General features: G+C 34.9%; 1 protein-coding gene across 1 annotated transcript; it reads left to right on the top strand.

Moving 5' to 3' along the window:
• Positions 1-46,778: 46,778 nt before the first annotated feature.
• TYRP1 (tyrosinase related protein 1) lies at positions 46,779-60,430 on the top strand. Its single transcript, XM_059071292.2, has 7 exons — positions 46,779-47,163; positions 48,571-48,893; positions 51,605-51,809; positions 54,640-54,807; positions 57,243-57,422; positions 59,226-59,372; positions 60,225-60,430. Exons 1-7 carry the CDS (start codon positions 46,779-46,781, stop codon positions 60,428-60,430), a joined length of 1,614 nt encoding a protein of 537 aa, XP_058927275.1.
• Positions 60,431-72,089: the final 11,659 nt, after the last annotated feature.

Raw genomic sequence — 72,089 nt, 5'->3', positions numbered from 1 at the left:
GAAGTTACTACTAAACTCAGACAAACTCTAGTACTTGAGACTGGGGTGTTCATAGATTCCTTAGAAAACTGGAAGTATATGTAGGATGGAGGTTCTGATTATATTTTTTTCGGTGTTCTTCTCTCTTGACCAGAGTAAATCACAGCTTGGTACTTTATCAGTATCCTGTTTTAAGGCTATTCAAGTTAATTCCTTGTTGAAGAATCATATTTTAAACTTGGGAACTACTTAGAAATACAATCCAAAATATCTCTACTTACTAAATATTCAACAATAAAAATTCACATTGTTAAAAAATTTAAGTGTAATTATTATTTTTTAAAGGTAAAAATGAAGTCTGTTTGATTATATTGATAATTCATGACAAATGATAGATTTTTCCCTTTGGAACAAACTCTTGGGATCATTCAGAAGCAAAGCTTAGAGTCTGAGTAAACAGGTCAGCTGTGAAAACCTACTGGGCTCCAAGAATGACCACTTTCTTGTTTTCCTGAGGCCATTTTTTTCATAATAGCCAAAAGAATAAATTAAGAGTATTACTATTTTTTCCATTTTCCTGTCTTTCATATAATGCTCTTCTTCAAGTGAAGGGCATCAGGGTTAGAGATTTAGAATGAGTTAAAAGAGCTCCAAGAAAAGAAACTGGCAACTTCTGTGATGCTGAGTAATTAAAGAGACCTACGGAGCCTGCTGGAATTACAGCACATAAGCGAAGATTAATGATGCCTGAAAATGTAAGGTCCCACAGTCTCCAAACAACGTGCAAGATGTCTCACCTCAGCTCTCTCCACATGGAACAGCTGCCCATTTTCAAGGCAAGCAAAATTGTATGTGTTCTTACTTTCATTCTGAAACGGGTTGGTAAAATCTAGGACAAAAGATTTAGCTTCAAAAAATAAGATTTGGGGTTTCTGTACCATAGTAGCTGGCCTTGTCTTCTGTCCTAGATTGCACAGTGCCTGTGAGTGGGTGTGTGTTCTGAGGCTGTTTCCTAGTTCCCTTCCTAATCTGGGCCATCAAGGGCCAAGATCTTAGACACAGCCCCACTGACGAGGGTGCAGAAGTGAAAACAGGAAATATGGTCTAGCTTCATTTCTCTTCTCCCATTGCTTAGCCCTAGAGGTAGAGCCCTTCTGGCAGTCAGGGTGCTTTGAAGGTTTGCGGTATCTTTGATGAAAGAAACTGTGACTGCAGTAAAAGATGGTTTTCTTAAATTAATTCTAGATTCCTGATTGTTGGTAGTACCACCTAGTTATCCCCAAAAGACATGGAAAAATTGGTTTGGTCTTAATTTTAGATAGTTATAGGGACACATAACAACCCCAACCAACTGCATTGTGATAAGGACTTCAAATATTTAATGTATCTTTACTTGTTATCAGAAGTTGGGACCTTTTATAAGGGCTTTTAAATTTTTTATAGCCCCTCTGTGTGTGTATATGTGTATGTGTGTGTGTCTGTGTGTGTATGTATACATACTATTTTAAAATTAGGATTCTTGTATGTTCAATTTTAACCTAGGATTTTTAGATTATCTGTCCCCTTCCCATAAACATTTATTAATCTCAAACCACTCAAATGTTGGATTACATAGAGATTTTCAGTGCTAGACAAACATGGACCAATACAAGCACATATTGAAAACACCATAAATTCCAATTAAGAGCAGACACCACTATATGAACCACACACATAGTACAAGCAGCAAGCCACACGAAGACTGCTTGCTTCCTCAGATCATTTTGTATCATTTCAGCGTGCACTCAGGTCTCCTTTCAAGGAGACTTCACACTCCTACCCCCTGCCATTTTCTGTAGGCTCTTGAATACTCCTTGGTCACATGTATTCTCTCTCTGTCTCTGTTTTTATCTAAAAAAACATAAATCCAGCAAACAAGATTGCACATTTCATGAAACTTTTAACTCTCACATATAATCAGTTTAATGTGTATTATGTACAGTGTACATTTAATGATACTCATTGTAAACAGTAGTGATTATTATATTTCTATAGGTTTACATAGTGACAAGAATATTCCTTTGGAAGTAGAACTAACTTTATTAGCTAGCAAGGAAGGATATGCTCTTGAAAGTAAATATGCTCCAAATGAGAAACCCCTTGAATAATTCTTGGTAAGGAATGTTGAGACTATTGACAGAGATTCTGTTACCTCTCCATCTCCTACAATTATAATGATATAACCATACTTCCTCTACTTTCAGAAAAGGTTCTTTTCATTATTTGAGTTTGCGCAAATATCTAAAAAAGGCTGACTATTCTGTGTGGTATTCCCAACCAGCCCCTTTAGGGATATATCTGTTCCATTACGATAGACAACAAAAATTGTGTGTGTGTGTGTGTTTATAATTCTATTGAGTTCTGAATATTTTTAATGCATTTGAATAATCACATTATAAATTTACTTAAAATAAATCATCAAAATTAAGGTTTTAGTTCTTACATTCTTTATTTCATTTTCTAAATAACATTTAGCATGCTATAATTTTCTCAGCTAATCTGTTAAATACTCTCCTTCAATTTCTCATTTAAGAGCAGAGTACATTTTATATTTAAATAAATAGAAACATTTTAAATACATCTTCATTGACTTTTGGTTACCTGAAAGATGGCAGTAAGATAAAGAGTCTCTTTTCTGTTTTAGGACTTGCCAATATTTTTCGATCAGGCACCTCATTAGAAAAAAAAAGTTTCTTAGCAAGCACTACTAACCCATGTAAATGTATTTACTCACACATGATTAGCAATCTGTTAATATATTCCTTATAAATCACATACATAAATGGGAAATTTATAACAGTTGATAATAAGATTAAATGAATAATATGTAATTATTTTATTTGTTAAATGTATTAAATATTTCAAAAAGATTGAAGTTTTTTTTCTTAAATCAAAGATATTTAACTTTTTATAATATAATAATTAAAATATCTGAGTCTAAGAAAAGTTTATTTTGATAGCTGGTTTGAAAACTTGCATAGCCGGAAAAAGTTATGCAAACCCAAACAGAAAAAAGTCATCATTGGCTGTTCTTACTTAATTAAGATATTCATTTTTAAAATTTCAGCCACAAACTGTTCAAAGAAATTTGCTTGATATAGCTAGTAAATAGATATCTTTTCTGATACCAATCAGGTGTTCTGACAAACTACTTATCATACCTTTATTTTATGTTTTTTGAACAGGGTGAAATTAATTACTCTTTATGACCACAGGACAAACTGACCAATGAAAAGAAAAAATGTTAATATGTATAATAAATATTAGTGATGCCGAATTACTTCCATCTAAAATATATAAATTTGAAGACTAATATTTCCTTAAATACCCCAATAGAACATTTTGCCTGCTGATGAGGAAATCAGACCCTCATAATCAACAAATCTTCATGACCTGTGTTCACAAAGTTTGAAAACTCAGGTAACAAAGAAATCATTCATGTATGATATTCCTTGGGACAAATTGTGTGTCTTTAGAGATCTTCACTGATTTACTACCCAGGACAAACACTGTCATCCCATTAGAGAGCCTAAATTTTATCACAAATACTGTGTGACAGCTTTTAAATGCATGTTGTCTGTTTCCTTTCAAAAGGACTTTCTGGACTTTGCCTCTATGGAAATCTAGAGTATACCTTTTTCTCCTTAATCTAGTGCCATAACCTCACATGCCATCTCATCCACTGCTAATCACAGGCACCTCTTAGAGGGTGCCTTAGATACAATTGGAAAGACAGCCTGAACTTGTGATCTGTTAAGAAACTGGGGTGTAGAGTTCCCAACCTCAACTGATGGACAATCCCTTCATCCTGTGGCACACTTCTTATAAACAGGCTAGTCTTGCATTTCAACGCTGAGCCTATGCCTATGATAGTTTCTCCATGGCAACAATGCTGGGGGAGGGGTAAGTGGGAAGGAGGTGTCCTCACTTACTTTGGGATCCACTTGTTTAAAAAGAGTTAGTTAAAAAAAATTTTAATAATACGCCCATTTGTGTTTAAAGAATTATTAAAATACCACTTTATTCTCTATAGCTAGGTAACAGGAAAGCTCTTTTAAATGAATAAAATAAAATTTAAAATGCCAATTAGTGTTTCTGAAATCCTATCCTTGTTTAGTAATTTTGCTGTGTGCCTTTTTCTGTCACAAATGGTGAAAATGTCACATCTGATTGAAAAACACATCAGAGCAAATATCAGATTCACCAATACAATAACAAGATGATCAAGATACATAATTCAGCTGACAGCCATGCTTGGTTATTTGATGCTTGTCGGCTCCCAGAAAACTTATCTTTACTTGGAAGTACCTACTAAAAGATTCTTCAATGACTTGCTATCACAACACAAGCATTATTGAGCATTTAATGTGATTTCCTGCTGTCTCTGGGAAAAAATGAAAACGAGTTCAAATCAAGATGTGAAATGATGTGAAAGGCATATCAAAAGCCAACGGCCAAGCTTTAAAAACAGTTTTTATTGTCCAATAACACTACTAAAATGACAAGAAATTTTTAAGCACACTTTATAAAACAGACATATAATAGACTTCTACAGAGTAATCACATATTTCAAATATGGGGAAATGGAATTCCCTAGATTATTTTTTTTTAATTTTGGGAGAAAAAAAATGTAACCTTGGTTGAATGGGTTTCAAATGCACAACAGATTTGTTCTCCATCACCCAGAATGTGAATCAAAATTGCATGATAAATCACTGCTTATTCAATCTATTTCATGCAAGCATAAACAAGAATGCAATAGACAGCAAAGAAACTATTGCCAGGCTGTATTTCCAAGCCTCATATATGAAATTTCATAAGAAATAGGAATTGAAGAAATGACACAGTTGTCCAGATAATATAGTTTCAAACTTGTTAAAATTCAAAAGAGTTAATAAATGATGGGCTTATTTCTCAGAAGAGCACTACCAGGAGAGACATAGTCTGACCAAATTTTATTTCCTGATGCCACTGTGTACCCTTCTTGTTGAAGAATTGCTAGGCTGGGGCCAGATATAATCTGAAATAGCCTCAGATGATTTGCCAGGGCCTCATTGGCCCAAGCCTCAAGAGCACCTGAGATGGGAGTACTACTCTACATCCAGGCCCTCAATGATAGATTTTGGAAAGATATGTAAAGTTCAAGATAATTACAAGTGATGAAGAGTAGGTTCGTAAGACATCTTTGTTTATTTGTTCTTGTTTTGATTATATATGTGTCTTATAATGATTTAATAAATTAATATTTTGAAAATACCAAAACATCTCAAAGAAAGCTTGTGTTTTTATATGTATCCAGCCATATAGTAAATTTTTGTTTATTGCTCATTGTGGGACCAGGATTGTGCTAGATCCAGTGAGTAACACCTACTTCTTGACCCAGGGAGTTTTTATTCTAGAATGAGAAACTGACAAGAAGGTAGGCAATTAAGTACCACACTGGATGTAATAAAAGACAACTAGAGAAATTTTTTTTTAATTATTCAGTTCAATTTAGGTTGGGAATGAGACTAGTCAGGATAGATTTTTTTAGTCTAATTGATTCTCATGAGTCTTAACTGAAAGGAGCAGAGGAGAGGATGAGAAGAAGAGAGGTTTCCAGATGATGTAAATTGTTCAGAATCCACCAAGCATAGAGCAATGAAGGGGTGGGCATGCTGAAAGTATTTCAGTATGGCTGGAGCATAGATACTGAGAGGGAACTTGGCAAAAGATAAAACTGAAGAGGTAAACACAGGCCTTGAACTGATGTTGTCAACATTGAACTTTATCTTGAGAGCAGAGATGAGCCATCTCAACAATGCTCAGTGATGGGCATTATTACGTGTATCGTATAAAGAGGAATTTGAAATTCAAATATCAAATGGGATTTTTCAAGGTAGTTTAGTGTATCAGTCTGAGTTGTGGCAGGAAACAGATGGCACCCTTGAGCAAGATAACTGAGGAAAGTTAAATAAAGGGCCTATGTATTTATAAAGGTTAATATGTAGGGAAATTAACAAGGTACAGGTTTAAGTAGGAAGTGCTTATTATCTCTAGGCTGAAGGAGCCTCAGAGAAAAAAATTACCAGAATCCAGAGAGAAAAGATGTATGGAAGGAGTCATCTGACATTCAGTAAAAAGAAGTCCCTTATCCGCTGTGAGCAGCAGTTTCAAAAGGAGCAGGTGAAATGAATACCTTTACCTCACACTGCATTGGTTGAACACAACAGGAAGTCGAAGGATAAGGGACAGCCTTAGGACATAAAGCATGGTAGAGAAAAACAGGAAGGGGATATAAAGAGGCAAACAAGACAAGCAAGAAATCAATAACAGAGCTTAAACATAAGCCTGGTTCCCTGCCTCCAATTCCAAAATTATTAGACATAGTGTACAAAAAAATCATTGAATTATTAAGAACAAGGGTAACTTGATAGGCCACTATTCCTTTTAAATTTCTATATGATTAAGAAAGTCTATTAAGATATTCAAAGAGTGGAATTATTTTCTTAAAAATACTTGATGCCTTGATAATTAAGAACTGTGCTATAAAATTTGAGCAGTAGGATATGCCTTTATGTTCCTACAAAGAATGCAGTGGTCTCAGTGCTGTAAGTAATAATAGAAAAGAATGAATTTATATTCATTTTAAACAGAAAAGACTATTAAAATGACTTGAATTTCATGATAGAATTTCTAGGATAATTGGAATTTATGTCATTTCAAATTCATTTACTTCACTGTAAACTAATGTACCACTGTAAATTACCTTAAGGGATGAAGAAAATTTGTTTTATTATTTACTTTTTCTTTAAAATACTAAAGTATGCTTTTCTACTTTCAGTAAATTAGTTGTTTAATTTCATCATATTGATCTTTAGATAAATTTAACCAAAGTTTTAATTGCATACTTCATTTTCAAAAGATAATGCCGAGCCCCAAACAGTGTACTATGATAAATTTTTTAAACTATGGATATTAATAAATTATTTTAATAATAAAAAGGAGGATCATCCTTCTTGAAGCACACTATATAATAGCTTCTAGGAGGACTAACAAGATTAACGTATAGAACAGAGCACAAAAGCACTTTACTGGGAGACCAGAAGTAATTATTTCATTTCTACTAAGACATAAACTAGCTTATTAACATGTTAAGTTCACCCAACTTCCCTAGGCCTTAGTGTTTTGCCTTTGGAAATTGAGGGAGTTAAATTAAATGACCACTGAGATTCACTCCAGCTCTGAAATCCTATGATTCATGGATAATTAAAACAGCCATATCTGCAATTAAATATGTTATACCAGTAATACAGAAGCAAAGAGCCCTGGGTTCTGATACCTCCACTTAAATGCTGGTAACAAAACTTAAAATTCTAAGTCTCAGTCTGTTTGCATGCAAAATGGGGATAACACTATTAAATTCCTTATAGAATTGCTAGGAGAATTAAATGAGGAAAAATTACAGGTGCAGTGAGTCTAAAAGATAGCTAATATTTCTATGTAAGAGAACTAACAGATATCACTGTCACTCTGAATTTGAAAGAGTACACCAAATATTCCCTACCCGATTTCTCAAGCTCCTTGTTGATGACAGTATTTTATCTCACTGAATGTTCCTCCTAGTCCCTAAGGGAGAAATTCCATGTGTTTTATGGTTTCCCTATGTTTGATCAGAGCGATCACATTCAATAGAGCAAGAATAAAAAGTATAAACATGGAAGTGCTACTGAGAATAAAATAGCAGACTAACAGGATCTACTGGCTTTCTCCCGATTCCTCCACCCCCAACTTCACCCCAATGATGTTCCAATGATATCTTCAAAATGTGATGAAAGTTTAAAAATTGGAAAAGCTAGGGAAAATGTTCAAGAATCTTCCAGGGAAGATTCTCCCATTCTTGGAGATGCTCAAAAAGAAGGGCAGATAATACTGGGAAGCTTTCCCTGGGGAAAAATTTTTTGGTTGACACTTTTTCCTTTATGCACATTTTCCCTGGGGAGATCATCACCTGACTCTTGCTACAGAAAAAGCTGAAAAGCACCTGCTACTGCTCTAGTGGCAGATGGGAGAGTAACCTCATATGACACTAATTCCTGCCAGGTGGTGAGACAATAAGAGGTACAAGTATTTCTCATGGCCCTCAAGGGCTTCCTCTACCACCTTACTCCAACACACAAAACTAGATCTCTGTAAACTCTTAAAAAGTGGGCATCATCTGAGGACCTTTCCATCCGAAAAGGAAGCACAAGGAAAATGACAACTCAGACTATACCTCCAGAGACAGACCACTCAAATATTACAAAAGAAAATAATCATCCTGTAAAACATGTAAACAATAAAGCCAAATTTGAGTTCCACATAGAACAAGATTTAAATTAATACTGAATACTCTCAAAGAGTAAGAGAAAATAGTAGGATGACTTATAAATAAGCACTTGAAAGAAGAAAATCAGAAATACAGGGCATAGAAATATATTAATTTTTAATAAAGCATGGAAAAGAAGTGTTGAATAGCATAATGAATATAATAGGAGAATGTCGAAGATGAGATAGACATTACCCAGAACTTATCAGAAAGGGATGAAGAGGTTACAGTGCCAAGTTAAGATATAGGTGGGCAGAAATAAGGTGTCAGAATCTGTATAGAGACAGTCACAAAGAGGAAAGTAAAATAATGAAAAGGATGACGTTTCTGAAAAGATATTAACTCAGAAATTCTAAGAATTAAGCAAAATAAAAAGTAACACATGAGAAGAGGAAAAAAGCCCAACCCTAGTAAATTGTCAATTAAGATATATAAGAAGAATAAAACCTAAACAAAAATAGTAAGATTTTAAGAATTTTTAAATAAAGTAAAACTGCTAAATACTATCAGAGAGAAAAAGCTGGTAATAGGATCAAATTTGCAACAGATTTCTCAACAGCAATATGGATTATAAGATAAAAATGATGCTATATATACAAGGCACTGAAAGAAATTAAGAACAAATTCAGAATTTTATGTCTAGCTAAAGTATCACTTTAATACCAGAATAAAATACATTCTCAATCATCTAAGGCCCCAGGCTGTTCCCACACAAAGAACAACTTTGAAAATGATCTTAAAATATATTATCAATAAGATGAATTAATCCAAGATATAATGCCAGAAACAAAGATAAGGAAATAAATAACTTGAAAAACAATGCAACTCATTCTACATCTGGATCATAGTGGGCTTGTGATAGCTCACCTCAGCCTGTTAGAACATATTCACCTCAATACTTTACCACAGTGCACTGCTTTGCAGCTAGTCTGGTTTTCCATGTGATGGGAGCCAATTCAAAGCAAGGATACTTGGAATATTTTAGTTTTATAAAAATTAACAAAGAGTGTTTATTTCATGAGTGATACTCAACAAATGATATGTTTAACACTTGTAAATTTCACCTGATAAATTTTGCTCCAAATAAAAAAAACTACTAATGAAGTATCATATTTCTAGCTCAGTGATAGATACATGGTGACCATAAAAAAAAAATCAGGCTCTTTTTCTTCTGCTGTACTTATCAGTGATCTGAGCTTAAGCAAAAAAGAGGACCATATCAGAGAGCTACTGAGTCAGATGATCATTTGTACTTTGTAGGACATTTGTACATTGTATTAATTTTCATCATAAATAAAAGTCAAGTGCGTCTTCTGGCTTTAAGCTGGACTAGAGGCTTTGCTCCAATACCTCTCAAGGCTTTTTCCCTTTTCCTTGACTCACCAAAATTTTTTGAAACATAAATTTTTTCCATCCATTTATCTTCAACTTTCAGGGCACATACACAAGAATTTACTCTTAATATGAAAATAATGCTTCTGGGATAAATTACAGACTCTTTTCCATAGAGACAAAAGAATACACATCTGAAAAAACAGCCCTACTAATGTTGTCATGACAAAAAAGTAGCAATCATAGACAACTATCTGAATAATTTAGAACCTAAAATTAACTTTGTTTCAATTATCATGATTACATACGTCTAGTTTCTGGTTATGTTAGTCAAAAATTTTTCCCCCAATTAAAGAAAAAATTCTATTTGGTTGTGAAGGGTTAGGAGACTTGATATGGGTCTTATTCCTAGCAATTTTTTAGAATATGTTTCACATTTTAGAGTATGCATTTTACTTAATTTAGTTTTTTAAAAAATTTAGATTTTAAAATCAAAATTGTTAGCTATTTCTCAATAAAGATTCACACTCTGAAAAGTGAGAAAAAAGAGTTATTGAAAAAAACTGCTAAGCCATTTATTCAAATCAATTGATTTTTCCTTGCCACTCACATTGAATTTAAATCTTACAGCCTAGAAAGGACGGTAGTGTGAACTACTATTAGAGACAAAGCATAAGTTACTGCCCACCTTCCATAATCGATGTAACATTTTAAATTTAGAGCTGAGAAAACATTTTTCCTCAGTTATTTATAATATTGGTTTTAAATGATTACTAGTTTTCTTTTCAAAATTATCCATTTTACCACTAGCTGATAAAGAGAGCTTTTTGGTTTTGAATCATGTGGATAATCCAAATCAAGGATAGTCCATAGATGATCTAGAAGACCTATTCTTAGGACTTTAAATCCCACGTGTTCTTACTAAAAATAAATAAATAAAACTTTTAATTTAGAAATAATTTAAAATTTACAGGGAAATTCTAAGAATAGCATAAATAACATCTATTTAACCTTTACCTAAGTCACCGGGGTTAAAATTTGGCCCCATTTGTTTTATAATTTGCTCTCTTTCTATCATATCAAGGAGAAAAGTCAACAAGCATCTGGACATTCACAAGACTATTATTTTCTATCAATTCTCATCATAAATGATATGAGTCAAATGCATCTTTCCGCTTTGGGCTGGACTAGATCTCTGCTCCAACACTGCTTTGCTGATTGTTTTGACTGAACCTAACAATCTCCTTTATGGCAGTTTTTCTGCAATGCAGGATCAGGCTTAGGATCAGGTATCTGTTTGGTTCCCTTTAACTGGAATAGTTCCTCAATCTTTCTTTGTCTTATATGACATTGAAATTTCTTGCTGAATAGTCTCTACCCTGATCTCCTTTTTAAACAGAATATTCCTCGTTTTGTCTGTCTGATGTTTCCCCATGATTAGATTCAGGTTATACATTCCCAGCTGGAATACAACATAAGTGATGCTGTGTCCTTCGGTACCACATTCAGAGGTACCTTAAGTCAATCTGTCCCTATTTCTGAAATTAATTTTGACTACCTGCTGTCCTATTCCCCTACCATATAGCTTCTCCCTTCTGACTTTTAAGTGATCTGTGAGATTCTCTAAGCTCAAACACATATCCTGCTCTTCATCAAAATATCCATTTTAGAGTTAGCTTTACTGATGACACTTGCCTTACACAATTGTTACGGTGATAGTTACAACAAAGGGGATTTTCCACCTCCAGCACTTCTTCCATATTCAACAGTCAGCCCTTGGCATTCTACTGTAAACAAGATCACTCATTCACCCTTCTCCCACATTTATTTTTAGTCTATTTATTTATGATACAGATTCTAATTTTTCTGGCAGTTTATAATTCATTAATCTTCTTTGTTATTTGATGCTCAAATTGTCCTTGATTTAGCAGCCCCTTTAAGCTGACCCCTTTGTCTGTGTGACAGACAACACCACTGTTTTCAGTACTTCCTTACTTTCTATCATAACAAGAGGTTCCAGACTTATCTTCCTTGCCCCAGCTCTGTATTCAACATGCAGAGCCTTGAAAGGAACTTATGAATTCATTTTGGTTTGGGTTTGGTTTGATTTTTTCTTGATTTGGAGTTTTAATATCTGATTCTCCTAGATGTTTCCAAAAACTTTCCAAATGTCATACAATAAGGAAACTAGGACATGGGAATATTCTCTAATAAGCATTTTCCCTCAAGAAAATATTTGGTGACCCCTTCATAAACACACCATATTGAATGGAGATTAGGGGCAATATTTCTCTTTCTGGGTTCGTCATTGAAGGTGTTCCAGAAGAGATTAGCATTTGAATTGGTGAACTGACTAAAGAAGGTGGCCCTTCTCTCAGTGGGTAGACACCATCCAAACCTTTAAGGGTCTGAATAGAACACAAGCTGGGAGGGATGCTGTATTCTGCCTCTGTCTGACTGTTTGAGGTGGGGCTTGGTCTTCTGTCCTTTTCATTCCCAATTCTCAGACCTTCAGAATAGGACTTTAATCTTCACCATCAGTTCTCTGGCTATGAGGCTTTTGAACTACACCGAAGGTTTTTCTGGGTCTCTACCTTGCAGAGGGGCAGATACTGGGATTTCTCAGCCTCCATAATCACATGAGCCAATACCTTATAATAAATCTTTTTGTAAATATATATACATAGACATATATTTGTATCTGGATAGGTAGATATCTGTGTCTATATCTTATTAGTTCTACTTCTCTGGAGAATCTTGATTAATACACAGATCTAAAGAGTTGGGCTGACAAAATCTAAAGGTCAGAAGTGGACCACCTCTAATATCTTAAGGTTAAGGAGACAGAAAACCGCCAGGTAATCAGCCAGATGGCGGATAAAACAGAGATTGACTGAATCTTACTAAAGCATCAGTATAATTCTGCAACAGATCAACCCCCAATTGGATTTAGATGATCAATGCTCCATCTTATATGCCTATAAATGGAAAGAGAAATTTCTCTGGTGATATATAACAGCACCTATAACCTCAAGTTTTCTTTAATATACAATATCTAGAATAAAAGTTTCAAAGTTACTAGAGATGAGAAAACATAAAGAAAAATCAAGACGTAAGACAAGAGAAGTAGATGCAAGGATGACCTGGATATTAGAGTTAGAAGACAAGGACTATATATTGACTAAAACCAAAATGCTTTAAAAAACAGAGGATAAAATGAACAAAATGACTGAAGATGGAGAATTTCAACAAATAGGATTTAGTTTTTAATGGACATTCTGGAATTGAAAACTACAATATCTGAAATTAAGAATTCATCAGATGAGTTTAAAATCAGAGTGGAACAATGAGAAACATGACTAAATAATTGGAAAAGAGATCAATAGAAAACAGAAAACATCCACAATGAAACACAGGGATTAAGAAACAAAAAAATAACAGAAAGGTTTTTAAAAACCATGACACATATGTGGGATGGTCAAAATGTCTAGAATGAATTTGAATGGAGATAACAAGGTAAGGAAAAGGGCAAAAGCAATATTTGAAGAAATGATGGTTGGAGAACTTCTGAGACCAAAGAAAGACAGCTCAGAGTCAAGAAGCTCAGCAAATATTCAGCAGAACAAAACCGCACATATGCACATTGTAATGAAACTGTCGAGACCCACAGACGTAAAGAAAGCCTTAATAGCAGCATCAGAAAAGAAATGGGACGGAGAGACAAAACAGTGCCTTCAAAAGTCAAACAATACCCTTAACAACTGATTTTTCCATAGAAACTGTAGAAGCCAAAGCATTAAAAAATTATATATGGGAAGTGCTGGAAGAAAACAACTGACAATCAGAATTTTATATTACATGCAATGAAATGCTATTCAAAACTGAAGGTTATAATAGGCATAGAAATTAAATATAAGACAATAAGAGCAAAATATGTGAGACAGGAAAAAAGAAATTAAATTGTAAATTTTCTTGCATAGTTTGAAAAGTGGTTAAAAAAAGAAAGTCGAAAAAATATAGATTTGAATGTTATCTGCCAACTTTACTTAACTGACATTTTATGGACATTCCACTGAAGAGGTACAGAATATAAATTGTTTTCAAGTATATATGGAAAGTTACTAAAATCAAACATATTCTGGGTCATAATTCAGGTCTAAACAAATTTTATAGGGCTGAAATCATACACAGTATGTCTTATGACCACTAGGATAGCAGAAAATGTTTGGCTTTAGATGAACTGAAGGAAATGAAAAACACAACTTTAAAAAAACAACAAAGGAGTAGAATATCTGAATAATACTATATCTCAATCCATAACTGATGATCTTCCCACAAGAAAAATCCAAGCCTCAGATTGCTTCACCAGTGAATTTAAACAAATATGTAATTAACATGTGTTAATTAATTAATATATCTCAGACACTCCTCCAAACAACAGAAGAAAAAGTGACACTGCAGCCCACTTTATGAGGCCAGTATAATATTGATACAAACATGTGACAAGGATATTAAAATAAAACAGGCAAACAGCTCTCATGAACATAGATGTGAAAAAATTCCTAAAGAAAAATAGTAGCAGAAGAAATCCAGTGATTTATAATAAGTATAATACATAATGAGTTTATCCTACCAATGCAAAGTTTGTTTAGCATTAGAAAATAAATCAATGTAATTCACCCCTTTTATAGGATAAAAGTGAAAAACCTTATGATAATCTTAAGAGATTCAAAAAGATTCAATGTCCCTTTATAATCTTAAAAATGTATCAGCAAATTAGCAATAGAAGAGAATTCCCTTAACCTGGTTATGGACACTTACTAAAAAATCTACAAGTAACATTATAATTATTAGTGAAATGTTGAATGTTTCCTCCTGCATTTAAGAACAGGAAAAAGATGCCTAGTATTACCACTTCTAATCAAAATTGGGTTGGTGAACCTACCAGTGCAGTAAAGCTTAAAAAAGAAATACAAGGTAAGAGCTTGAAAGGGAGAACTCAACATCACTAATTATTAGGGAAATGCAAATCAAAACTACAATGAGATATCACCTCACACTAGTCAGAATGGCCATCATCACAAAATCTACAAACAATAAATGCTGGAGAGGTTGTGGAGAAAAGGGAACCTTCTTGCACTGCTAGTGGGAATGTAAATTGATACAGCCACTATGGAGAAGAGTATGGAGGTTCCTTAAAAGATTAAAAGTAGAACTACCATGTGACCCAGCAATCCTACTACTGGGCATATACTCAGAGAAAACCATAATTCAAAAAGACACATGTACCCCAGTGTTCACTGCAGCACTAGTTACAATAGCCATAACATGGAAACAACCTAAATGTCCATCAACAGAGGAATGGGTGAAGAAGATGTGGTACATATATACAATGGAATATTATTTAGCCATAAAAAGGAATGAAAATGGGTCATTTGTAGAGACATGGATGGACCTAGACAGAGACTGTCATACAGAGTGAAGTTAAGTCAGAAAGAGAAAAACAAATATTGTATATTAATGCATATATGTGGAATCTGAAACAATTGGTACAGATGATCTCATTTACAAAGCAGAAATAGGGGTACAGACATAGAGAACATATGGACACCAAGGGGGAAGGGGAGGTGGGATGAATTGGGAGACTGGGATTGACATATATACACTATGGACACCATGTATAAAATAGATAACTAATGAAAACCTACTGTATAGCACAGGGAACTCTACTCAGTGTTCTGTGGTGATCTAAATGGGAAGGAAATCCAAAAAAGAGTGGATATATGTATACTTATGGCTGATTCACTTTGCTATGCGGTAGAAACTAACACAACGTTGTAAAGCAACTATACTCCAATAAAAATTTTTTTAAAAGGAAGAACTAAAATTGACTTAATACATAGATGACTTGCATAGAAAATGGTTTGCATAGAATATTTGAAAAGAACTTACCAAAAAAACCACTATTAGCATTAATATGGGAATTTAGTGAGGTGGCTAAATTCAAGGTCAAAATGCATAAAAAATAAATTGTATTTCTATATACTAGAGACATAAAAATGAAAAAGAAATTTTAAAATGTAACTTAAAATCCCATCATTATGATTCACTTTGTTATAAAGCAGAAACTAACACACCATTGTAAAGCAATTATACTCCAATAAAGATGTTTAAAAAAAAACAACAAAAATCCCATCATTAAATATAAAATATCTATGACTAGAAATAATGAAAGCTGTATAAGGCCTTTAAACTAATAATCACAAATACAGCTAAGAAAAATTAAAGACCTAAATAAACGGGAGGTGTAGAGCAAATGATAAATCCCATACATTGCTGGTATGAGTCTAAATTTGTATAATCTCCTAGGAAGACATTTTGGCAATAACAGTAACATTATATGTGCACATAATCCATGACCAAGCAATTGCACTGTGAAATATATATCCAAGAGAAATGCATACTTCTGTGCATCAGATATACTCCACAAGATGTTCATTCATAGAAGTATATTCGTAATAGCCCCAAACTAGAAACAATTCAAACGCCTGTTTAAAGTTGAATAACTAATAAATTGTGGTATATGTATAAAACTATTTATTACATAGAAATCACAAAAAATGCAACTTCTGCTACATAAAACAACATGGATGAACCTCAAAGCCATATGCTGAGTGAAGAGTTCAGAATAGCCTTTAACCTGAGAGGCGTATTAATTGGAAGGAGGCATGTGGGAGCACTCCAGGTCTACTAGAAATGTTCTATAGATGGCTCTAAGTAGTTGTTACACAGGTAAATACATACAGAAAAATTAATGAAGTTGTACACTTAAGATTTAGTCACTTGACTGTATTTAAATTATACTTTAATTTTTAAAAAGTCAAAAGGATAGGGTAATGGAAGCAAACAGTTCATCTTCTGAATCATACTTGTCTCTTACACAGACTGTTGAGACTGCACTTTCTTTCACCCAGTATTGCTAACATTAGTTTACATGCATGTTTTCAATTTTTGAGTATTCACTACATGAAAATACAGCACCATATCCTAAGATCTTATTTATCATTGTACCCTCAGTTTCTAACTCATTGCTTGACAGTAATATGCATACAACAATAAACATACAAGATGATTGTGAGGGATAAATGCGGTAACATTAATTACGAACACATAACCTAGGACGGTGCCAGAAAGTAGCATGTTTTTTAAAATACTTACTATTGTTCTTCCCTTCCTAGCAACACAAGCTAATTTTATGCTTAATATGCAATAATTACAGCAAACTGCTTCTTTCATTCTCTAATGAAATTCTCTCTGTGAAATGTACTGTGGATTGTATTCCCTTTTAATAATACTGATTTCTTGTAAAGTATGATTCAAAGTATATAATAGCAGAATTACTGTGTTGATCAAATAGCAAAATACTGAACAATGTTGACCTTCCATTAAAGGTGAATCAGGGTGATCTGTTTTAATTATTGCAATGTAATTATATCCAGGATATAACACTTGATTTTCACCTTGTTTTTGAATAAATATTGTTAAACAACAAGAGTTAAAATATATAATAGAAAATATTTCCAAACAGTTCAGGAGTGATGGAAGTCTAATTTGATTGGACAATTCAATTATTTTAAATGAATTTGTGTGTAAAAGACTGATATTCTCAACTCATTTTTAAAATTCTACCTTTTCTATTATAATTACCTCTAGGCTATGTAGCATAAAAAATGTCTTCTTTGCATGGATCTGGGGCAAAGGAAAGCTACATCTAAAACAGATAGACAATTAGCATTAAAAGTGGCTGAAGCTGGGCTTCCCTGGTGGCACAGTGGTTGCGGGTCGTCCTGCCGATGCAGGGGACGCGGGTTCGTGCCCCGGTCCGGGAAAATCCCACATGCCGCAGAGCGGCTGGGCCCGTGCGCCATGGCCGCTGAGCCTGCACGTCCGGGCCTGCGCTCCGCAACAGGAGAGGCCACAACAGTGAGAGGCCCGCGTACCGAAAAAAAAAAAAGTAGTTGAGGAATAGGAGAGGCCCTTGTATTTCCCAATAAGAAGTAAGTGGCATGATTTCATTATAAGTCTTAAATTGTAATTCACAGGGACAGACACAAAATTACTAGCATTGATTTGTGGTTAAACTGCTGCTCACATGAGCAATTCTATGAAGTATATTTCTCGGTTGAATAGCATCAGGAATATATTCATTTTATGATGGGAAATTATTTTCCTCAGGAACGACTGGAGAGGTCAGCTAATTAAACATAAATTCATATGGCTGATAAAAGCATCGAGTGGTTTATAATGCTATGGGATAAAGAGCTATTCTCAAAGGGTTAGCCATCTACGAACATGATACTGTGCTGTTGGGTTAATTTTTAATACTATACAATGGCTGTTGTTTAAAACAAAAATTTTTAAACAGACTTTAAAATATGTCTAGCAGAGAGATCTTAGGACAGCCACAATAACTTACCTAGATTATCCACATAATTTCACTAACTCTCCAGTTTATATTGAACGAGTGTGTGTGTGTGTGTGTGTGTGTGTGTTTGTGTATCTTCCAGTCAAAGACACTTACTTTATCTATGTCATATAACAATGCAAAGGTGGTCCTTCTTTTGACATAACTCCATACATTTTCCTTCTATTGAGAAATTTTACGAGGACATATTTTATTTATTTTACAATTAACCAAAGATAAACTAAGCCAAACAATAACTAACCTGGGAAAGTTATTGCTACTACCCAAAGAAAGAAAACAGTAGTATATTTTATTTATATGTTACCACAAGATGACAATTAATTGCTAAATTTTAAAAACAGAATATTCATGCTGACATAAATATCTTGGTGTTTCCTCACTTGGAATGGTCAGAACATTCTACCTGTAGTAGAATCTATAGAGATGGTAAATACCTTAAAAGAATTTTCGAAAGGTATAGAGCCTCTCTAGCCAGCTACAATTCAAAGGAGAAGAGAGTAGGAACCTTCTCAGCAGATGGGATGGTGTAATGTGTCTGGGGCTGGTGATTTGCATGAATATGAATTACAAATAGCACAGATAACATGGTGTTCAAAAGCTGTTACGAATCTTGAATGTCAAAGTCATTTAGCTGACATTTGGAGGGACATAATTACCTTAAGAACATTGAAATGGGTTGGTCTAAATTGCATGGGCAGAGAATCACAGGACACACAATGGCATTGCTTTGGCAATAATTGTGACAAGCGGGCATGGCCAAGAAAGCCAAGAATGGCACACATTAATGCAGTGACATTTTTTCAATGCATGCTGCCCTTTCAGAAATATGCATATGAGGCCTAAATAACCTCTGACCCATTATGAAATAACAGGAGACCAAAAAAAACAAAAAACAAAAAACCCTACCATAAGCCCTATTACTGGTAGGCTAAAGAAAAGAGTTCATTCACATGATACACATAGTTTTACATATTTCAAACACTTAAAATGCATTTAACATTACCAGACTTCAAAGTTTCATCACTTTTCGTAGGTTTACTCACAAGTCACTGATGGTACCTAGAGTGACTTGAAAAGCATTGAAAAGATTGACAGTTCCCGATTGTACAGTATGATGCTGTTAACTAAAATAATTTCCTATATTAACATAAATTATCAATCAAAACTTAAATATTCATTTATAAAGGAAAAATGTTTTTCATCAGTGTTTTAATCATTCAGGTGTATAAAAAAGATGTTTGAAACGTGAGGCACTGTGAGATCGGGAGCAAGTGTACCAGACATGGTATGTACAATAATAGGTCAGTTCATGGTTTCCTAGAGGAGCTAATATACCACACTTGACAGGGACCCACAGGAGAGCATATTTTACTCCCTAATTTTTGACATTGGTGCTACACCTTCAGTATCAGCTATGATATTAGAGGACAGTGCAAGAAAGTAATGTCCCATTAACATTTCATCAGATAATTCACATATCATTTCTGAAATATTGATTAAAATGCAACACCAATGAGGCAATGAATATTTTAATATCTACCCACTAAAAGCAAATTTGTGAACTCATTAATATTTCATTTTCAGAAGTGAATGAGATACTTGATTCTTTAATAGATCAATATCTCAGGCTGTAACAACATTTGGAGCCCAGCAAGCAGAATTCAATCTACACTTCTATTTACTTCCATTCTGATGCCATTCCTGATGAATCCTAGCCTCCCTGATCACAATTTCCTCTTATCTTCAATGGCACTGTGGTCTATTCCACACCATTTAATACTTGCTCACTCCTATACTGTGGGCTAATCTTTCATATACGTCAGTATTTCCTTCTTAGTGGAATTATATAAATTATTTACGGAATGAATAACATTATATTGAGGATGTAATAGTTATTGACAGAATTTGTTGATAGATTAGAAAGACACTGATTGCTGTGTGTTGATGAAAACAACAAACATGGATTATCTATTGTATGCTAGGAACTGTGTTAAAATGTGGGATAAAAAGACAAACAACATGTATTCCTTCAAATGGGGATCACAGGCTGGAAAAATCAGAAAGCAGACAGATGGATACATAGTTAGGAGTCAAAATGATTGAGAGACAGACCGACACGATGATAATTACTATAATAGAAAAACATCATGATAGGAAGTAATGTGGACGATCCAAAGAGGTTCTGTTAGTGAAAGGAATAAAACCACTCATCATAGAGAGGGCTATTTGTTAACTGTCAAATATTTCAAGGTCAAACTTGAAGAACAATTCGAGATCATGCAAAATTAAATTGACACAACTTTTTAAAGAATCATGGAAATAAAATCAATATTAGGTTAGCTCTAATCTGAGTTGAACAAAATACTGAAGTCATCATAAGATATTTGTAAGGTATTCTGCCCTAAAGGACTTGATTCTGAAATATAATCGTCAAAATCAAAACTGGTTCATTCATTTAATGAATGAATACTGAGTCCATAATCTACTCAGACAACATGTTGAGGTGTTGGGAAAGAAAAGTGAGCAAGATAGATCTAGTCCTGTCTTCATAACAGTATTTCACTTTGAACAAAGTTGTGCTTATTTTGGTTGGTTCAGTATACATCTAAAATATCAAATAATTATAGTTATATTTTCTTTATAGTAATAATAATATATGCATGTTATGGAAAAATTAGAAAACAGAAAAAAGTGTAAGAAACCTATAAAATCATCACTTTGATACTTAATCATTTTATTTTTTTCTTGAATACCTCTTTTTTAAGTTTAAATATCATATTTTAAACCCTGATGTTTTATTCTATATAGAATTTTTATCACATTTTCATATACCTTTATGTTTTAATTATTCTCCCCATAAATCTTCACAAGCATAATACATAAGTATTATGTTTCATATCATTCCAATTCATTCATTCAACAAATAGTTGTTCAGGGCATACTACACTCCTGACACCATTCTATATGCACTGATACAGCAGGGAACAAGGCAAATAAGTTCCTTGCTCTCAGGGATCTCTCGTGGCTCATATGGCTTTGCTATAATTCTTTTATTCACTGTTTTTGAACAACTATTTATTATTTATTCCTAGAATAAGAAAGTTCAATGAAAGCCTTGTATAAATATGTCATTAGACACTTGGTTATTACCTAATGATACAGTTCTTGAAATGTCATACGTCATAAGCATGTATAGTTTAATATTTTGATCCATTCTGCAAAATTTCTTTAAAGAAGAATTTCATAAATATCCACATGCCCACCTGCTGTGTATGAGTGTGGACAGCATTACATACTCAAGACCATTAAAGATGTTTTAAAAAGTCTTTGTCTATTTAATGGTCAAAAACAACATCTGAAATTGACTTTATTATAAGATTGCATAGATTTTCTTAAATTCACTGGTAACATGTATTTTTATTTTTTAAACTGTGCAAAACATTTTCTCATTAGTCAACTGATGGTATCTTTAATGGATTTGTAAGTGCAGTTTGTGTGGTTTAGTCTGTAATTTTTATAAATATTTTCCTTTTAATAAAATGGCTTTGTGCTGGAAAAGTGCTTGCTTACTGAAGTCAGTTTAAGTTACCTCTTTTGATAGAGATTTATACTTTACACTAACTGCTTTAATCCATTTATTTTTCTTATTGATATAATGTATGAGATAAATACCTAACTTGATTTTCTCCCCCATTGTCACCATCAGCACAGCAGCAGCATCATAAACTCATTCTCTTTATTTCCAGGAGGTAAATATATTTTTTCTATTTCATATCTCGTGACATAAGGTGGAACGTCTAAAACAATGTTCATAATAGTGGTGAGAGCAACAACGATGGTCTCATCTTGATTTCAATAAAAATTACTAAAGTATTTACCTTTTAACTGCAGTGCTAGCTGTTGACTTATATGTGCATTTTTAGTGAAGTTAAGGAAATAATCTTCTGTTATTAGTTCATCAAGAGTTAATTTTTATCAGAAAGAGGCATTAGATTTTCTTAAATGCCTTTGAAACATTTACTAAGAACTCCTCAGTGCTTTTACTTACTTATTGACAGACTATAATGTTCATTTTCCTAAAATTAAGCTCCCATTTGTATATCCTTAATAAATTCTTGATTAAAATTTATTATATTTTGATAAGCTACTGAAATTTACTTACCAGTATTTTATTTAAAGTTTTTATATCTATATTCCTACATAAGATTTGTGTGTAGTTTTGCTTTTGTGCACTGTCTTTGTGAGATTCTGGGATAGGGTTTTTAGAGATTCATGCAATAAATTTGAAATAATTCAACATTTTTCTATGTTTTAGAATGTAATTTAGAACGCTAAGTTTCTAATAATTGTAAAAGTTAAGTTTATCAGGGTGCCCAAGTCTCTCATCAAATGCTGAGGATCACATTTGGACTCCAAAGAAAACCAAGAATTGCTATATATATTGCTATATATATATATATATGTATATATATGAATTGCTATACATATTGCTATATATATATGTATATATATCAGAGGTTTCTCTTTAATGTAGACATTAAATAAGTCATAGTTAACACACAGCACAGATTTTACACCTGCTTTTCCATACCAGTGTAATATTTGTTTTATGTTTCTTTTGTGTGTTTTGCTTTGTCTCGTTTTAACACTACTCAATAGTGTAATAATTCTAGTCAGCAGTTATATGGATTCGGTTTATTTATCAGTTTAAAAAGAAATAGTTTTACCATATTCCTTTTAAATAACTAATGTGATTCGTACACCTTTAGCTGTTCCTTGGCATTAATTATTCCCCAGAAATTAATTGCTATGAATGTATAATTAATGAATTAATTGAAGGTGAGGTATCACTTAAGTAGTTGGCAGATTGTCTTTAAACTAATAATCTGTTCTCCAACTATTTGCACTTATTTCAAGGTGCTACTTTCTTTTTAATGTCTTTAAATCTCAGATAACCTCACATGGAATAGGCTCTGTGGCATGACAAACTTAATTAGAAAAGAGGAAATATAGTGCAGTAGAACTTATGAGAACACAACATTTTCAAAGTTTAAACTGGTGACTTTCACATTTATGAGGGAAACACAATATTTTATTCTTTATCTTGCAGGTCATGGGTTACTTGCACATATGCTTGCGTACATGACTGACGTCACTTGGCTCAATGAACAATACCAAGTTATCAAGGCATCCATGAGAACTGCATTTATGAAATTCATTAAGTTATTTCCTGTTGTATCTATTCCCTTGGCATTTCCTTCCATTTAAAAAAAGTGGAATGATTTTAATTTTCTTACTCTGGAATTTCTCCAATTTGACTTGGTCAACATAATTAATTCCTGTCATGTCTTTTGAGTTTCAGTTTCTTCAGATTAAATAGGTTCTGTTGGATTTGATGATTTTGATATCTGATACCCATGTAACATATTATAATTAATAGGTGATGAAATTTATGGACATTGCAGACCACATTAATGACCTAAAGGTGAATTTAGGGTTTTGTTTTTGTTTGCTTACCTGCATTTATTTATAGATAATTCATTTAAATCCAGTAACTCTGAGTATCTTAATATGGAAACTAATGACAGTTATAGACCCTATGTCATAGGACTGTGGGAAAGTTAAAAAAAAATACGTTTGCAAATACTGTTACAGTATCTAGCATGTGGTGGGTACTCAATAACTGTAATTAAAATAATTATTATTCTTTCTCCACATTGATGGGGACGTTTTTAATCAAGTACTAATATCAATGAGGGCATTGCATCCTATAAAATATATTTTTTAAAAAAGAGCTATGATCATAATCTATACCATTATTTTTAGTTAAATTTTATTCCAGACTCGTGCACAATTTTTGGAAACATTTAACAATTCTTCATTTTAATCCTTACATCTTTATTGTAAGACTACTAAAATGTTACAGGCATAATGTGGCTGATTTTGAATAGCAATTTAATAGTCTTATGATTTTATCTTGCAAAAGCTAATACAATGAGTGCTAAATTAACGTTAAGTGACTTTTCAGTGGCTGAAAGATTATTCAATGAGTCATTACTAACTAAGCAAAGTTCACATGAAAAAACAACTCTGTAAAATTCTGGGGTATAATTTTAGCTACTAAAATTGAGTCAAAATTTTGAATAAAGAGATAGTAGACATATGAATCAAATTTACAAGTGACACAGAACTGGATATAAAAATCAGGAAAATAATAGGTTAGAATTATAAGAAATCTTATCAGGCTCTAAAAATTGGCAAAATTGAGCAAGTGAAACAGAACAGGGACAAACTCCAAAAGGAGAGTATAAGGTAAAAAAAGTTGAGGGAAGTGACTTCCTTATCAGCTACACGTATAAAAAATTCAGGTTTGGATTGACTATAAGCTCAACGAATGACAAGTATGTTGAAAAAATACAAAACGATCATAGGATTTATTTTAATTAAAGAATGGGATATGATTAATCTTCAACAAAGGAGAAAAGAATATACAATGGGAAAAAGACAGTCTCTTCAGCAACTAGTGCTGGGAAAGCTGGATAGCTACATGTAAAAGAATGAAATTAGAACACACCCTCACACCATACACGAATATAAACTCAAAATGGCTTAAAGACTTAAATATAAGAGGGACTTCCCTGGTGGTGCAGTGTTTAAGAATCCACCTGCCATTGCAGGGGACACAGGTCAATCCCTGGTCCAGGAAGATCCCACATGCCGTGGAGCAACTAAGCCCGTGCCCTGCAACAACTGAGCCCATGTGCCACAACTACTGAAGCCTGCGCACCTAGAGCCCGTGCTCCACAACAAGAGAAGCCACTGCAGCGAGAAGCCTGTGCACCTCAACAAAGAGTAACCCCTGCTCGCCACAACTAGAGAAAGCCCGCATGCAGCAATGAAGACCCAACACAGCCAAAACTAAATAAATAAAAATAAAACAAATTTTTAAAAAAGACTTAAATATAAGATACGATACCATAAAACTCCTAGAAGAGAATATAGGTAAAACATTCTCTGACATAAATCGTACCAATGTTTTCTTAGGTCAGTCTCCAAAGGCAATAGAAATAAAAACAACAATAAACAAATGGAACTTAATCAAACTTAAAAGCTTGTGCACAGCAAAGGAAACCGTAAACGAAACGAAAAAACAACCTACAGAATGGGAGAAAATATTTGCAAATGATGTGACCAACAAGGACTTAATTTCCAAAATATACAAACAGCTCATGCAACTAAACAACAAAAATAACAAACAGCTTAATCCAAAAATGGGCAGAAGACCTAAATAGACATTTTTCCTAAGAAGAAATAGATATGGCCAATAGCCACATGAAACGATGCTCAGCGTCGCTAATTATTAGAGAAATGAAAATCAAAACTACAATGAGGTAACACTTTACACCAGTCAGAATGGCCATCATTATAAAGTCTACAAATAACAAATGCTGGAGAGGGTGTGGAGAAAAGGGAATCCTCCTACACTATTGGTGGGAATATAAATTGGTACAGCCACTGTGGAAAACAGTATGGAGGTTCCTAGAAAACTAAAAATAGAATTACCATATCATCCAGCAATCCCATTCCTGGGCATATACCCAGACAAAACTATAATTCAAAAAGATACATGCACACTTATGTTCATAACAGCAGTAGTCACAACAGCCAAGACATGGAAACAACCTAAATAACCATCATCAGATGAATGGATAAAGATGTGGTACAGATTGGGTTCGTTTGGGTTTTTCTGTAAAATGTTATGGAAATACCCAAGCGAACGTTTTGGCCAACCCAATGTATACAATGGAGTATTACTCAGCCATAAAAAAGAACGAAATAATGCCATTTGCAGCAACATGGATGTACCAAGAGATTATCATACTAAGCGAAGTAAGTCAGAAAGAGAAAGACAAATACAATATGATATCACTTATATGTGGAATCTAAAAGATGATACAATTGAACCTATCTATGAAACAGAAACAGAATCAACAGACATAGAGAACAGAATGGTGGTTGCCAAGGGGGAGGAGATTGGGGGAGGGATGGTGTGGGAGGTTGGGGTCAGCAAACGTAAGCTATTATGTATAGAACGGATAAACAACAAAGTCCTACTGTATAGCACAAAGAATTATATTCAATATCCTATGATAACCCATAATGGAAAGGAATACATTTTTTAAAAATGAATGTGTATATATGTATATATATATATATATATATATGTAAACTGAATCACTTTGCTGTACAGCAGAAATTAACACAACAATGTAAATCAACTATACTTCAATTTTTTAAATTTTAAAAAGAAGATATGGGCTTCCCTGGTGGCGCAGTGGTTGAGAACCCGCCTGCCGATGCAGGGGACACGGGTTCGTGCCCCGGTCCGGAAGGATCCCACATGCCGCGGAGCGGCTGGGCCTGTGATCCAGGGCCGCTGAGCCTGCGCTCCGCAACAGGAGAGACCACAACAGTGAGAGGCCCGCGTAACGCAAATAAATAAATAAATAATTTAAAAAAAAAATAAAATAAAAAAAAAATTAAAAGAAGATATGGATATATATATATATATATATATATATATATATATATATATATATATAAAATGCCTCTGAATCTCAAATAACTACACATGCAATGGGCTCTGACTGGGTGCCTGACTATGGCATGACAAACTATATATATATAAATTCATGGAATAATCATGAGGAAAAAAAATTGAGGGATTAAGTTGGGGCAGGTGATACCACAATATCATCCCAGGTCAAGCTAATCTTATCCTTTGCAGTGTTGTATATGACACAATAGAGCAGAAGTTACTGGGAGACTAAACCTGTTTATAAGGCTGAACTTTAAATGCTGCACCTAGAATAAGGAAGAAAAATCCCCGCTTATTGTCTCTATCTGATGGACTATAAGCACTGGCTGGATAACTAAGAAACTAATTTTCTTTTTAGTACAGTCACAAAGAAAGGCCCAGAATGAACAAATTTTTCCAAGAACTTATGAAAAAATAATACCAATCTTTATTAATTTTTTCAGATCATAAGAAAAGGAAATACCTTCCAAATCATACTTTGAATTTGGATGGACTCTGACACCAAAACCTGACAGGATGTACGAGAAATTAGAGGCTATTTTTTCTCATCAACAAAAATGTAAAAATCCTAAACAAAAGCTTAGCAAAATGAGCTTAGTAATAATTTTAAAAGATAATGCATCATGGAAAAGAACAATTTTTAAAGAATGCCTCCAGGATATGTTTTAGGACATTGTAAAATACATATTGTCCCAATCAGCGAAATCTCTTCATTATTATTGACAGCAAAAATATTGATCTCTAATCAGGAGAACCTTTTCTTATTGGACAATGAAGAGTATATAACTGATCATATTCTTGTTTTCCCTTCTGTTGCTTGGAAACTCAGAATTCACTTATTTATTCAATCTTTTCTTATCATATTTGTACATTTTATTTCAGAAGTTGTTCTGTTCTACGTACTGGAAATGCAAGAGTGAAAATGACATGTTTTTGAGGAACATCTACTCTTGAGGGCATAGAGGGTGGAAAGAAAAGACATGAAACAAACAAGTAAGGAAACACATGAGAAAAATAATTTCAATAGAGAGAATGTTATGAAGGAAATTAAATAAACTGACAAAATTGAGAGAATGTGGCATTTAGATACGGCACCAGAGTTGAGTCTTTAATTCAGGACAACTGCCAAAGAGCTGGGATCAGAGCATCTAAACAAATGGAACAACAAGAACAAAAGCCCCAAGGAAGGCAAGAATCTTGAGTGTTGATGGAAAATAGGAAGAGAAGAAGCCTGCAAGAGTAGTGGACTTAGTGTCCTGTCGTGGAGGTCAGAGAGCTGGGAAGGAGTAGATAGTGCTGGTACTGTAATATGAAGAAGTAATTAGGGTTTTATTCCATGTGTGACAGGAGGTCATTTAAGGGTCTTAGAGGACAGCATGATCTGTTTCTTTTTTTTTTTTTCTTTTTTTTCTTTCTGTTTCTGTTTTTCAATGATCAATCATCTGTAATGCTGTCAACTCTTTAGGACTTTATGATATACATATATAAGCATATGCATTCTTAATTTCTCCCATATTGATCTTTTATTCTGATTTCTTTGTTCTCTAGTCTTGTCAACTTATTATTTAAATCTCAATATTTTGTGTGTGTGTGTGTGTGTGTGTGTGTGTATTTCTTGCAAGCTGATTAAAATCTTAATTTTTTAAAAAAGGTATGAATTATGATTTGGTGAGTATGTTTTTTGAGAAGAATTAATTTCCAAGACCAAAGTTTGGTCTTCAAAAACTCAAGTCTAAGAGTCTAAAGATCTCTGTTTTTGTCCACAGGAGAGGGTAGGTGGGTTGGAAAGTGAATTTCAGGCCAGGCAGGAGGGTGAGAGACAACTGAGGAACGAAGGCTAGTGAATACCAGAAGTGCAAGCTTGGCCTAAAGACATATTATTTCATTTTTTCCTAACTCTGGACTGACCAAACAAGATGTGTTTCCCCCTCAGAATGGGGTGTTTTCCATGATACCTGTTGAAGATCTTGGTCCACAAACTCAGGGGTGAGAAAAACACTATCTTATTTTCCTCGTCAACCCCCTCCCCACTGAGATGTGAGAAATTCCAATGAGTAATGGGAGTCTTTTCCCCATTCAAGAGTATGAGAGGGCTTCCATGGTGGTGCAGTGGTTGAGAGTCCACCTGCCGATGCAGGGGACACGGGTTCGTGCCCCGGTCCGGAAAGATCCCACATGCCACGGAGCCTGCGCGTCCGGAGCCTGTGCTGTGTAACGGGAGAGGCCACAACAGTGAGAGGCCCGCGTACCGCACACACACACAAAAAAAGAGTATGAGAATCTGAAAATTCAAATGATGGCAAGAAATTATGGGAAGTAATGCTAACTTTCAGTATAGCCAGGTCACTGCTGGCATCCTCATTTTCCAAGTCCAGAGTGACTACCCAAAATTCAGTGGCTCTCCATGTCTTGCCACACATTTGGTACAGAAATATTACTTTGGTTAGGATCCTGTGATTCAAGTCCTACTTCCCGAGGTGCACCATGCTACCAACCCTTGTGGGAGATGGCAGCCTCTTTGTTTCTCTGCCACAGAGCACTTCCTGGGTCCTCATTACTCCCTGGACAATCCACCCAACATACCACCACTCATCTCCACCCCACCTCATTCCCTTACCCAGTGAAGCTTCAGCATCAGCTTTTAAAAGATACCCTCTCTTGCCCTTCTTGCCAGAAAATCAAATGAAATCTCTTCAACTGGCTTTGAATTTCTGAAACAGTCTTTTTCAGGTTATTCTTACTGTTCACATAAAGATTTCCAACAGTCTGCCTGACTCAAATGAGAGAGAAGAGAGGAAATAAAGTAAAGGCAAAAAAAAAAAAAACTAATAAAAACTATTATTTCAGTAACAAATCATACCTTGTTTTACAAACTATTTCTGCTTGAAAATATGGTCTTATTTTAAAAGTCATATGAAAATTCTGGTAGCAGGTCACTGACAAATCACATATTGCTTTCTGAATTTGAATTCATTTTTATAATAAATTTTTATAATAATGTCATTTAGTTAAGAATAAAATAGAAGACATGTAAAATACATACTATGGCAAATTAAAGGAGAAAGTCAAAATGATTCGGACTGTTTTTAGGACTAAGGAGCAACGGACTAAAATTATTAATAGGTTAAGTCCATGAATGTAAAATCCTGATGTTTTAAGAGTTTTGGAGGAAATTGTAATTTTGCAACAATACGATTATATAACTAATATCTGTGGCTCTTTGAATGTTCCTCATCTTGGAACCTTCCAGGGGCCTTCTGTAAATAGGTCAATCACAGTATTCCAATTTAGAACAGTTGTTGTTTTTTGTTTGTTTGTTTGCGGTACGTGGGCCCCTCACTGTTGTGGCCTCTCCCGTTGCGGAGCACAGGCTCCGGACGCACAGGCTCAGCGGCCATGGCTTACGGGCCCAGCCGCTCTGCGGCATGTGGGATCTTCCCGGACCGGGGCACGAACCCGCATCCCCTGCATCGGCAGGCAGACTCTCAACCACTGCGCCACCAGGGAAGCCCCAGAACAGTTGTTTTTGACAGTGATTAGATGAAACCAATGGTAATGTTTAGAAAGATGCATTGATCAGTACACCTGGCTTTAACCCTGTAATTAGTTGTTGAATCATGAGAAGGTATGAAGATTCATGAGAAAGGAGCTTTAATGGGACTGGGCTTGGGAAGCTATTTGCCTATTACTAGTAAAGTGTTTCAGTGTTTTAGTAACTAACAACAACTCTACTGGTGTGTAGCAGCTGACTGTTAGCTCTGTATGTAACCATGTATCATTCTGCCAGCTAGAGAAGTTGGTTTAAGGAAATGCAAGTATGTATTTCTTCTCTCTACAGTAGAAATGGAAGATGAAAAGAAATTAATTACCGATGTTACAGATGATATATTAAAGCTAAATTTCAAACTTAATGTAAGGGCACACACTATCTTAAGAAGTATTTTAACACTTTTTATATGAAATGCCACCTCTTCACAAAAACCTTCCTGATCTCCTCATTAAAAATAAAGTATGTTTCCCAGCTCTCCGCTGATAGCCTCGTTCGCATCTCTGCGTCTGTTTCCTTCATATCACGTATCACGACTTGTAATGTTTTTAATTTATATAACTGTTTGCTTGTTTAACTGTCAGGGCTTGGCATTTATTCTTGTTCTGTGTGCATGTGTGTGTGTGTTTGTGTGTGGGTGTGATGGGGGGGGTGTACGTTTACACTGGTTCTTTGACTAGAATGCAAGCTTCTTGAGACCAGGACCATATCTGCATCGTACATATCTGTATTCCCTGTATTCACAGTGCCTGGCACATAGATGATCAGTAATTTACTAACTAAAATAATGATCCTAAATCATTAACCAAAATTAATCACTCCATGTTCTTACATTCCCATTTCTTTGGTCATTTACCTCCATTTTAGCAATTAATATTTTATAAATGGTGTGAGCTCCTTGAGAATAGAGGGCACGTCTCATTCGTCTGTGTAAGTATGCCAGTCTGTTATCCAGCGCCAGACCCATAGATGGAGTTATTAAATGGCAGCTGAAACGCGAATGGAAGGCAGAGAAAGCTGCTTCTATTACTTCCCCACAACAAAGACACACTTATTTGGCCAGACTTTGAGATGCTTAACTACTCAAAGGCTGAATCTCAACCTCAAAACATGGGGTTTATTCCAAGATCATATGAGTTACAATGAAAAAAGAAGAAAGGAATGCAAATTATTTCTGCCTGAAAGCATGCTTTTTACACTAAAAGTCATATGAAAAATCCAGCAGGCAGTCACTGGCAAATCACAAGCATTGTTGTCTGAGTCTTTCAAACTATGTATTCCAAATACTTCATTTTAGGAAACAAAGATATAATAAGGTAACCTAATTCTGATGCCTCTCCCAACTTCTGGAAAGCTGGGAGATCAATTAGTCTGAGAAATTTGCATACAGTTAAATCTTCCTCCACCTCTGAGAACCAAAAAGGAAACTTGACTTTCTCCTTCAAGGTTTTAGATTTGGGATCCATAGGAGGATTATGTTAATTTCTTAACCATTTGATACAGTGCAGCATCCACAAGAACAAATGTGATGAATTGGTGAAAGTCGTACAGTGAGGCAAATGCCAGCAGGGTAGGGGCCCTGGGGTTTGTCTGCTGCTGTTACCACATGCTGGCTTAGACCAAGTGCTGGCAGCTGGGTCTCTGCACTTCAGCTGAGGAGCAATGCGTATATCAGTTTCATTCATGTCAAATTATCCACATTCTTTGAGAATAATCTGGAAAAATAATAAGCCATGCCTTTTTTACCTTTGCCTTTCAGGTTGCAATTTAAAAATTACATTGCTCTTCAGAATATAGAATATATTGTGATTATGAAATTATAGACACAGCATGTGCCTTAATGACTCTAAGTAAGGCATGCCAGATTTACCAACTAAAGTTACAGGATTTCCAGGTAAATCTGGGTATCAATAAAGAACAGAGTTTTTTGTTGTTGTTGTTTTTTTTTTTTTTTTTCTTAAGTATACATATGTCCCATGCAACATACTTATACTAAAAAAAGTAGTTTTGGTTATATGAAATTCAAATTTATCTGGGAGTTCTGTATTGTATTAGGCAACCTTTCCCAAAGTTTAAATTCCAATTTTCCTACCAACTACTCTGGGTAGTAATTTAGCCTCTCTGAGCCTTCCCTATATGGAAAATGAGAGTGGACACATTGACCTTACACAGCTTTTGAGATAATTAACTGAGACGCTGTGCTTCCTCGTATGGATGCCAGATCAGAAATAAACTTAAGCATAACTTTCAATGTTAAGGCACAGTATTAGTCAAGATAAGGTTAAGCATATATTGTGCTAACAATGTCCGAATGTCCAATCTCCTAACATTAAAAGAGTTCATTTCTCTCTCATGCAACATCACTTTAGATTCCACGTAGCTTCTCAGTAGTGCAGACTGCCTGGATCTTGTAGCCCTACCATTTTGCTATGGGGCCACTTTCCTAATTGTCAGGCACAAGTGTGAAAGACATAAGAACTGTGCCAGCAATTAACTGCTGCAGCCTGGAAGTGATACACTTGATGTCTGCCCACGATCCACAGACAAAATTTGTCACATAGCCCTGCTTAGCTACGAGGGGGCAGCAAAATATAATCCCCATATGACAGGAAGAAGACAGGAACCAGTGTATGTGAGCCCTACAAGTCTTTACCACAAAGGTTATCATGATATTAGAAGCAACAATAGAATCTACAAGTTAACTAAGCACTGAGTGGTCCAAACTTCTTGCTAATGTGAAAATCTCTTCCAGGATGTCACTAGTGCTTCATCGACCCTTAGCTTGAATGCATTCAGCAGCAAGGGACTCACGGCTCATTATTAAAGATTTTCATCTTTGTTGAACTTGCTGAACTCAAATCTGTATCCTTAAAATTCCTAAAACTTGCTCCACTCTGAGGCCATTACTGGCAATGTCTGTACTTTATTAAAAGAAAAAAGAAAAACAACTATAGGAAATAAGGTAAAAAATGAGAAGGCATAATTATTTTAAGAATGAAGAATAAATAAATACTTGAGAAAAGAATAGATCACTTTTAAATTTAAAAATGCTTAAGGAAGACTACAATGCATAATCAGTCAATTTGTTTTCTTTTAATTTCTAAGAAGTTACTCTCAGAAGATGGGAATAAAGGTGTAGTGGGACTGGGGGATGGGAGATTGTTTACTGCAAAAAGAAATGTTTGCTTTTTTTATTCTGGTTGCTGTGTGTATGTACCACTTTTATTTTTAAAGAATAATTTCATGTGGAAAATTTCTGATTATAGAAAAAAGAAAGCTTAATAACTTTGACCAATTTGGGGCTAAATTTTTAAATCCACTAGCCAGGTAACAGTGTTTAGTGTACCACATTATGTTTTGAAAAATAATAAATTGCAATGATGGCAGTGACTCATGTTTTAAGGACCTTTTTTTAAAAAATTCAGTGATTAAAATAATGATGGGAATATTTAATAATGTATTCTGTGAATACAGAACATAAATTGTTTTATAACTGGATTACTATGCTTCATCTATTCAAAAGAAAGTTTTGTTTGCTTCCCATTTGATCTTTCCTACCAATTAGTAACTGGTAGGAGACTGATCTTTCCTTCTCATCAGGTTTCTATTTTGTTCATTGAAACCTTTCATGCATGTTGAAAGAAAATCATTGACTATTTCAGAAAGAATACAGAGCTCTGTTTTCACTGACCTACTTATAATTCTGAATAAGAAAATAACCTACTGGTAGAGCTCATTTCAAATTATAGGAAAAGATTTAATAATGACCACTGACTAAAAGGAGACTCAAATAGCACCCAGAACATTACCCCAGGGTTAGACAGGAGTTTGATATTAAAAGGTTACAGTCTATAATGGTTAATACAAGTCATTAACACAGCTTATAAATGAAACATATCTTCTATCAACCAAATTCTCAGTCCCACAGACATCAGTTGACTGCTTTTTATAATTCCTCTCTTCTGGCTCCATCCCCATATCCTGCCTACAATTGTCCTGCTTATTTCAAACTGTATAATAATACAACCACAGTTAGCTGTAACGCTGTGGAAATATCGCTGGAAATGGCACTAAGAAAATGTGTTCAATCCCAGCTTGCTTCTTTACTGGTACACGAACATGAACAAATCATTTTAGTTCTATGAACCTCTATGAGTAAGGATATCTACCTTATAGAGTTGGTGTGAGGATTAAACAGAAACTATGCTACAAATTTGCCCGCAGTACTGTAAGAACTCTCTGAGTGTGAGTTCCCTACCCATTTTGGATGTCCACAGAGACAAGAGTGTTTGTAATGAATGGTTGATCTATGCACATCTTTACTATCAACAGTCTAAATAAAGAGTTAAGTTATAAAACAAGCAAAAAGCAAACATAAAATCAAAAAAATAGAAATTAATGAGCCCTTGAAAGATAGAAACTATAAAATAAGCAGTGCTAATAGTTCATTCCTTAATATAAACAAAATGCTTTTTCTCTACAGAGTCTCTATAAGCACATAAAGTCATACTTAAGAATTCTTATAAATATTTTACAAAGGTAAGAAGTCACTGTTGACATTAACAAGGCCTTTTTGTAGCTCTCAAGAATTTCTAGATGCTGAGAGCAATAGATGTGAATAAACAGGCACAAGAACATTTGTAATAAGTAGCATGCCCACCTACAATGAACTGCCTCACTTTCTCAATGTGACCCATAAAAAAACATTTTTTCTTCCACTTTTTTCCATGGATGCGCATTTCTGCCTGAGGACTACTGCAACCTCCCACCACCCCCATACTGAACATTCCAGAACAAACAAGTGCAGAAATTCATTTATATTACTGAGAGCATTGGTAACCTTGTGCTATGACGCTAATGTGGAAGGGCAGGATGGTAGAGTGCTCTCAAATAAAAGCCGTAAATGATAAAATTCACCCAGCTAAAGACAGAATTTATTTTAAACATCTGCTTAAAGTCAGATGATGTTTGTCCATCACAGAGTCCACAGGGTACCGAGGACTGAGAGTGCCTCCTCTGGTCTACAACATACACCTGAACACCGTCTCCTACACGGATGTCCACCCTCCTAACCTAGTCCTTCATAGTCACCTTACAGGAGGCTCCACATCCTTCCCCTGCTGCCCTCACATCCCCCATCCCCTGCCGGCCCTTCAGGGCTCTCAACTTCTTCATTCCTGTCTCTTTTGGTTTAACTTCTGATGACCAGGCCCCTGGGATTATCAGATGGAGTAGGGAGGAAGGAGAGGGTAAATTTTGATTCTTGGGAAGAAGCAGAAAGGGCAGAGGAGTCTCTACCATTGTCTGACTTCTGGAAGGTTATCTAAAAATTAAGGAGACATCTTTAATGAGAGTATTGACAAAACTGATTGTCTCTTCAAACTTCTCATGGTTAAAAAAAAACCAAACAAATGGAAAAGCTCTGTCTTCTTACCTAAATATGATGATTTACATAACCAAATAAAATGGGCCTTACAGGTTTCAGGGTACGGAATGTGTGTATGTGTGTGTGTGTGTGTGTGCGTGTCTGTGCGTGTCTGTGTGTGTCTGTGTGTCTGTGTAGAAAAAGGGAGAAAAAGAGGGGTGATAACCCATCTAAACATTTCAAAACTAATTGTAAGAAATAACAGCAGTAATCATACATGTACACAGAGTCTCTCTGTGTTGATCATACTTTTTATTTATCTCTCCAGATGCCCTAATTTTAACTTCTTGAATGTCTCATGAATCAGATATGAATCAGAAAATTATATGTTAATTCAATGAAAAACAATTGTTTGAAATGTAGACAAATAACTAGCTTGCTAGATGAAAACTAGTTGATCTTCCTTGATCCATTACTGCATATTATAGATGTCATCCTATTTCATTAGTAAATTTGACAATAATTATGATTTCCAAGAGCCTCACTTTTCCATCTGTATATTTCTAAGTTTAATTTTAATTTTTAAGGTGAGGATTTTTTAAAAATTCAATCTTTTATAGGGTTTCAAAGAGCTTCATTCAAAGTGTTTTAACATGATCATTCTTATACATAAGATTTGCATATTTCTTTATTAGATATAAAATAATTTAAATTTAACTTGGCTTAAAATAAAGACTTAGGTTACTTAGGCTTTGGGTTAGTTCTCTTTTACACATGAAGCTACTTTTATAACCAAAACGACAGGTCAGGGAGGTGCTTAGAAGGCTGTCTTTTGGTTGACAAGTAATAAATAACCTTCTCCTACAGGCAGTGAACTAACCCCTCTGAGCTTCCCCAATCACGTGCTCTGGAATATACTGTTTCTACTTGATCAGTTTGTTTTCCTGATCTTTTCCCTCTCTAATTTGAATGTTTCACTGAAATTATGCAAAGCTAATAGTTTTTTCTGGTCTCAGAAATATCTGATGTCCTTTACTATAAGCACCAAGTAAAGAAAATTACCAGCTGTCCTTCAAGTGGGCAATAAGGAAGAGGAGTTGAATCCAAATCTCAGGGAGCCTCTTTTGATTAGCAGTGTTTAATTTTTGGTAGCACTAATTATATTGCATTTTAGTGAAGACACTAAAATGTCTTGTCAATGGTCCCAACAGGACAGCCACACCCTTTGTAAATCTTTTAATGCTTGTCACTGCATTTTTTGTGAATAGGGACCAGAAGTATTTTTAAAATGGGAAATGTGATTTTGCCAACACTGAGAAGAACCATCAGTCTTGACTTCCTGTCTTGTAGAGGTAAAACTAAGGGATAATAATTAATTTCATACCATGGGAAATGTGCCTGGTTTCTCTAGACCATGTAATTCCCCCAAATTTTATAAACTAGGCTAGAGTTTGAATTTTACCTTTGTTTTTCAGTCAACATCTATTTGTCTTATGAGTCGCTGAGATCCTCACCTACTTCTGTGCTCCTTCCTTGTGGAGGAAGTTACCATGGTATCATTAATGTAGTGTGCTACTTTGCACTTAATGATATTACAAACACATGGCATCTATTCCAATTAAGTAACAACAGAGTAAGCACTGAGTATTGTCTTGGCACCATAGCAGCACTACAATCTCCAAGCATCAATACTACATTTTCTTCATACACTAGCCGAAAAAGAACTTTGATCATGCATCAATCCATAATGATCTTACTCTTTACTAAATTTCCATTTCCTCTGCCTCTACCAGCCATTTCAGCAAGTACATTTTGAGGATCATAATTCTGTCTCCCCAGTTAGATGCAGGCTTATTGAGGAAGGAAGCCTTTTCCTACTCTTCTTTTATGGTTGAAGCACTGACTGATATATGAGGAATTTTACCCATCAGATATAACCATTTATTTAGAAATTCTGTCAGGCCACTTCTGAAGAGTGGTGCAAGCATAAGTCAGAGAAAAAAGGATCAGACAAGAAAACAGGATCACTAATGAACTCTACATATCAAAAATATGACAAATCTTCCATCTAGAAAAAATAAATACATATTTATAATTATTATGCTGGCTATTTTGGAATCTTCAAAATAGCTAATGATTGGTCACTGGAAGAGAGACTGCTAGCTCATCATCAAACCTATTTCCTCTTTTTCCTTGGGATACAGCTAAATGATGTTTCCCAACTTCCCTTGTAATAGTGTGGAGCCAAATGACTAATTTCTAGCCAATGGAATTTTGTAGGAAGTTATGAAAGCTACTTTCAAGTCTGGCCTATAAAGAAAATCTTCCTTATAATTATAATCCATATTCCTTCTCTCTTCACTATATTGATGCAAATATGGTGATCTTTGAAACCACGTGGTAAAGATATAAGATTCACAAAACGGAAGTAATATAAATTCTCTCACTTGAAGAAGAACCACTCTGATTAGAAACATCCATCTACCCTCCACATGAAAAGGAAATTAACAAATATGATAAGCTATGTGTCTGAGCCTATTTAACTGTAAATAGAGTTAAAAATATAAAGTCAGTCATCCTTCCTTTTTGCAAAAGGTATCAGATTGAAAGAAGAGGAAGAAATGTCACTACCCAGCCTCTAACCTCACCTCAACCATGACGCCAGATTGGCGTACCACAGAAGTTATAGGGCTCTCTCATGTCATTACATAAGGTGTATCTCAGAAATAAGACTCCACGCCATTATATATGCACATCAAATTAGATGTAGAGACTAAATTCCAAATTGATAAAGCAGTCACTTCCACAAATTATATATATATATATACACACACACATACATATATATACACATATACATATATACTATCATATATTACATAATATACCTCTATATAGGTACATAATATATTATATATTTAACTATATTTTCTATAATGTATATCTATACATTTAACTATCATTAATAATATAGTTTATAAATTAAAGTTACATCTCATACATTAACTTTTTTCAATTAGTTAATAAGAAAACAATGGTTAAGTATTCATTCTGTATTAATTGACACTTTCTTTACTATAGAAGGTTTATGCCTTCTTAAATATTTCCTTTGCTAGAACAATCTATCACTAATTCCTATGCTTTATATTAGTGATATTATAATAGAAGTTCTAGTAGAAATTGTCAATATTATTGATCAATTATATAGCCTTGATATTTTGCTCATTTCTACATAATTCCAAAATATGGTTTAAAAAGTAAGAAGTGAGCCAATATGCTCATTACATACATATTTAACTATTTCAGAAGCACTTGGAGTATAATGGCTATACTACCCCGTTGTTTTCAGAACATCAGTCTTGTTTCAGCCCCTAGCACACAGCAGATGCTAAATACGAGGGTATAGTCATGATGATACTATAAAGATAGGTTTAAAAATTGTAAAATAATGGAAACTTTATCTTTTACAAATATTATAGTGCAGACATAATCTTTGGAAATGAGCAAAATAATTTTAACTGCACAACAAATGCACTACTTAATTCACTCCCAAAACAAATATTTTTTATTATTTTGACTTTAAACACCTAACACATATGTATTTAAAAATTTCTTGTGGGGAACTCTTACAAGGTTATTTGTACAAGCAGAATAGAAATCACCAGTAAAAGAAACAGTTTAAATGCTTTAATCTTAACTTAGGAAGAGAGAATTTCACTAAACAGAAATTAAATTACTGTTAATTGGCCCTACACCAGTATTTGCAATATTGTGTTGAATTTAGAAAACTCAATGAAGAAATCAATGGCACATTTTATCAGAAACTACATTGTTTGAGATGTCGACTTGAAATATTCTGCCCTAAAATAGCAATGTTATGTTTGACTGAATCTCTACTCAGTGACACAAAAACACAGCCCTAACATTATTCTTCTTTGCTTTCGCAGAATTTAAGCTTCTCCATGAGGCAAAAACACATGACTGGCCTAACAGATGACTCTGAGTTGCCTTAATGCCTTTGGAATTCTAGCTATTAATCTAAGCTTACTATAACGAAGCATATAATTTAATAAAATATAATTCAATTGGACAATGAATATATTCAATATCATTTGCCACAAATGATTACTAAATATATTAATATTCATCAACAATTTTTCTGGAAAAATAAAGATGTTCTTGAAACTCTTATTCTCCTCAATTTTAACCTAAATTCCTGGTCTTTATCATTTAGCTTTTTGACTACATCTTTTATAAATGACAATCAGGACTTCAAAGGAAAAACGAGGATGAGATATGAGCTTCACATCAGCTTTGGATATATAACATGCACATTAATGGTGGTTACTAATAAGTCTTAATATGCTGCCCATGTGTGTATTTCTGAACAGCCCAATTCTTTTTTTTTTCTTTTCCATTATGGTTTATTACAGGATACTGAGTATAGTTTTGTGTGCTATACAGTAGGACCTTGCTGTTTATCCCTTCTATATATAATAGTTTGCATCTGCTAACCCCATAAGGCAAAATTACTGTGTAAAATTTAATTTCCATCAAAGAAATCTTAGAAATAATTTCTGTAGGGGGCCAAGGAGTGTTGCACATGTATTTTGACACTGATTCCTGACCTATGCTGTGAACAACTTTGTTAGAGTATGGCATTTTAACCATTCCACAATGTTTGGTCAAAGAGCAAAGACAAGTATGTTTTCCTTTTTACACTTTGCACCCGACTCGTACATTAGAAAACACCTTCAAGCTGAGGAGTGATGTCAATATGTGCATAGAATATACTACTGGTGGTCTACTGCTAGGCTTTCACAACTAACAGAGATTGCCATTTCAGCTTTTCCTCTTTCTTCAATGCTTGGAATTCTTGTTTCACAGGAATACTCATAAAACTGATTGGACATTTGGTAATAATGAAGGCACGGTGTAAATTGTGTTCCAGTCTACTAAGATAATTATGAATAAGATATTAATTTCAGTATTTTTCATCTACTTTAAGATTTCTATCTTTGATTCATTTATTTATTAAGCTAGCATTGATAGTCTATACTCTCCTGGTTATATATGTTTGTTATACATATTTTATAGATGAGGGACTGAGACTCAGACAAACAAAGGCACTTGCTCACTGAGGCAAAGCTGGTATATTTTATGACTCAAAATACAACACACTTTCCATTCTCCATCTTTCTTTTTTAGAATGTGAGCAGTACTTTAAAAATACAAACATTTTGGAACCAAACTAATTTGACTTCAAAACCTGCAATTGTCACCTACAAGCTACATAATTTTTTAAAGTTTTGAATCTCCATAAGCCTGTGTTTCCTCATCCTGAAGAACAGGAATAAAAGTTAATACTTTAATAATATTTTTCAGGAATGAGAGCTAATATATGCACAGCACTAAAGGAAATAACAGGTGCTCACAAATAGTCACTAATGAAAATATTGGAGGTAGATTATATTTATTCATTTTAGTGGCAGTACCGATTAATTAGTAGACTGGGAGTAAATAAGTCAGATGTCTAGTCCTAGTTCATTTAAAAAACAGCTAAATGGCTCTCTAGAAATCTCTCAGGTCAGTATTGGAAGAAAGACAAACACTTGTCTTCTGATACGTGAGACAAACAATAAACAAGTGAAAAATGAATAAGGAATAAAAATTTCAGGCAATGTTTAGTACTATGAGGAAGATTTAGTCTTAAAAAAGAGAGTAATGAATGATGGGTTTGGGGATAGAGAGGTCTATTTTAGGTGGGGTTTTTAGGCAAGGCCTCTCTGAAGTGGTAACATCAGAACAGAGACCTGAATGACATGACACAGCAAGTCACACAAACACCTGGGGAAATGGTAGAGGGAATAGTAAATGTAAGAAACAAAGTAGTGAATAAAAGAGTTTACCAGGGAGGGCAGTGAGAGTGAAGGCTGTCAGAGATTGGAGGGGCCAGATCATGAAGGTTGTTGTATGCACTTGGGTTTTATTCTAGGTATGTTTGGAAATCACTGACAGATTTTGTTTTCATCAGGTTATCAGTAATAAAAAGCTCTCTCAGGCTGCTGAGTGAAAAATAAATTCTCGTGTGGAAAATAAACTCCTGTGACATTAAGTATGGTGGGTGAGGGGATAAATTAGGTTTTTGCCACAGGACAGGTTAAAATTTTCCCTTCGCCTATAAATTGTAACCTGGATAAAATACGTGCTTCCTAAACTTACAGGAAAGTAGAAAAATCCAATCGTATTTTTCCAAAACCTAATGATTCATACCTTAAAGCCATCTAGTATGGCCAACTGGCAGTTAAGACATCATTAGCTCAGTCCAGTTTACTCAGCATTGGCTGTAACCAGTTCTCTGCCTACTGGTCTATTAAAATGTGACAAAAATTATGTACTATAAGGCACCAGGACTTTTCAGTTCTGACATTCTAGGTATAGTAGGTTATTTTCTTAATAATTCTTCCTTTCCCAAAGGACCTCTTCCTTTTCCCATTTACCTGTTGCACAACTTCTTACTTACTATTTGATAAAGTGAAAAAAGCAAAAATTGGTGCTATCTGTTAATCTGGTTCAACTGCCAAACATAGCTTTGGATATTTACCTGGTGACTTTTGAGGTAACTTGACTTATTCTTTTATTTTTGTTCCTACAACTGTGCAGTAACAGAAAAACAACACAAATTATTAATATAAACATTGAGCTGGGTGATTTAAGATCAAATTTTATGGTGAGACAACTGCCTGTTAAATATATTGGTATATTCTTAGTCCATTACCTCCTGGAATAGTCATTTTATAATATAATTATAAAATCCCCAGCTTGTGTTTTGTGATTCTAATACATTCAGGCTTTGGTTGCTGACTCAAAGAGTATGGGTATTATTTTCTTTATGTATTTTAATATAATTCTAATGATAAAACCAATTTCCACATGACTTTAGATAGTTCCAACTGACTGATATGACAATATTTAAAATTACCCAACAACTTATAGGTATCTTCTAATAGAAGCCATTAACCTTGCCAATTTATACAAAATAAAAAGATAGGTTAAGAGATATGAAGTACAGAATGAGAACATATGCCTAATCATAGGCTCAGAAGAAGTAAACAGAGTATGGAGATGAAGCAAAATTGGAAGAGAAAAATTACTAAAATATTTCCAGAACAGACAAAGTCATGAATCTGCAAATATGTAAAGCAAAATGTAGACTAAAGAGAAGACAGGGCTTCCATGGTGGCGCAGTGGTTGAGAATCTGCCTGCCTATGCAGGGAACACGGGTTCGAGCCCTGGTCTGGGAAGATCCCACATGCCGCGGAGCAACTAGGCCCGTGAGCCACAGCTACTGAGCCTGCGCGTCTGAAGCCTGTGCTCCACAACAAGAGAGGCCGCGATAGTGAGAGGCCTGCACACCGCGATGAAGAGTGGCCCCTGCTCACTGCAACTGGAGAAAACCCTCGCACAGAAACGAAGACCCAACACAGCCATAAAAATAAATAAATAAAATTAAAAAAAAAACATTCTGTAAAAAATAAATTAAAATTTAAAAAAAATAAAATAAAATTTAAAAAAAAAAAAAAAAAAAAGAGAAGACAGATAACCTACAAAGAAACACCATAAGAATGATAGCAGACTTCTGAGGAACCTCATTGTGAATGAGAAAACAGCACAGAAACATCTTCAAAATTATCACTCAGGAACTAAAGTGAAATAAGCCATTTGGAGATAGACAACAAGGTACTACTGTACAGCAAAGAAACTATATTCAATATCCCATAATAACTCATAATGGAAAAGAATATGAAAGAGAATATGTATATATATGTATAACTGAATCACTTTGCTGTACACCAGAAATTAATACAACATTGTAAATCAATATACTTCAATTAAAAAAAGATTTTTTAAAAAGAATATATAGGGGCTTCCCTGGTGGCGCAGTGGTTGGGAGTCCGCCTGCCGATGCAGGGGACACGGGTTCGTGCCCCGGTCCGGGAAGATCCCACATGCCGCGGAGTGGCTGTGCCCGTGAGCCATGGCCGCTGGGCCTGTGCGTCCGGAGCCTGTGCTCCGCAACGGGAGAGGCCACAGCGGTGAGAGGCCCGCGTAACGCAAAAAAACCCAAAAAACAAAACAAAACAAAAAGAATATATAACATTGACACAGGGATAGTCAAATTCACCAACAGAACAGAAGAGTGATGCCAGAAATAAATCCATTCATACATGAAAACCTGAAAGGGTGATACTGCAGATGATAGGGAAAGGATGGCTCCATCTATAAATGGTGCTCAGAAAAATTGGGTTTTGATGTGGAACAAAAAGTTGAACTGAAGTTCCTATTCACACCAAGCACAAGACCTAATTCCACATGCATTTAAAGAGTGAAATGTAAAAGGCAATACTTAAAGCTTTTTATGTTGGAGACAACATTAAAAAATAGTTCATTGCTTGTGGAATGGTAAGGATTTCTTAAACAAGACATGAAAGCTACTAACAATAAAATAAAAGATTGATACCATAACATTAAAATTAAGAACTACTAATCCTCAGAAAACTGTATCAAGAATGTAAAACTTAAGCCATAAATTAGAATAAGATATTTTCAATAGATTTATCTAACAGAAGATTAGAAGACAGAATACATAAAGAAGTCCTATATAGCAAAAAGACAAAAAACCTAATTAAAAAAATTGGCAATATGCATGAAAAAAATTTACAATAAAAGAAACAGACGGGATAAAAGCACAAGAACGGTATTAAAACATATTAGTTATTAACATGAATGAAATATCTATCTCTCTATATGTTAACTAAGTCTATTATTACCAAGTGTTAGCAAGTTTGTGAACCAGTAAGAAATTTTAAGCACTACTGGTGGGAATATAAATTGATACAACCACTTTGGAAAACAATTTAAAACTAACTTATAAATATTCACAAATCCTATGACTAGCAATCCATTTCCTAGGTATTTACCACAAGAAATTCTTATATATGTTTAAAAAGAAACATTTACAAGCCTCTTTATAGCAGTATTGTTCATAAGACAAAAAATTAAATTAAAAATCCTGGAAAATAACCCAAATGTTCACTAACAGGAGAATGGATATATAGAGTATATTCTTACAATGATATATCAAACTGACATTAAAGAAATAAAATAGAATACTGTTACATACAACAACTTGAATACATAGTATTAGTGGGGAAAAAAGTCTGGTCACTGAAGCCCACTTAAATAGTAATGATGATAGATAGCATTTTTGTGATTCTAGTATCCTAGAGATCCAAGGCAAAAAAGAAAAAGGGACTTTTGGCCTCTATGCATGGGCTAGATCATAACCAGGATTGCTATGTTTCTTAAAACATTTTAGGAAATATCCTAATATGTATTCACATTAGTAGATTGTTTTATATACAACAGACCAAAATATAAAAATAAATTTTAAAAGAATAACACTAGATTTATAGACATAAATCTTAATAACCATGGCTTGATATGGTTGTAATAAATCATGTTGATGGCCTGGACAAGGGGCCGTGCAAAGGAAATTCTTCTTATTCTTTTTATCTTAGTTTGTAGACATAGCCTTGGTTGGCTTTTTGTTTGTAACGATATACCCAAGTCCTTTATACAGGTTTCTGGACAATTTTATGGCTGAGAGTCAAATAGGACAGCTAACCCTGATCACAAATTCTGATCACTTTTGCACAGCAATTATGTACTCCAAACTAAAGATTAACTTTGAATATTGATTTCATATGTATGGGTCTAAACTCCAGAGGAAAATTCCTTTTGAAATACAGGAATCTATTACCCTTAGTGCCATTAACTTAAGACTGCTTGCAGAGAAGGTAGGAAAGAATAAGCTATTTAATGGTCATTTTCTAAACAGTAGACATAGCAGTGACCCTGAGATCCTTTGCCACAGAGATGAACACCACCCCAATGGAGGTAAGGGAGTTGGAGTGTACCCAACTGTCAATACCAGCAGGCACCTTGATAGCCAATGTCATGTGAGTTGGTGTAATTGTATCTGATGCCTTTTCTACTACAATTATTCTCTCTGGAAATTTTAAGAATGGCAGCGTCTGTTTTCAAGAGGGAACACAATCAAAAGCTACCATCAGATGCAAGCACTAGCCTAGCCCTTTATCACTAAGAAAAGGTAAGTAATCTCATTTATCCTCTAAAGATATACTTTCAAAGGAAAAAATACAATTCTCTGCAATGAAAACAAAAGCTCTCTAGTTTCTCTGATTTGTTGTATTCCAAATTCGTGGCTCTGACCTTTTCTTAAAACTTTAAACATCACAAGGAAATCAGTGGGAAGGCAATCATGTGCTGACCAAATACTTAAAGGGCAGAAAAATTCACTGAAGTGAAAAGAGATTAGTAAAGGGTGGAAAAGAGGACCAGCCCCTCCCAGTTTGGGTGAACAGAGTTGAGATGAATTACCAGGCAGAAACCCACAAGCAATTAACAGCTCTGACATCAGGGACAAGCAAATATAAAACACTCAGTTCTAAGAGAGGCTTAGCAGAGAATCCCCTCAGGAGTTCAAGGTACTGGAGAGAAACTCTATGGGGAGTGGGTGGATTCCCCCCAAAACTCCATTAGGATAAAGGGGACTTTAAATCCTGGAAATTAACTTGCTAGAAATCTGTCCCCAATTCTTCTTTCAGCTCCATGGATAGATGCAATTAACAATGGTGACCCGTTAATGAATGCTTTTGATAAATGACATCCAGGATAAGTATTTTTTTATATAAATAGAAATTTAAAATGAAGAAAATTAAATGACTAGGACAGGGGATTTAATTATGTAGTTATTATACATGTCAAATTTTTAAAGGTAAATTACTATTTTGATTAGTTTTTGAAATGTCATTTTACAGATATGAAAAGCATTCTGAAGGTGGGTTGGGAAGGGTCTCATGCCATTTATAACAGTACAAAACAACTTGCATAACTCCATCTTGCTTTTTCCTTTTCAGCTTGATTTTTATCTATGTGCCTCGGTCTCTACACAAAGGGCTGAAAACCAGAGCCTGTACTGCATTCTTGCTTCAAGCAGAATGAAAGCTCTCAAACTCCTCTCTCTGGGCTATACCTTGTTGGCCCTGCTTTCTTTCCAGCAGGCCTGGGCTCAATTCCCAAGACAGTGTGTCACCATCGAGGCTTTGAGAAATGGCGTGTGTTGCCCAGACCTGTTCCCACTGTCTGGGCCTGGGACTGACCGCTGTGGCTCCTCATCAGGAAGGGGCAGGTGTGAGGTGGTGACAGCTGACTCCCGACCCCACGGCCCCCAGTACCCACACGATGGCAGAGATGACCGAGAGGGCTGGCCCACACGCTTCTTCAACAGGACATGCCACTGCACTGGCAATTTCTCAGGATACAACTGTGGAACCTGCCGTCCTGGATGGAGAGGAGCTGCCTGTGACCAGAGGGTTCTCATAGGTAAGTGGGGTGTGAATGGATGCACAGTTCTGCATGGGACTCAACACACTTAACAGAATCCTGAACCAGTTGAACTTTCAGAACTCCTAGAAATCATAAAGCTCAAGACTTACTTTTCACAGCTTAGGAAACTGAGGCTTAGAGAGGCTGAGAAATGTATTTGATTTAAGGAGTTGAAGTTGAAGCTCAAGTCTTCTGACAAATAACATTTCCTTTCAAAAGATTTGTTGAGCAACTCCTTTATACTAGGAACCGTGATAGGTGTTTATGACTGGACCTTTCAGTAACTTTGCAAGATAGTTATGTTAATTGTGATGTTCCGCAAGGTCCAGTCCACGTAGCTGGTATGTGGTAAACCTGGAATTCACACTATGTGTCCAGCTCTAATCGATGAGCTTCTTCCACTACCCTTGCTGACCACAAGGATGTTTCCTGCTCTGATGATCAAGTTCAGCCATTTTACAAGATGAGGCTGGCCTGCAGCCTAAATAACAATGAAAGAGAAAGCTTTAAATAATAACAGCTGGCAATACTGGATTGTTTTCTTTGTGCCAAACATGGGACCAAGAGTTTCAGGGGACATTTTCTGAGCCTTTTGTTTTTTAATTGAAGTATAGCTGATTTACAATGTTGTGGGTACAGCAAAGTGATTCAGTTATACATATATATCTATTTTTTCAGATTTTTTCCCTTACGGGTTATCACAAAATATTGAGTATAGTTCCCTGTGCTACAGAGTACATCTTTGTTTGTTATCTATTTTATATATAGTAGTATGTACATGTTAATCCCAAACTCCTAATTTATCCCTCCCCCCCTTTCTCTTTGGGAACCATAAGTTTGTTCTCTATGTCTGTGGGTGAGTCTTTATTCTGAGCCAGGCTCTGGTCTAAGTGCTTTTTATGTGTGTCCTCTTAGTCTTTACAACTTTATAAAGCAGATATTTTTACACACACTTTACAGATGAAAAACTGATGCTTAGAGAAATGTGTGCAGTCATAGAATTAGGCTCTGGTCTTAACCACTATACTATACCACATACTGTGTTTTTGAAAAATTTATGATATTAAAAAGGTAGAAAATTCCAAGAAATATGCCAATAGTGAGCAGAAATCAATATAACAGGATCAGAGAATCATAAAGTCCATGGTAAGATTAAGGAAATCTCATAGGAATCCTAGAGTAAGTTGGAGAGAGAAAGAGAGGAAGGGGAAGAGAGAGAGAAAAAGCAGGCCTGAAGAAGGGATTTTAGCAAGGGGCATTTTTAAAGGTATAAAATAATGTGAGCACACGTGCAAATGATCATTCATGGGTAAATGGGAAGTGGTGTTACAAGATGATTATGTGCATTGTCTACACTTGCCCACACTGCAGATGTTTTCACATTTGAATTTTGTATCCCTAAAGTCAGGAGAAACCTACTGGACTTAAGTACGGAAGAAAAGAACCGCTTTATCCAGGCCCTGGATATGGCAAAGCGCACCATTCACCCTCAGTTTGTCATTGCCACCAAGAGATCAGAAGAAATATTGGGGCCAGATGGCAACACACCACAATTTGAGAACATTTCCATTTATAACTTCTTTGTTTGGACGCACTACTACTCAGTCAAAAAGACTTTTCTGGGGGCAGGACAGGAAAGCTTTGGTGAAGTGGATTTCTCTCATGAGGGACCAGCGTTTCTCACATGGCATAGGTACCACCTGCTGCAGCTGGAGAGAGACATGCAGGTATGCATGAGGCATGGCCATGTTCATGTTCTTTACAGAGGAGGTGACTTGTTTCTAAGTTGCTGATTCACTGTGTTCCGAATGATCAAAACAGGAGATGACAAAGCAATTTCACATTATTAATCTGCCTTTGGCATTCTGTTGTTTCTCCCTATGCTAATTACTTCCTTATTAATTAATCTTTACCCTTTGTGAAGTGAAAAGCAAGTCATATCAGTGATGAGGAAGCCAAGTGAGACATCTGTAGGTGTGAATTAAAGCACTGGACGTAGTCTACAGTTGTCATTGAAAAAATAACCCTCATATAGTTTGCAATGAAGGACTCTTACTTGATATGTCTCCCTTTTCAAATGTAAACCAATAACTCCTCCTGGTTTGGATGAGGCAGGTGTGTATAACTTCTCAGTCTTCCAAGTCCCAAATGGATAGCTCACTTTATAAGTTGATGATTCGTTCTGATATGATATGGGGTTTAAATTATGAAAAAAATTACTTTTCATTTATATTGTTATATTTTAATTGAACTACATTTTTTCCATGCCCCCTACCACTTTGAGGCTTACAGAAGACACCTACTAACAACATCCCATAGGTCAGACATCATTTTAATTTAAAAGGCATTCACTTTTTTGGCATAAAGTGAAGCTCAAAACACAGTTATTTCCTGCTTATTTTTAATCAGATAAGCTAAAGCCACATTAAAGTATCTGTTAACATAAATACTTTTGTATTGTTTACTTTATTAATTGCTCTATATTTTAAGAAAAGTAGTTATTTTTAAATGAAGTTTTTTAAAAAAATTTTTGTTATTGACATACAGTTGACTTACAATGTTGTGTTAATTACTGCTGTACAGCAAAGTGATTCAGTTATACATGTATATACATTCTTTTTTTATATTCTGTTCCATGATGGTTTATCATAGGATATGGAATATAGTTCTCTGTGCTACACAGTAGAACCTTGTTGTTTATCAATTCTGTATATAACAGCTTAGTCTGCTAACCCCAACCTAACCCCTAACCCCTTTAAAATTCTTAGATCTCAATTAGGAAATCCACAGACTGAACCTGTTTTCTAGGTGAAATAACAGCAATGAATCCCTCCCCACAAATTAAAATCTAAAAATTAATCTAAAAATATCCAACGGCAGATTCACATATTGATTCACAGTATGCTTGTGTCCAGCATTATCCAAGAAAATAAATGGTTAGAAGGGAGAGATTTAATGCACTAAAATACAGAACAAAATAGTCACATGTAAGTAGTCTATCTGTATGCAATTTGAGAGTGATTAAATGAATTCATCTGATACTCTGAACTTCATAGTTTATAGTTCTGATTTCAAGGCATTTTTTAGATTATGAGTAGATAAATCTGTCATTTGTAATCGACTCCAGCTCTTCTTGCCTTCAAGTCATTTTCCCACAGGTACACCAAAATGAAAGGGCAGGTGGAAAATATCTAAAACCTTCAATTTTGCCTGCATAAACTTCCACCTCTATGACTTACGTTTTTGAAACCCAACAGCACAAGGGATCCAACAAATTACAATCTCAATGTAATGCACAGTTGAAATGCCACATGAATATGTTCCAGCTCCCAAATGCCAGTTGCTGAACCACAAACTGACTCTTAATGATCCCTTAGAAGCTGTCACTAATTTTTGTGAACCAGAACAATGGCTTCTAAATAAGAACTCTAAAGCTCTGGAGATCAATAACTGGGGAATACCTTGGAAAGTTTTGACCCTTTAAAATACCCCGAGGACAAGGAAATGCTTCCTAGAAAGGGTTTAAAAGTTAAAAAGTACATATGTACTAAATACCTGTGAGATAAAACAATGGCAATCCCTACATTTATATCCCACACTCTAAGTATAGCTCCCTAAAGGCTTAAAGGAATAAGAAATAACAAGTACAGTAAATACATTTTTAAAGGAACCCAGTAAAATAAGCATGTGATCTTGAGTCCAGCATTTTTAAAATTGTTGAGATCAGCTCTAAATGGAAACTAGGTCTCTGGTCAAAATAACAGCGTGCACAGAGAAATATTCTGCTTCAGTTTAGCATTTCCTGTCTGTATTTGTTTCTGTCAGAAGCCTGAGTCTTCATAGTTTAGATTTTGAAGCAGGGGTCTCTAAGAAAAACACCTTCAGTGCCCGGACAGATAAGGCAAGTGTGAAAGAGCCTCCGTAGTCTGTGGCCAAACCAGAATCTAAATGCCTGAAGTTGTTCCGGTTAAATTAAGAAACAGAAACAAAATAAAAAGCACTGCTTCACATAATATATCTCAAGGCTGAATCTGGCACCAGACCAGGAGTTAGTCATGCTTGAATTAGAGATAGGAAAATGGAAGGAAGTGGAAATGTCAAAGAGAAGTGATTATTGATAATTTTTAGTATAACCAACAGAAATGTAACTACTTGCCTAAAAAAAGAAAAGGAAGACACCTCCCCAAAGCATTTGCAGAAACTTCTGTATAACTAGTTGAGTTTCATTCCCTCTAGTGCCCAAGTGACTTCTTGTAGTAAATATGAGGCTTTGTTAAATAAGGTATTTAAGTCCTCTAGCCCTTCAGACACCCCTGACACACTAACTGGTTCCTAAGTGGCTGAAGAGAACTAATAGAAACAGACTGCCAGGGAGTAAACCAAGCAAAGGGAGAATTTTAAACAAAAGCAGAGAATGCTAACAGTTTCTGTGATCTAGGAAATGTTGCAGGATCCTTCTTTCTCCCTTCCTTACTGGAATTTTGCCACCGGGAAGAACATCTGTGACATTTGCTCCGATGACTTGATGGGATCAAGAAGCAACTTCGATTCCACTCTTATAAGCCCGAACTCCGTCTTTTCTCAATGGCGAGTGGTCTGCGAATCCTTGGAAGATTATGATACCCTGGGAACCCTTTGTAACAGTAAGTTCCAAATGACAACTACGATTCAGAATTGCCTATTAGGTAAAGTGATTAAATGTGCTGCCTGAAGGCCCTTCATTCTACTAAGGACTTCAGACTAAAATCCACTTTTATTATGGAGAGTTGATGTACAAATATTCACTAAGTACCTAGGACAGTCAAGGCAACCTGAGGTGCTCCAGGGGAAAAAGAAAGTGCCTGTACATTTTACCATTGCTTTCCTTGAACAATTTGGTCAGTGCATTGCTCACTTTATTTTGGAAATGTCTATTTTGTATTAATTAATCCTCTTAGTAAGCTCAGCACTGCTTAGTAGTCATGTGTCTTGTGTTGGAATTTCACAGAAAATGTTTCCCTAGGAAATCTGAACTATGCAGAAAGAGTTGGAAGTGCCCTGGGAGTAAAAAATACATATAATAATAATAATTATTATTATTGTATAATGATTATTACTATTATTTTATGTTATTATATTATTTTTACTATTATGTTAATCCAGTCAGAAGGTTAAAAAACCAAAAGGTGACATGGAGGATGCCTTTAATAAAAGAAAGATACTGTACAGAAGATGTCTGCCAACTAGGTCTTTCCAGCTCTCCCAAAGTGAATACCAAAAGAGAACGATTAACCAGTTTTCCTAGCATCCTTTCTCCAGTGGTTTGAATGCCACCTCTGCCACAGGTCATGTTTCTGTCCTATGTGGATCAGTTCCTGTGAAGCTTTCTGTTCTCTTCCTTAGATACCATTTTTACCATCTCTCTTGCTGCTAACACAAGCTCTTAATTATCAATCTTTTTATCCCATCTTATTTTTCTTCTTCAGGCACGTCTGGCTATTTTGAACTTTTGTTCTTCCATACAAAAACTAGAATTATTGGAATTTATTTTTTACTTTATTATTATACTAATAACATTTGTTCTGCACATATTCCTTTAGGCACCAAATATTAAATTACTTTGTAAACTTAAATAGAGAATATTTTAAATAGAGCAAAGAAATTAAGTAGATTTTTCACCATTAGAAGATTATTTAGCCATATATAGGAATAAGAGAAGTAAATGTATATAAAATTTTATTCTGTAGAAGTTTAAAAATTAAAATAAAACTTTGTTTGGCATGCTGAATGAGATAAAATTGAGGATAAGTATGTCTTTAGATACCAAAACACTCATCTCTCTCTGTGATTTTTTTTGTTTGTTTGTTTGTTTGCACATGGACAACTTCTGCCATTGCACCTATTAACATCCTATGGATTGGAGTCCTGTGGGACTTCCATGCAGGAATGAATGAAAAGTTCAGAGTGTCTGAAGGAGAAAGCAAATTTGAGAAGTATAGTGAAAAAAGAGCATATTTTTCATATGATGAATTAAAGGTGATATTTTAGTGGCTGGAAGAATGTTAGATGTCAATAATTAACTCTGTCAGTATACCGAATTTGGTGCATTTATGGAATACTGGAAAGATACTGTCCAGAAAGCATATGAGGACATAAGCATGCAATGTCTAAGGAAGGTGTGATCTAAAGCTGTACAGGTATGGGTGTCCTGTAAAAGATGATCAGTGAAACCACAGGAATGGATCATTTCATCCAAGAAGAAAAGTAGACAGAGGCAAGAATTACCGTGAGGATTAAATAAGATATCTTATTAAAGTATTTGGTACCATATCAGACACATTAATATGTGTTCAATAAAATGTTATTTTCCTTTTTTTCTTTCACTGGCCTAATAAATAAAAAGTTCTTGTCTAGCTTCCTATCCTTCCCGCCATCCACTACACCCTTACATTGCCACATACCCTAGGCAAGCTGTTCACCTAACAGGCCCTATTGTACAATCAACCTGATCTTTTCATAAATCAACATACACCAAACAACTATTTAGTTTTAATTATATGCCAGTGCTGGATCAGACTGGAGGACACACTGGTGATCAATAAAAGAGTTTATGCTCCGATGGGGCTTATATTATACATAGAAGAAAGCTTATCATCTTTTATTATTACCTCTGCTTAAAATGTTTGACTTGTAAAATCTGTCTTATTTCACCTCTGGCAATTTTCCTCAGTCCTTCAGGACTCTTTGCAAATCTCTCTACCTAATGAAGGCTTCCTGAAGCCACCCAACTGGGAAGAATTGATTCTCTCACTTACGTTCTCCCCCCTTCCCACCCCCACCTTCCCTCCCTTCCCTATTTCTCTTTCTCTCCCTCCCTGTCTCCCCAAACGCATTTCTGTATCTCTAGGGGTACATATTATCCCTAGTATAGCAGCTCTTTGTTTACCTGTTTATCTTACTGACCTTAAAATGTTTCAATTATTTTTCACATTAATTGCTGAAAAATATGTGTTGATTGCAATACAGACCGCTTCCCAAAGAGATTTAAGGTTGTTTAAACTTTATTTCTCTGAAGGCTTGAAAGAGCATTCAAGTACAAAATTTCGTATGTGTATGAAATACGGATTTCAGTGTAGAGTTTTGGTTTATGAGATTATGTTGGCAGGATTCAATTTTCCATGGAATTTTCATTTTAATGTGTTCTCTTGAAAAAAACCTATGTTGATTTAACAAATACAAGGACCTCTATCTGTTAGTGTGATAATATTTTTCTTCAGGTGATTTTGTGTATCACATATTTTCCCTATTCACAGAAGTTGGACATGATAACTTATTTTCTCACTTTAATGCCACTAAATATGCACTTTAAAAATTTTCTCTTCTACCAAGGAAACCCTGTCTTTCAGTGTTCATGCTATGTATACAAATTTGAAAAGCAAAGCTAAGATCTCTAAATGTTCTACACATGTTCACCGTTTCCCATTTTCTCCCCAGGCACTGAGGGTAGGCCAATTAGGAGAAATCCAGCTGGAAATGTGGCTAGACCAATGGTGCAACGTCTTCCTGAACCACAGGATGTCACTCAGTGCTTGGAAGTTGGTTTATTTGACACACCTCCTTTTTATTCCACTTCTACAAACAGTTTCCGAAACACAGTGGAAGGCAAGTAAACAAAATCGGTGCTCTGAATTGACCTAGTTGTCACAGGGAAAACTATTCAAATTCAAATCTCTTTGAAAAACACCTTTGAATGCCATATGGATCCTGTAAGTTTATGTGAATAGGGCTGCCTATTATGATATAATCACAATTCTCTGCTCAAAAAATGAACTTTCTTAAAGAAAAGTGTGAGACCCTGAAACTTTTTATCATTGGAGAAGCCCTTGGAAATGATTCTTTTAAAATACCTAAAAGGTATTAAACTCAAATTTATGTTAGGTAGCTGGCCAATATGTGTATAACTATATCAAATTCTAGTATAGGCAAATAATATTCAAGACTTGGAGAGATTAATTTTTTTTCTTAAAAAATATAATAAAAAATCCTGAACATAAGTTGCCATCTACTAAAGCCTGCTTTGGACATATTTAGGTATATATACATATATATATATATGTATATATATATGTATATATATGTATATATATAAATATATACATATTTAGGTATCATCCTGCAACTTTTTTTAAAGATCTATAAAAATTCAAACTTGCATCTAGAGATATTTAATTTGGTTTTCCTTGCTTAATTCAAAATATTTTAAAGCTGAGAAACTGAGGTGTAAAGAAGTGAAATTAATTTCCAAAGATATCCAGCTAGTTAGTAACAGAGCACAGATTCAAATCCAAATTTTCTAAGTCCTCTAAAATAAATTATATTTCATTTATAATTATTTTATAAAATAATTTACCTTATAAAATAAATTTTGATACCTCTAAATTATTCATGATACATATTTAAAGTTTTAAAAGAACAGAATCACATTTAACTTTATTATAAACTTGTTATTGTCAAATTTTACCTTAAATACAGCATTGCACATGTTAGACCACCCTCCCCCCCAACCAAAAAAAGGGAATAGATCTCTCTTTCCCATGATCTGAGATACCTGATGTATAGATCTGATAATTATTTTCAATTATCTCCCCTTTTATCATCAAAATTATATGCCATTCTTTCCTACATTTATGTTAATTTTCATAACTACATATGACACACCTACTTGGAGATGACTCAATAAATAATAACCATATTTTGACTAAGCTGGTATTTATAAACTAAGACTGTAAGTAGTGATTTCATAAAGAATTTGCAGATTGTGTCTTATTGATGCCCAATCAAAAGACAAATTGTACTGATTTCCTGAGAGAATGCATGAAAAGATTAGTGCTTAACCACCTTCTGTGTACATTATAGACAATCTTTAAATGTTTTATGAGTCAAAAAATAATGGAATAAACATATAAAAAATGAGTAAATCAATAACTATAATTATACAACTGAGTTAATGTATTTCAAATTCTAATTTTGTTTTATAATATACAGCCTTTCCCTGCTCTCCCCGCTCTGGTCCTTCAAGCTAACTACACACACTTGTAACTCCATCCCACATCAGAGATCGTCTATTTTTGTTTGTGATCTATCCTTGTCCTCTCTCTAATGTGTATTCATGAACAATATATATATGGGGGTATATATGGGAAATATATATGTTATACATAATATGGGAAATGTGTATATTATATATAATAGATATATAATATGTGGATTATATATAAAATGGGAATATATATATGATCCACATGTGAAATATATATAATATGGAAATGTATTTGGAGAAGATATATATACAGAATACAGATCATTCTCAAAAGTTCTATAAATGTTTTGACAGCAGTCTTTTCAGATATTTAAAACTAGCACAGAGATGGTAAGAAAGCTCTGAGAAATTGTAACTTCTCCACAAAAATAATTTTCTAAAAATAAACATGCTGACAGTCATTCAAAAGGAATAAGGTAGGAGACTAAAGTAACATCTGGCAATTTAAGTTCCAGGACAATCAGAGTGGTGTTCTCCCACTTGTATCAGCAGTTTTTGTAGAAGCTAGAGCTTTCCACTATCTTTATTTCCACGTAGACCAATGTTAGCCTTGTCAAAATAGAGTGTTCTATATATTTTGACTGGTATCCTTTGCAGGTCATTATTTTTAACCTAGAGGCTACATTTAGAATGTCATGCCACTAGCTTCAAACTAACCTAGCTCTCGGTACAGCAAACACATGTCACCAACCATAGGTACAGAGAAGCAGTGCTATTACACTAAGGTAAAAATTGGCCTGACAGGCTTAGGAAAAATTGTTTTCCGATATAATCGCTGCTTTGGACTTGAAAAGTTAGATATGTTTTTAATATGTTAATTATATTATAAACATATTTATAACATATCATAAACATATTTTATATATTTATATAACACATTATAAACCTATTTATAACATTATAAACATATTTATTTATATTATAAACATATATAATATGTTTTTTTAGTATGTTTTTTACTGGTTTTTACTATTCTCATCCTTCTTTTTATATCTAGGTTACAGTGATCCCACAGGAAGGTATGACCCTACTGTGCGAAGCCTTCACAATTTGGCTCATCTATTCCTGAATGGAACCGGGGGGCAAACTCATTTATCTCCCAATGATCCTATTTTTGTCCTCCTACATACATTCACTGATGCAGTCTTTGATGAATGGCTGAGGAGATATAATGCTGGTAAGACTCTTTCATATGCTTTTTGCAGGGTCAGCAAAGGAGATTGTTCAGATGGCATAGTTACCACTTTAGGCTAAGCATTTGGCACATTTAAACTACACTTAACAATAGGATAAAATAGCTCTAATATCTAGCCATTTCCAAATATTCTAAACCACTTTGAAAAGGCAGATGAGAAGTCTCTCAGAATAGTAATTGTAAGATGATACTTATTAACATTCACTAGGACTAAAAAGGTAATCCCTTCTCCTTTTTACCATGTAAAGATGACTACCATGTTTCCCCAATTTTTCTTTCTCATATCTTCCAATGAACATCCTCATTGTGGTTTTTTTTTTTTTTTTTTTTTGCGGTACGCGGGCCTCTCACTGCTGTGGCCTCTCCCGTTGCGGAGCACAGGCTCCGAACGCGCAGGCTCAGCGCGCGGGCCCAGCCGCTCCGCGGCATGTGGGATCCTCCCGGACCGGGGCACGAACCCGTATCCCCTGCATCGGCAGGCGGACTCTCAACCACTGCGCCACCAGGGAAGCCCGGACATAACTTTTTTATGCAGCTGTAACTGAAGTGGGTTGAGGCCAATTCAGTAAAGATGAAGTGGGAAGCTTAAAAAATGATCTAAGTTATTAGCTTTAACATCTAACTTTAACAAATAATTAATGAGTGCCTTGAGGCCAGGAACCTTGTATTTTGTTTAATGCTATACCCCATGTGCCTAGATCAGTGCCTGGCACTAGCGGGAGCTCAATAGATTTCAGTGGATAAATATTTACTTAGCATTAATTCATAGTACATTTTAAATCACTAGATTTTAAAGTAACTAAATTTAAAGTTACAAAAATATAAACACTACCTGCCATTTCTATGATCAATTTTTCTTCAAAGTAGACGTTAAAATACTCTCCTGTGCTTCACAGGATCACAGTGACTGTCCAGGTAATATACTTCTTGCGAACAGAAAACCTAATATTTCACTAGCCTTCTCATATATTCCAGCTCTTTTAAATGTATTCCCACTCATGTCCTATCCAAACCCACTTCCAACTCTGGTTTTGTGACATTCCATTTGGCATTTAACTGTACCAATATAAATATAAACAACAACAACAAAAAGGAATGATCTTTTGCCACAAAGACTATATCACTCCTTTTATCTCTGATAACAGAAACTTACTAATAATATAAATGCCAATGATTTTTATTTATTTAAGTAGAAAGATGAAAGGTGGCAGGAAACAAGAGGGTTCTAGGACCTTGATTCAAAGTGTTAAGTGCTTTTTGCTAACAGAGTAAAACCCAGGGAATAAGTTAATATTTATTTCTCTAATTAAACAGAAAAATGAAAAATACTAAACAGAAATAGTCATAGTCAAGGACAAACCCCCATTAGCTACAGTGTCTCTCAAATTTAAATAATAGGTGATACTACAGCAAATTACAGGTCCAATCTTTTCTTTAGCTTTGAAAAGTAAGTTTAATGAATTTTATTCAAATTAGTTTCTGTAATATAAAAGTAAAACAACTAATGTTCATCATAGATAAGAAAAGACTAAAACTTCCTTTCTTTTAAACTCTCTTTTTCTATTGGATGACATGTTAGTGCTATACTCAAAGCATTTGAGCTCTGTTTTATGCAATTTCCTGTTCTGCTGTAGTGAAACATTTTTATGTCTTTACTCAGTGTAAAATATGAAAGAATTTTTAATGTTACCCTTGAATACTTTGGGTCATCTTCAGAACATAATAATAATGTATTAATATTAGCTTGAGTTTGTCTATTAACAAGGTGTCTTTGACATATTTTAGATATATCCACATTTCCATTGGAAAATGCCCCTATTGGACATAACAGACAATACAATATGGTACCATTTTGGCCTCCAATTACCAACATAGAAATGTTTGTTACTGCTCCAGACAACCTGGGATACACTTATGAAGTTCAATGGCCAAGTGAGTACTGAAAAGGTATTTTCACTGTGGAAATTTCTGAAAGCAAATTTGTCACCCTTAAAGTAATCACATTTTTCTGAGATAAAGTAATCCACAGTTTCCCACTTGGATTTAGAAGCTTTCATTTGAATTTTTATTTGTGGATAAAGAGACTGAATTTAACATTTGTTGAGAGCCCACTCTGACCTGGTATTGAGCTGATTACATACCACACTATTTCATTTAATCCTTACAACCCTCTGAGGCAGGTATTAAAATCCTCATTTTACAAATAAGGAAGACGCGGCTTAGAGAGAATAATTGTCAAAGATCACCTTTCTAGTGAGCATAGAGAATGAGTCTTGAGCTTAGCCCTGTGTAATATGCCCTTATTTTTCTACTACATAATCTTGCTTCCATTTATTTAACCTAAAAAAAAAAGAGATGGAGTGAGATATTCTGAGCTGTTTTTTCTGAGGTTTTGAAATTCAAAACTTTCTGATTTAATTTTAACTCCCTTTCTTAACAAAGGCAATGGGTTACAGTGGAAGAGCACAGGATTTGGATCCTGAAAGACCTGGGCTCCAAAACCAACTCTACTGCATACTAACCAAATGACCTTGGGCAAGTGACTCAAACTCTGAGCCATCATTTCCTTTAGAATGGATATGATTACTATCCCAGTAGGGCTCACTATGAGAAATTGGGAAGTGCTTTGAAGATGCCATGTGCTATAATAGGTGATGTAGCCAATAAAAAGTAAATATGAGGACTTTGTAAAGTGCCTGGGACAGTGCCTCTATTAGGGTATCCAATTTTGGGTGGCAACTATTTTACAATTTAATTTTTGCTCTCATTTTCTTTTTCAAATAGGTCGGAATTTTAGTATTTCTGAGATTGTTACCATAGCGGTAGTTGCTGCTTTATTACTGGTTGCAGTCATTTTTGTGGGTGCTTCTTGTCTGATTCGTGCCAGAGGAAACATGGATGAAGCAAATCAGTCTCTCCTTACTGATCAGTATCAACACTATGTTGAAGAATATGAAAAAATCCAGAATCCTAATCAGTCTGTGGTCTAATTACAAGTGGTATATTCTCTTATGCATTAGTATCATAAAACCATCCAGTTGAAGAATAATAGGTTGAGTTAGTAACTGTATTTTCCTTCATTCTGTTACTTCCGTCCTTGTGCATGCACATGCTGGAATTAAAAGAACCAGATACTATTTTCCAGAACTGGGGAAAGTCACGATATTTTCAATGTTTTCTATTTTTCAGTTCTATTTATAATGGTAGGTTGCACCCATTCTATGGTATTTAAGCAGATAGTATGAAGATTTGGGGCATGTTTTGAAGGCCAACTATATGACAATATAAATAAGTTGTTGTACTTTGTTCATATTGTAAAGAAAAATCATCATTGATAGTAAACCCCTGATTAACATACATGAGTAGGACGCAAATGAACTTATTTACGAAGCAGAAACAGACTCACAGACATAGAAAACAAACTTTCAGTTACCAGCTGGGAAAGGGCGTGGGGGAAGGATAAAGAAGGAGTTGTGATTAGCAGATACAAACTACTATATATAAAATAGATAAACAACAAGGTCCTACTGTATAGCACAGGGAACTATATTCAATATCCTATAATAAACCATAATGGAAAAGAATATGTATATACATGTATAACTGAACCACTTTGCTGTACACCAGAAACTAACACAACATTGTAAATCAACTACACTTCAATAAAAAATTTTTTTAAAAAAAGAGTAGGCATTTCTACAATGTCAAGATGTAAATACATTTCCATTCATTGACACTGGCCAACAGATATAAAGGAAGGTACATTTATAGTTTAAATTAATTATGTGACATTATAAATGGGATCCCAATTAACTTTTTCAAACTGATCTTCCCCTTTGAGCATCAGCCTATATTATTTAGTTTAAGGTTCAAGGCCACAACAAAATCACAATCTTTGTCACACTTTGGAGAGGTAAAAGCTTTACTTTGTTTAAAAGACTGTTAATAGTGCCTACGCTTGCTACGGTGTTCTCCTACCTCTCGATCCACTGAAAAAAGAACTACCCAACCACGCATTTCACCTCCCACTTCCCCTTCTAGTTTCTTAGAGGTCAACAAGGAAGGCATAAATGTAGAGAATATGTGTCATAGTGCTCTACAAATAGCATCAGTTCATGGTGTTTAATTCAAATACCATTTTCTTGTCATTTATCAGCCTTTTATATGTTTTCAAAATAAACTATTAAAATATTATTTCATCAGTCCCCCTTTTCTGTACAATTCTGTGAGAATGTCATTCTTTAATTTCTTCCTATCTTTTAACAAAATATTTTTTCTCTTTTTGATCTTGTATTACAGAAACAATATTCCCAATGAAGAACTCTTATAGGCTGGTTATATGAACAAACATTTTAATGAAAATTGGTTAAAAAGAAATAATATCAGTAATAATTATACACTATAGAAAATGGGTAGTCTCATATTCCCAACTCAATAAACAGAAACAAGATTAAAGTTATATACACCTGATTGGTTACTGGGTTTCCTGCTATTAAGCAATCTTCAGGCTATGGATACAAGATAAACAGACAAAATGTGTTAGTGAAAGAGAATGTATATAACAATAATATTGTTTTAACTTTCAAAGAGCATTACTCAGTTGGTTCTCTCCAATACATTTTGATTTATTAAAATCTTATGTACTCAAAGCTTTTCAGATAAATTATTGTATAATGTAAGGTTTATTTTTATATAAACATCAATGAAACTGAGTTCCTCACTTCATATTTTTGGAGATTTACTAAGTACTCATTTCATAAACATGTATCAAGTACACACTATGGATTTGGGGAGGGGAAAGTCAGGAACATAAAATTAAGGTGACATTTGACTTGGGCCTTAAGGAATACCAGTGAATTTACCAAATATAAGAGTAGAGAATGAGATTCCATGCAGAAGTGACAGCATGAGCAAAGTCACAGAAGTTTGAAAGAGCATGGAACATGAAAAAATATAAAGCAGGTCAGTGTGGTTGGAGCACAGTTTTCACTGAGGGGAGAAGAAATATAAATTGGGAATAAAATCAATATCTTATGTGCAATCCTCAGCAATTTGGAATTCATTCTATTTGAATTCCAAATTTGGAATGAGAGAACAGGGGACAGTCACAAAGTATGTCTGAGAAAGATAACGGTGGAGGTAATATTTTTAAATAATGATGATTAAGAATGATTTGGGGGGCTTCCCCGGTGGCGCAGTGGTTGAGAATCCGCCTGCCAATGCAGGGGACACGGGTTCGAGCCCTGGTCTGGGAGGATCCCACATGCCGCGGACCAACTAGGCCCATGAGCCACAACTACTGAGCCTGCGCGTCTGGAGCCTGTGTTCCGCAACAAGAGAGGCCGCGATAGTGAGAGGCCCGCGCACCGCGATGAAGAGTGGCCCCCGCTCGCCACAACTAGAGAAAGCCCTCGCACAGAAACGACGACCCAACACAACCAAAAATAAATAAATACATTTATTAGTTTTTTTTTAAAAAAAAGAATGATTTGGAATGGTCAGAGTACAAGCTAAGAGACTAGTTACTATCAAATAGTTCATAGGAGAGAGGAGGAGAGCCTGTCCCAAAACATGAGCATTAATTCTAAGAAATCCTAACTCCAATAGAGAGCTACACCTATTATCTTATAAATATAGCTTTGATAATTTCTCCCTAAATGTGCTGCTTTATTTTTCTTTTACTCAAGGACTTCTTTCTATTTATTTTACAGCTCTGTAAGATCTTAAGACTTATCTTGATCAGATAACCATTACTCCCCCTCTAATATGCTACATTATTCATTTTAAATAATACTCTTCTTCAATCTTGGAGATTTTTCACTGTTCTCAGTCCTCCAGCCCTCTTACAAAACACAGTAAATGAAATTATTATGTACTCACTGGAAAGCACATTGCATACCACTTAAACCCACTCTTTCCTGTTGCATAAGCATACAATGCACGCCAATACCACAAACTGAGCTGAGCTTTATAATCTAAACAGAGTGAGTAAAAATGCCTGATTGGACCTTCCTATATAATCAAGAATGAAAAGCTATTACTTTTGTATCCCTCTGAAGTTATATCCTGTCTTCTTTCCTATAAGCAGATTTCAGACATGGTGCTCACTTACAGTTCCATGTAATCTTTAAAATTGGATGCAGGGAGGAAGAAGATTTGTCTATTAAAATAACTGTTCCAAGATTGGTTATGAGACACTTGTTCTGAGCTCAGTCCATGAAGACCCAGTAACATCATGTATTTTGTTCTTTGCCATTTCCTAGTCAAAATCATTACACAAGCAACAAATCAATGGAAGATCAAGTTGAGCACAGAGAGCTAATATGAAACAGAAAAAAGAAAAAAAAATTAAATATGTTAACAAACCAAGAACATAGCTTGACATGAAAGAGCTGAAATGTAAAAGGAAAAATGCAAACTCTCGCACTTTGAAAGCACAATTGAAAAATTAAAGGGTAGAACAAGACAGAAGCTAGCAGGAGATTTTAGTGAATTTCAAGGCTAGTATAAGGCAATAGTGCAATGCAACCAATAAAGTGGGGAGAGGAATGCTACGTGATTGATAAAGAGGAAAGAAATACTATGGAAGTGCTAAGGTATTATGCGTCACTAACACAGGAACAGAAATCTGTGGTGTCTGAGTCACATCTGGAGTATTTATTTGACTTAAAGGTCACGGTTTAAGAGAAACATTGACAAACTGGAACATCTCTCTCCATCTTTTAAGTGATACGATGATACAATTACTAGCCCAAGAGAGAAACTTGGAAGTCACCCTTGAATTCTACCATTTCTCTCAATCCTCACATCCAATTAATTAATCATCTTGATAATACAGCCAATATCTATTGATCACTATCTCCTGGGCACTGAACCCATCATCTAAGACAATGCTTCTCAGTTGGAGAGCAATTTACCCCCAGGAGACATCTAGGGGTGGGGCATTCTATGGGCATCTAGTGGGTACAGGCCAGGGGTGCTACTAAACATCCAACAATGCACAAAACAGCCCTCTAAATCAAAAAATAATCCAGCCCAAAATGTCAATAGTGCTGAGGTTAAGAAAACCTGATCTAAGGCCACAAGTATAAACAAGGTTCATAGCGCTCGTGGCCTCACAGAGCTTGAAAGAGAATGAAAAGAGATGAAACAGAATGGCAAAGCCAATGCACTGTATTAGGAATGCATTATTTTCTCACAAACTAGGAAGTCTGAAAGGCAGAGCCCAAGGTAAGTAAGACAGCACAATGATGCCTTCAAGAGTACAGGCTCTTTATAACTTTTCTCTACCACCTTTAGTGTATGGTTTTTACCTTTTTATTTACACTGTCAGTGCTGTAAAATGGCTGCCACATCTCTAGACTTTATATCTATCCCACATAGAAATTTTCTTTTTATTTGGAAATGGATATCCTCCTAAATTCTGCCTATATTGCATTAGAAGTTTATCACATGGCAGAAGAGTATAAAAAATTGAGGGAGTTTTTTGTTGGTGGTGGTTTGTTGTTTGGCTGGTTACTATCCTGAACAAAATCAGAATCCTAATCGTAAGGGATAAGAAAGAAAGAATCTGGAATGTGGCAGCTGGGAGTACTGCCACAACAATAAACAAGCAAACAATCAAGATATGTAATAATTATAACAGAATGAAAGAAACACACAGCGTGCTTTTCTTAAAAAAAAAAACAAAGAGTCTGGTGGTGGAGTGAGGCATCTAACTGATAGATAGGTGATTAAAGAAAATCAGCTAAAGAAGTGAAAATTAAGCTGAAACCTAAAGGATGAGAAAATTGCTGGAAAAGTAAACTGAACAGGTCTATGATAAAAGCTGAATCCCCATTATCCTCAGTAGAATGTTAAAACATGCTACCTCTAAATTTTTTAAAGGTAAGAAATATACTGTTTCTGTTTAGAAATAAAGAGGCAAAATCAAAAGAATCAAGTTGAAGTGTGAATTGTATGTGGGGAAGATGGGGGCAGAGGACATTTGTAGTTGTTCATGAACCTTGACTTTTTGAAAGGAAGTTTTAAAGAAAAGAGTGACTTTTTTTGAAATCTCAGTAAAGAATGATTGATTTCAAAATTTATGTCACTAAGCAGAAGTTTATTCTTAATTTTTCCACCTATGAAATAGGAAACTTTAGACTTTTGATTTGGGGAAGAAGGAAAGAAAGAACAATGAATAAAATCTGTCGTGGCTCTCAAATAGAAATGAGTAAGACTGGTCATCAATCAGTTAGATTAAGTAAATTACATGTAGAAATACACTCTTGTCTTTTTTTTACGTAGCCTTCAAAATAGACGTTCTGACATGTTGTAAAATATATTTCTGCAATGTTCTTTCCTTCTAGTCTTTGGATTTAGTCAGCCTTTTATTAATATATCTGCTAAAAGTTGAATACAATCTGACCACAAGATGGCAGCTTTGAACACATTTCAAAAAGTTGATTATGAACATCGAATGTCTCCAACTGAAATGAACAGCAAAGACACCTGCTCTTCCTCTTCTGGTTTAAAAAAATGTTCATGTGATCCTTGAAAGCAGAAGAAATGCAGTTTTTCATTTTGGTAGAAAAATGGCCTGTGAGATTAATAATCTCCACACGGCTAAAATTCCCAACTGAATAATAATGACAAAAATGTGTCTTCTTATTGACTAGAACTCTCTTGTATACATTATCCTCCTTTATCGCGATCACTCATCATCAGGCCCTTCCAGGCCACAAAATGAAGAGTGAGGGGCAGATCACCCAGATGGGTTTCACATATAATAGATGATTACGTCAGCACCAAAGACACTGATAATTTGTGACAAGGGTGAAAGGGCTAGTCAGCTGTGGGAATCAGCTCTACTCAGCCCCTGAGACTACACATAATGAAAGTCATGGCTAACTTTGCAAACGTACGCCTAAAGCTGTCAAAGAAAAACTGGCCTAATAGAAGGCTAAAGAGAATATCAATTCATTTTAACTTACTTTGAAAAAAATCCAACCTAGACAATAGATGCAAGAATACAACAAACTCCTGCATACAGTCTCCTAAATTTACCAACTGTCAACATTTTGCACATTTCCTTTGTCACTCTATTTTCTTATTACCTGTGTACATATCATGATTAATATTTTTCCTGAACAAGATTGAAACTAAGTAGAAGATATTGTGACTTTTTATCCCTATTTCTGTGTGTCCCCTAAGAAGAATGGCAATGGCATCCTCTTACACAATCCAGTTGTCAAATTCAGGAAATTTAACATGGTTACAATATTATTTTTTAATATACAGTCCATATGAAATTGTTCCAATTGTTCCAATAGAGTCTTTTACAATAATTTTTTAAGATAACCAATTTAATACTTTAAAGAAGAAATAAACAAGTAGCATGATATAAAAATGTCAAATACATAAGAAAAACTTATTTAACTCAAGGTGAGTAAACCCAAAGAGTAGAAAAAGGGGGGACCTTCTATTAAATTCCTTTTTAAAAAAGTACTCAACATCTGATTGAAATAGGCAAATTATAGGACAACTCTAAACCCAGACAGCCCTAATTTGGCCTCATGTCTATTCTATTTATTAGCAATGTGTCATTGAGCAAGTTGCATTACTTCTCTATGCCTCAGTTTTCTTCTCTGTAACAGAAAGGCAGTTCTTTCAAAACAGAAATTTTGAGAACATTAAAAATGACTTTATATGGTAAGTACATCTCCCAATGCCTGGAATGCAGTAGGTGCTTAATAAATTCTATCTTTCATTCCTAGAATCTTGAAACTGTAACTCTTCCTGACAACCTCTTTAAAAACTAGTTTGGCAAAAATTAATTCATGCTCCAAAGTTAAATCTCGTGGTTCATGAAGCCACGTTGCACACTGGTTTCCAACTGAATGCTCTCATCCCACTGCCATCGAGGGGCATGTCACAGCTAATTATCTGTCATCACGCCCTGTTGCATAGGCAGTACCTTGCCTGCTGCTGCTGGGACCTCGCTGCTGTCTGTTGATTCATTTGCATTGCCTCCTGAGTGTCTCTGCTGTGTATGGATCACACAGAATGAAGCCCAGGGGCCAACTGGCAGGCCCATCTGAATTGTGGAACATATCTAAAGCCCCTCCTCATTACTTAGTGAGTAATGCAGGGGATGTTCACTGGTTCACACACCCTGGCAACGTAAACGGTCATCTGCTGCCTCATCTGCTTTTCCGCGTCTAGGGTGCAGGACCAGATCGGCTGAGGAACTTTGCTAGCACTTATGCAAATAGCTATGGGAGTTCCTGGGTTTGGCAACATTTCCCTTCAGTAGCCTCATTTGTGGCTGCACCGTCTGCCTCTTTTGTGCTTCCACAACTTTGTGAGGCGACCTCAAAATAGATCTCTCCCATACTCTTGTTACATTTATGTCCCTTTACCACAGAAAGACTATAAAACCCTTCTCAATACGTTTAATACACCCTGTTTAGTGACTGATGTTTCTGTTTAAGCCCTAAAAGAACATATATTTAAGAATGAATCAGACTACATTTATCTAGTTTTCTAAATTAAGGGGGAATGCATTCCCCAATTTATATTTAAAGTACATAAATAAAATTTTAATGTATGCATAGACATGGAACAATGAGGCCTAAATTGTTAGACATACACATATAATATCATAATTTTGTACCAATACTATTCTTCCAAGTACATTACATAATACATCGTTTTTAAAAAAACAAATTTGCCTCAAATTTTTAAAATTATTTTCAAATTACCAGCTTCATAGAGCAACTATGGAATCTGCAACAGCACATTAATAAATGACAAGGATACAATTTAATCTTGATATAAATTCTTATTCCATTAATGGATGAAGTTTCTTAATTTTCTTCTCTTTGTTTCACATGCTATAATTTTTACTATGAGATACTCCTATAGAAACTAAATTCAAAGTTTTCTTAGAAAAGAAGGAAAAAATAAAGCATTACAGTAAGCCACAACTGTGGGACCTTGATCTACAAGGGACTGGGAAAAGCACTGCAAATAAGTGATACTTAAAACTGATTTCCTCTAGGTGGCAGTATAGTCCCAGAACGTAAACCTTAACGTTAATGAAAAACTAAGGGCACGGCAAAATAATTGTTTATGCCAGTCCATACTATTTATACATTTGAAAGATTTTTCTTTTGAAAACTGAGCTAAATTTACAACTGTGAATGTTCATCTGCAGATGACATAGTGTATTTTGTACAAGAAAGAACAAAATGTGGCTATATTTCAGCAAACACACATTGTTTTCCATGTCTTTTTTGGCACTGTAAGACCCTATCATTCATTATTGGATATTGTGATTTACCTTCTCCTTTACAGAGACATTAATGTTTTAAAAACTCAATAAACTTTATCTTAGATAATTACTGATATCCATTACAATAACTGGACTCAATTCAGCAATGCTCATTGGCAAGGCTTGAATTATATCTTTTTCACCAACAGTGTAGATTTTTTAAATTAGAATAACACAGAATTTTAAAGGTAACACAACATACAAAGATTCTAATGAGTGTGTAGTTGATGTGTATCACAAAATGTACTCAGTTGAAACACTAGACTCCCTATTCCCTCAGCCACAGAAAATTCTTCTCATTTTTCTCTCCAAATTGTTTCCTCAGTCATCTATATATCATCCTGATGTGTCCCAGCGATCAGACCAGAAGTAATAGTGACATATCTTCACCCACAGATTTAATGCATTTCAGAAATTCATTACACCTTACCTCTTAATTATTCTCCAAACTTTATTTTGAAAATGTCAAACCCTCAGAAAATTGAAAAAGCAAAACAATGAACAGTGACATACACATACACATACATACATCTATTTCATCAGTTATTAACATTATATGACATGTTTTACCACTCTAAGCAAATACCTTGACATATAATTTTAAGTAGAACATATTTCTGAGTAATAGAAAATTGTTATTAATCAAAAACTTTGGTAGTGTAAATAAGCCTGACAGTTACTCATGAAGTCTTCAGTCTAATTATAATACTATATTACACATAAAGGGTTCCTGTTTGTATGTACGTATCTAGTTGCCTACTGGGATAATTTGTAGTCCCCAGAAAGGGCTGGAGATCTGAGCACAGAGCAATCAGGGAACACTAAGATGATAGGATATTTGCAAACCCTTCCAGAGCTTACATTACAGAGCCAGCACATTACTTTGTAATCTGAGGAGGGAGAAGGTTACATGACCTGGGTTACCAACCTATAAGGGTCTGGAAGACATCACTGGAAAATTCAGAAGAAAAATGGTTCTGATGATCTCACAGACAATTCCTTCTATTTATGGCAAAATGTAAAGTGGTCCCTCTCTGATCAAATGAGATCAGAAATTTTTTTCTTTTAAATGAAACTAAACTAAACTCTATAATGGAAGTGACCTGCCTATTAAATAAATGAATACACTGTATATTTATTCATTAACAGTTTGAAATGGCTGACAAATTATTAGCCTGTCCTGGGCACCAAATCTTAGTCCTATTCAATATTCTTCCATAGCTTTCTGGCCAACTATACTGACCATGTCTCTCTCACAGTTGAAGGTTAAAGTTCATGTATCAAAGTTCTCCAGAGAATAAGATTGAAACTATGCCCACTTTTTTTGAGGCTTTATTTTGCACTTTGTCCAAACGTAAAAAGAAAAATTTCTCTTTTTGCTTAAGTAAAAGGGTTTTGGTTTTTTGTTTCTTTTTAATAACTCAGGAGATCTCTACAGTAATTATTTTTTGAGTTTAAAATACTGTTTTATCAGAATGGACATCATCACAAAATTTATGAACAATAAATGCTGGAGAGAGTGTGGAGAAAAGGGAACCCTCTTGCACTGTTGGTGGGAATATAAACTGATACAGCCACTATGGAGAACAGTATGGAGGTTCCTTAAAAAACTAAAAACAGAACTACCATACAACCCAGCAATCGCACTACTGGGCATATACCCTGAGAAAACCATAATTCAAAAAGAATCATGGACCACAATGTTCACTGCAGCACTAATTACAATAGCCAGGACATGGAAGCAACCCAGGTGTCTTTCAACAGATGAATGGATAAAGATGATGTGGCACATATATACAATGGAATATTACTCACCCATAAAAAGAAACAAAATTGAGTTATTTGTAGTGAGGTGGATGGACCTACAATCTGACATACAGAGTGAAGTAAGTCAGAAAGAGAAAAACAAATACCGTATGCTAACACATATATATGGAATCTAAAAAAAAGGAAATGGTTCTGATGAACCTAGGGCAGGACAGGAATAAAGACACAGATGTAGAGAATGGACTTGAGGACACAGGGAGGGGGAAGGGTAAGCTGGGATGAAGTGAGAAAGTGGCATGGACGTATATACACTACCAAACGTAAACTAGGTAGCTAGTGGGAAGCAGCTGCATAGCACAGGGAGATCAGCTCGGTGCTTTGTGACCGCCTAGAGGGGTGGGAGGGAGACGCAAGAGGGAGGAGATATGGGGATATATGTATATGTATAGCTGATGCACTTTGTTACACAGCAGAAACTAACACACCATTGTAAAGCAATTATACTCCAATAAAGACGTTAAAAAAATACTGTTTTAGTTTCCTACTTGCCTCTGTAACAAATCACTACAAACTTGATGTTTTAAAACAACACAAATGTATTCTCCTACTTTGGGGAAGCCAGATGTCCAAAAGCAGTTACACTGGGCTGAAATCAAGGTGCAGGTAGGGCTCTGCTCCCTGAGGAGGCTTTAAAGGAGAATCCTTTTCATGTCCTTTTCCAGTTTCTAGAGTTTCCTTCCTTCCTTTCCTTGGCTCATGGTCCCTTCCTCCATCTCTATAGCCCAAAGGGTATAAGTTCTCACTCTGATTTTGCTCTGCCACCTGGCCTTCTCTTCTGTTTGTCAATCTCCCTCTGCCTGTGTCTAAGAATATTTGTGATTGCGTTTAGGGCCCGCTGAGATAATCCAGGATAACCTCCCCATCTCAAGATCCCTAACTTAATCACAACTGCAAAATCCATTTTGTCATAAAAGGTAACATTCACAGGTTCCAGCAGTTAGGACCTGGATATCTTTGGGAACCATTTTTCTTTTTTTTTTTTTTTTTAACATTTAAATTGTGTGCATTTTTTTTTAACATCTTTATTGCAGTATAATTGCTTTACCATGTTGTGTTAGTTTCTGCTTTATAACAAAGTGAATCAGCCATATGTGTACATATATCCCCATATTCCCTCCCTCTTGAGCCTTCCTCCCACCCTCCCTATCCCACCCATCTAGGTGGTCACAAAGCACTGAGCTGATCTCCTTGTGCTATGCGGCTGCTTCCCACTAGCTATCTATTTTACATCTGGTAGTATATATATATCCATGCCACTCTCTCACTTTGTCCCAGCTTACCCTTCCCCCTCCCTGTCCTCAAGTCCATTCTCTATGTCTGCATCTTTATTCCTGCCACTAGGCTCTTCAGAACCACTTTTTTTAGATTCCATATATATATATGTTAGCAAATGGTATTTGTTTTTCTCTTTCTGACTTACTTCACTCTGTATGACAGACTATAGGTCCATCCACCTCACTACAAATAACTCAATTTCATTTCTTTTTATGGCTGAGTAATATTCC

Source organism: Kogia breviceps, chromosome 8 (assembly GCF_026419965.1).
Source record: "Kogia breviceps isolate mKogBre1 chromosome 8, mKogBre1 haplotype 1, whole genome shotgun sequence".
In the NCBI taxonomy this organism is placed as follows: domain Eukaryota; kingdom Metazoa; phylum Chordata; class Mammalia; order Artiodactyla; family Physeteridae; genus Kogia; species Kogia breviceps.
Note: the sequence above shows the minus strand (reverse complement) of the source record. Positions and strands in the feature narration are given on the sequence as shown.

Bases quoted from the DNA above. Each gene is read 5' to 3' on its own strand.
- TYRP1 (XM_059071292.2), top strand. From the start codon at position 46,779: ATGAAAGCTCTCAAACTCCTCTCTCTGGGCTATACCTTGTTGGCCCTG. The intron at 47,164-48,570 runs GTAAGTGGGGTG...GTATCCCTAAAG, and splicing joins TGACCAGAGGGTTCTCATAG to TCAGGAGAAACCTACTGGAC. The intron at 59,373-60,224 runs GTGAGTACTGAA...TTTTTCAAATAG, and splicing joins TTATGAAGTTCAATGGCCAA to GTCGGAATTTTAGTATTTCT.